We start from the raw sequence: 72,089 nt of genomic DNA on the forward strand, positions 1-72,089 counted from the left end.
AAAAAAAAAAAAAAAAAAAAAAAAAAAAAAAAAAAAGTGACAAGACATTATTGGCTGAAAGCAAATTGAAAATAAGAAAGAAAAAACCAAAATGCATAAACTATTAAATACTGTTTATTTTTAAGCAATTCTATATTTCAGAATGTGGTGGTCTGAGACACTGAATGAGATGAAAGTTTAAGAAACTATGGGAAAATGGTTCAGCTATGGCATTAAAATTACTATTACATAGAGAGAAGTTAATATTCCTGGCTCAGATACCCACATGTGAGCCTATGGGTTCAATTCCAGTAGAAATTGCAAGAGAGAATTATTTTCTTTCCATCCACTTATTTAGACTTACACAGGACTTAATATAGCCCAAAATTTCTTTTTGTAAAGGAGGACTGAGATAGCCATGCTATCTGCCTGTCTGAGGGCCTGTACATGCCCAGTGTCCTGGCTATGGGAAATAAACAGGAACTGAAACAATCTCAGTTTTTTCCGGACATCATCAACTCATGAAAATAGAATCTGATTTTTTTTTACTTTCAATGGCCTCCAATACAACTCATATTGTGACACTTTTTCTGTATGTAAGTCTCATCTCCAACTACATTTTAGACAAATTTTACACTAGGATGGCAATAGTTCATTTAAAATAATATTAGAACAAAGTCTCAGTGAAAGCACTTCAACAGCAATGATGAGAGCCAAAAAATCCTAAAACTAAAAGGCCCCCACCATCACTGTTTGCTAAATATGTGCTTCATGAGCATGAATGACTTGTTTCTAAGCCTGGTAAACTGGAGTGCAGCATTCACAACTCCTACAACTTGTCAAGCCAGTGGTTAGTTCAGTCTAGGACATGTTGTCCCAGTTTGTACTTTTAAAGAGAGTTATATTTCTAGTAATCATGGAGAAGACAACAGTAACTTGACTTTAAATAAGAAATGAAATGCCCACACAGGCACAAGAAAGGCAGTCTCCTTAAATTGCCCAGCACAGGATATAAGACTAATGACACAACGTTAAGATCAGCTTTAGTACTCCCAGGCTTTGGTACTTCCAGAAACATATTGTTGGCAACAACTGCAAATAAACTGTAGGCAGTCAACCTGGTGGTGCCATGGCCAGAAGTCAGGCAGGGTGAAGGCTGGATTGGCCTCCTACCAAATAGGTGGAAAAGCAAAATTTGGACAGGCACAAGGACAACTTGCTAAAATTTGATTTCCTTTTGGATATCACTTGGCTTTACCTTCCTTCTGACTGGAGGGGTTGTTTTGAACCAGAGAATGAAGTGATAATAGCAGCAGGAGAAGATAAGGTATTGTCCTAAGGACTAATTGCACAGCTTGACTTTCTAATTTGTTAGACTAGATGAAAATTCCTCACAAAGGGGAACACAGGCTTAAAACTGATGGCAGATTTTTCTACCTCATTTTTGAATAATAACATGAAGTAGAGACAATCATGATCTAATTGTAGATGATTTGTTAGTAAAAAAATTACTTGAACAAACTGTTCTTTCTGTTAAATAGTTATAAGTTTAAATAAACACAACATGGAAAATTATTCTTGAGGTATTTATGACTGCAGAATATCTAGTAAGTACAAAAAATAAAATGAAAACTCACTGACTTCTAATCTCTCTTTTTAAATATGTAGCTATGTGAAGCATGTGGTCCTTGGCAACCTGATATAAGATTGAGGTCAGTCCTGCTTTGAGCAGGGGGTCAGACAAAGTGATCTCCAGAGCTCCTTATAACCTAAATAGTCCTTGACTTCTATCAAATGCCCTCAGTTAATAAGGTTGTGTCAGACTACTTTTAGACCTAAAAATCCATCTCAGGTCTAACAGCAGGGATGGGCTCAGACTTTAGTGGAAAGGACTGAAGTCCTTTCTGAGCACCACAGTTTATCCTCATCCTCAGGTTGCCAGGGCCCAGCTGCCTTGTCCTTTCCACCTAACCCTGTAACAGCACATGGTTTTAGATTGCACCTATTTATCTGAGAGCACCAAGTGGACGTGCAGCCCCTGAGCAGTCCGAACCATAATGTAACAGGATACTGTGTGACAAATAAAGGCAGTCAGAATCAGGGCACAACAGGGAGTCTGTCCTCCCTCTTCTTCATTTCCTTCCAACTCAAATGCATCCACGTGAACACAACAGCACACTTCCATCTGCTGAGGGAGCTGCTCTCTTTTCCTGCCACCCTTGCTCTGCACATACATGTGCTTGCGTGTGGACTGCACACTCCAGAAGGCAGACACTGCTGGATTTTAATTCCCCCCAAATTCTCTGATAGATTAAACCTCAGATCATCTAACCCTCCTTCCTTTAATGCTGTGTTAAATAACACACACATTAGTTACACTGATTTACAGCTGAAATAGAAGTGAAAGACAGAAAAAAATGAGATGTTCGAAAATCAATCTATGCTTCAAGTAGATGGGACATTAAAGCATTCTGGATTATTTTCTATACCTTTCACTTTGCCCAGTGCCTGATGAGGCAAAAATCACTGTCTGTAGCAACAAAAGTTGAAAGTCTGTGTGTTACCCTCCACTTACCTGTAACCCTTCAATGGCCAGTTTGAGGATAGATGGTGTAAGCTTGGAGGCTTGCTTGAAAGAGAAGTTGCTCCAGTCTATAATTAGAATGAAGCCATTTATCTGAAGCTCCTGATCTTCGATGAGCACTTCTAAGGAAAGTAGAATAGCTCGAAGGATATCTATGAAAGAGTTCCTAAAGCCAAAGCAGAAAAAAAAAAAAAATCAATGGTTGCAGTCATCTTCAAACCTCAAGATACTCAGCTTTGCTGTGGATGTGGCATGAGCAAGGTACAAGGATTCATTCTGGCAGAATTCTTCTGAAAAGAGAGTTGTTTTAGAGGTGTCATTAAACAAACTCCTGCTCTAAAAATCACATTCCCCTCCTCAGTGTGATAAATCTTCCTCACTGGTGGATAAAATAAACACTGAATGAGATCTCCTCAATTCTTCTGGCATTCTTTACAACAGATTTTGGCTAAGCTACATTGACAAGCTATTTGTCTGCAGTGAAATGAAACCAATTCAAGGTATCAGTTTAAGTCCTTGTTCATTTGGATATACTTTACCATTTTTGGGTTTTTGTCTCTTTTTCAGGAAAGGAAATAAATCAATACAATAGAAGCATAAAAGATACAGTTACAAGTAGGTTCTATACCTTCCTGTTTGAGTGGAGGGAATAATCCAAGCTTTGCACAATAACGTTTGACTGTTTCCTTATTTCTGCAAACCAAATGCAACATGAAAAATGGTTGCACCCACTTAAAATGGGAACTCTTTATTAATTATCAGCTACAATAAGCTGGCTGCAGGGCTTCCCTCAACTCTGGGAGAATAATTAAAAACCTTGGAGACCCTGAAGGATATTGCAAATAACAGAGAAGAAAATGTTGAAATGTTTTCTTTAATGTGCAAGTCTGTATTGGGAAGCCGGAGCCACTCTCTACTTCCATCTCACGCGTTTTACAAAAATGTTGAACACTTTAAAGACTTAGTCCATATTTATACCTCAGTAAGCTAAATCAGGTGGTTCTTCTCATCTGTCCTTCCCTTTAGGATGATTTACAACAATAGATTCTTTTAGAGAGTAACAAATAAAGAAAGCTTCAGAAAGTACAGCTTAACTTTGTCTAAAATGAAATTGTAACATACTGTTAGTCCAATCTGCTTTACCTCTGAATAATTCTCAAGTTTTGATGAGGCCTGAGGTGTCTTACAGGGAAGGTTCACACCATGTTCTCCCATAGTGATTTTAATTTAATATTTTTTCTACTTTTTCTTTACTTTAAAATAAGTTCTCGAAGTCCTCAAGAGCATTACTTCAAATTCTACCAGTGATAAAAAACCTGTGTGCAGCCTAAATGAACTTCTCTGCCATCAAGACCTCTACCCCTGAATAGCATCAACATATGATAAATTTCTATTAGAAGAAAATGGTGAAGTGTTTTCTTATTCTTGCACTTTTTTCTCAGCATGTTTTGAGTGGAAATGTATGTTCTTTCTCTAAAGACCTGATCCCTTGAAAAAGCTACTTATGAAATCTACCTTTCTGCAAAAGTTAGGAGTTTTTCTGAAGTATAATTGCTGAGACAATAAATAGAGCTTAAAGATACTTAATTTCATTGCTCCTGGGTACAAAGTCACCCCTCCCTCATTTAAAGTTACAGGACAACCTTGACCTTTCCAAATCCTAGAGGGAAATTGTGTTAAACAGAAAAACTGAAGAAGTATTTCCTTCAATGTAAGGAAATGTAAGCAATGTAAGGTGAAGGCATATCGATTGGACTGGCATCTGACATTTATTTTTAGTCTAAATTTATTTTGAAAAACTCTGTAATACTACCTATGGACCAGCTGAAACAAATCATGTTTTTCGAACACCAGCATCAGATGACTACATTTTCAAAGGTGAAAAAAGCAAATATACCCTTGGATCTATCTACTTAATATATCCTACACTACCCCAGCATCCTTCTTCAAGGTGCTCAGCCTTACGTAAGAACTGTCCCATGGAAGCTCCCAGAGGTGTGCAGTGGCTCCAAAGCCATGCTCACACACATGCCAAACTTCTTTGCAGTCTTGTTGGCATCAGTGCAGAATAATATCATCATCCTTGGATGGGCTTTATGGCTACATTGGGGAAGATGGAATAATCCTGACGTCAATTTAACCCCACAGTTGTGAACCTTAGAATGAACTTGTTTGTTATTACCAAAGATATGAAACCAAAGATCCACTGTGATAAGATTTCATCCTTTATTTATGGGAAAGAAATTTTCTTAGGAGTACATTCAAACTTATATTTATGATCCTGCTACCTCTAACGTTTTTAATGCCTGTGTAATTGTTTCAGTAGGGCTGTCTGGGAATGGTACATACAAAGCATCTTCTGCAATCCACCTAAACTCTAAATAGCAACTAAATATTTGAGTGCAAAATCTTCCCCTTGGACTCTATGTTGAGAAATCCCAGTCTTTGCTTATGTGTCTACATAAACTGCCAGTTTATCAAGCAATTACTCACCTATATTTCTCTGTACTTTAGGTAGAAATTATTTACCTGGAAGATATGACACCTCATTTTCTTAGTTTGCAATTAATGTGTCTCTCTTCCTGCCTACATCCCTCCCCTCTCTATGTATTTGCACTTCTTAAGATATGGTGTAGGAAATAGCTCACTATGAACACAAAGCTGTTTTTCAGATGAGTACAGGGAGACATGAAAGCAGCAAACAAGTCCTCCAGGTGGTTTATTTGCAGACACACTGTTTTGTGAATACAGAGACTGGATAGAAATCAGACAGAGTGCCACTTGAGGCTGAAGCCCTCTGCTCCCTAATCTTTGGGCTTTGAGACAAATTGTTCAGCTGTGTGACTGATTTGCATCCAAATAATTTTTTATGCATGAACACAGAACCACTTGCTATTAGTCCATCTCTTTTGTTCCTTTGCTTAATGTTCCCTTCCCTCCTTCAATCTCCTTCCTCACCAGTTTAACCCTCTCACACAGAAAAAAAAAAAAAAAAAGTGAAATAAACTGCTATTACACAAAAGGAAATGTATAAGGTCCTGTAAGGATTCAGCATGGAGCTTACTGAAGTGAGTCGCTAATGAGTTACAAAAGATTTGCACAAGCCTCAGAAAGACAAAAAGGAAGAGGGAGGGAGAGTGCCTATCTGCAGTGGCTGAATGGAAAGGTACCACAAAAGAGGCTCTTCAAATACCCTTTGGAAAATGGAAAGTTAGCCCAACAGAAGGTAGTGATAAGGAACAATAATGTAAAACAAAAAAGAAGATGGTTTAGCTGAGGGATTTGGTAGGGAGATTAGCCAAAGGCATAACATGAAAATAAATAAGAAGAAATTACTTAATTATAAGAGGTGTAAGCAGGCTGTGAGAGAAGCAAAAGGCTCAGTGGAGTACCAGGGTGCAATGGGAACAATTAATGAGGATAAAGACATGGCAGGAAAATTAAATTATCTATTTGCGTGTATCCACCACCAGCCATTTTGAAGAGATATATGCATAATAAAGCTGAGGGACTGTTGGAAAATAAGGGGTCAAATAAGGCACACTGTCGTGGTTTTGCCCACCAGCCCATCCCTGGGGCTGAGGACGGTTTTGTCCAGGTGATTTCCAGACAAAAAAAAACAACCAAAAACTTCAGTGATGCCTTTGCTAATTACATCTTTAAGAAAACGGAAGAGAAGACTTATTGCACAGTTAAAATTAGGAGCAGCAGCCATGTAGAGGAGCAGCAGGCCCGAGCAGGGCCGGCCCGAGCAGGGCCAGGCTCCCTCCTCCCCCGGATTGGGCCGGCGGGGTGGGCAGGTGCGGCACTGAAGCTCCCCTTTCTCTTCTGTAAGAGAGTGAAGGAAAAAAAAAGTTTAAAAGACTAACTGCTTGGACAGAAACTGCTGCAGAGAAATTCCAGCGAAGAGATAAGGGACCTCCAAGGTCAAAACTGGCAGCCGGAGGAGAGAAAAGTTCGAAGGGGAGAGAGCTGCTTTTTCTCCCTTTCTCTCTCTCCCTTCAGCAGGAAAAAGACTGAAAAATAAAACCCTGCCACCTTGTAGAAGTTTGTTGGGGTGAAGAGAGCCCTGTGCTACTTGTGGAGGAGCCTATACTGAAGTAGGTTGCATGAAGAAGCCGAGACTTTATGAGAGACCTGAGGTGAGGCAGAGACCTGTCGAAGATTTGTGACCCTGAGGGGGATGAAACTCCCGCCTGAGCGAGATGGCTCGGATGAGATGCTGGGACCTGTGTGTGGGATCCATACTACTGCTGAAGATTTGTGACCAAACCTCTGCTGGAGCACAGAACGGCTCGGGTAGGGATGTTGGAATCCGAGTGAGGGATCCATGCTGCTGCTAAAGATTTGTAACCTTGAGAAAGAGACTTACGCTGGAGCAAGGACGGCCTGGGTAAGATGTGGGAATCCAAGTAAGGGATCTGTGCTAGACCATGTTGGAGACGTCTATCAAGGACTGTTCTCCCATGGGAAGTGACCTCCATAGAGAACAGGGGTGTACTCTTAAGCCATTATTCCCTGTAACTCTGTGGAAGAAGATCCATAGTAAGCGAGTGTCCCCTTGCAAGCCTATGGAAGGAAAAACCTTCAGGACCTGGGTAACCCCCAGCCTTTGGTCTTAGCCCAGGAGAGCGGTAGGCCCAGCCCTGGAGGCCGACACAGAGTAAGAGAGAGAGATGAAAGAATTCCAGCTGTGACGAGAGTACTGCAGAGTTACTGGAGAAAGAGCTGGAACTCCGAGAATGGAGAAAAGGACTACTTCTCCTCCTTGGACTGATATATAAAGGGGGAAGGAGTATTTCTGTAAATATATAGCACTTTTACTTAAGTAGAATTATTGTAAATATAGTTCTTTAGTAATTTTTATTTTGCTAGTAATAAATGCTCATACTATTTTCCCCAAATCCTGTCTCTTTTGTCTGCATAAACCTTCTCTCAACTAATAGTAATTGTGTGGGAGGTCTGAAAGCAAATTGACCCAGAGCAAAACCACGAAAGTGAAAGAAAGTGATACATTTTGGAGAAGATAGCATCAGTAAAGGCTTTTGACATTACTGTTTCTGAATAGTTATGCACAAGCTCTGTTTTATGCATGCTAGTGAAATTAATTGGATTATTCAGACAGTTAAAAGTATGAACGTACAGAAGTACTGGCAGCTGAAGCCACTAAGATTGTCTGCTAGTAAGCAAATCCAAACTGTCACTGCAAATCCCAACTGACCCACAAGACAGCAGGCTAACAAAGTTTGGACTAGTGCCGTTACCTTGGCAGTTGCAGAGAACTCATCTTGACATCCCTAAGTTAGTATGCAGTAAGAACCTATCCTCTAATACTTAAAAGGTGGACAAAGCTCAATAACATTTAGTGAACTGCAAACACAGCATAGATAAAAATCTGGTAAGAGACCACATCTCACTTTGTTCCCTTCCCACACTTAAAAAAATCACCAACAGAGAGCAAAAATGCACACATAATTTCTGACTGGGGAGAGCTGGCACTGCCCTACAAGGAGGATTCCCACTGGGAGTAAAACACAGAAGAGGAAGCAGAAAGAAGGACCAGAAAAATATCTTCAGATTGCCCAAAATTATTTGAGCTAATCAAAGGCAAGAAGCTGGCTACATTTCGAATTCTGTGGTCAGTTTTGGGTCCCTCACTATAAGAAGGCTATTGAGGTGCTGGAGCATGTCCAGAGAAGGGGAATGGAGCTGGTGAAGGGGTTGGAGCACAGGTCTTGTGAGGAATGGCTGAGGGAGCTGGAGGTGTTTAACCTGGAGTGAAGGAAGCTCAAGTACAGCCTCACTACTCTCCACAACCCATCCGAAAGAAGGTTATGGAGAGGTAGTGATCAGTCTCTTCTCTCATGTAACAAGTGATAGAACAAGAGGAAATTACCTTGGTTTTTTCCAGGGGAGGTTTTGATTAGTTATTATGAAAAATCTTTTCACTGAAAGAGTTGCCAAGCACTGGAAAAGGCTGCACAGAGAAGTGATTGGGTCACTGTCCCTAAAGACATGTAAAGATGTGTAGATGTGGCACTTAGGGACATGACTTAGTGGTGGACTTGACAGTGCTTGGTTAACAGTTGGACTCAATGTTCTTAAATGCCTTTCCCAAATCTAAATGATTCTATTATTCTATGAAAAGCTTAGAAAGAGAGTCATGAGCAACACAGCAGATCAATGCAGGTGGAGGAGGGAGAACCTGGAAGAATCATTTCTAATTGTTCCCACACATAGCCAAGGTATGCTATTCATGGAAAAATGCTTGGAATACAGTCAGCATTGGTTTTTGAAAAAGCGTTCATAAATCATGTAAAGTAATTTATTTGAGTAGATTTAATTCTCCTTTCTCATGAAGTATTAAAAAGAAAGCCCCAGCTGCCATTAATGTTCTTGGAAAAACATTTGGATTTTCTTAATGCATGCATTTATTTCAGAAAACTAAACCTCGTCTCTGCTGAAATAAGTACTAGAAATTACTAACATACAGTCCTTGGGGACTCATGTCTTGATTCAAACTTATGATCATGAGTAACCACCCTGACTCTCTGGTATCAGAGGGAAATGGCAACCTCTGCAAGACCTGATCTCCACAGCTCATGACCTTTTGGTGAGGAAAGGACCTTCACATGAACCATACACAATGCAGGGCAGCCCTTGGCTAAAGAATATCCAAGAAGAGTAAGTTTAAAATGAAGAATCATGAATAAACATGGTGACTCACTTGACTAATGCTGCACTGGAGAAGATGAACAGCTGAACAGAAGCACTCACAGATGACTCATGCACTGAAAAAGGCTTGTTTGTCTCATCTGTCTGAGGTCTGAATAGCACATATATGTGCAGAAACTAGCAAGGCTTGTCTGCAATTCACAAAGGAAATGGATTGCATTCACAGAAAATGTTCACAAAAATGTTTTGACCTACCATGTGTGACTTCCTTCATAGAATAATTTAAAGCCGTTTAAACTTGTTAGCTGCAAAAAATATTAATAATTCACCAACATGTAAACTAGAAAAATTATTGCACAACAATACAAACTTTTTTTCCTATTTTGTAGGGTAGCAACCCCTTCTTTGACATGCCCAAGGTAAGTTACATATTTTTTTTTTATTTTTCTGTCAAACCAAGATATACATGCACAGAAAACTCCGACTAAGTAAAACGCAAGTTACATTATGTTAATGTCAGAGCTCCAAATTATTCTTCTACACATCCAGTGTAGCTATCTTTGGTTGTTCCAGTATGTCAGCTTCAAACAGGCATCTCTCCTGCTTTGTAAAGAAAAGATAGCAAGTTTTTCCCCACAGCATCTGTGTCACTCTATAAATAAAATTCACAAGCAACTTTACATCCAGGACAACAGACTGGATAGATAAGTGTACTGATTTTTTTCTTCAGAAGTGCTTAGTCCAATAATGTGTTGGATGCAAAGAATAGCATAGACTGAGACCTGAACTGTATTTAACATTAGAAATGCATGGCTTAGTTTAAAACTGAACAAAGGCTATCTACAGACAGATATATGTCTGGCTCTGGATTTCTGCTTGGAATGAGCTGGAAACCTCTGCCATTTCCCATGAAGGGGAAATGTACAAACCTGGAGAAAAAACCTGCATCTTTTCTTTCATTGTGCAAAAATTGCCTCTCAGTGACATCTTAAAGATATAAAAATTTTCTCCTTGTTATGTTTCTGCTAGGGGTTCTTCCATATAAAAGTGTTATGAGGGGTTTTTTTGCTTTCACTTTCCACTTCAGTTGAACTCCATAGCAACCAATAGCCCTCAAATTACATACTCTACAGTCAAGTCTGTGTAATGAATCTCCTCCTACATGCACTCATTCATATTGTGGGCACCCTTACTAAATGAATACTTTTCCCCTGATGTTAATGTGACTAAACAAGGACTCTTTCTTATGTGTAATCTGGCTGACAGGAATCTTTGCAGCCCCTGTGCTTAGGAAGGGAGAGTGCAGGTGGTGGGGCTTTTCACACCTATGGGCCAACTTCCACCAGAGTGGAAGGAGAAGTTGGCATCTGTTCTTCCCTTTGCCTCAGTTCACAGAATTGTCATACAGTCTAGCAGGGGTTCAGTCCAATATAAAGCATAAAATTGTTTCAGTCCTGAGAGTTCAAACAAATCCCTCCCAGAGCTCTAAGAAAATTGATCCCAAAGGGAGAAGACAACTGATTGCAAGCCATCACAGTACAAGCTCAGTGTTTGCTCCTAAGGAGTCCTTGTGGGTGCAGCAGGGAACCCCAGTCATCAGGATAATGGCTTGGCTAGCCTCCCATGAGCAGTATAGATCTCTGCTTAGAAGCCTGCTGCTGAGAGGAAAGGCTGGAATTCAATTTCAGGTGCAATAAGGTTGTTCCTCTTGTTGTGGTTTTGTTTTATTCCTTCAGGACTTATGTATTTCTGAGATACACACTGCTGGTTTTCTCACCTTTTTAGTACCCAGAGCAAAATCCTCATGCTTGCACACTGTGCAAATTTCTCTGTTGAGAAGGAATAAGTGACAACCACAGTCAGTGTGTTAAGATATTGTGGAAATTATTAAACACCCTATACTTCAACTCCTAAGTGCAATCAGTAAATCAGTTTGACAAAGCCACTGCCATAATTTGCCTCACTGGTCCCAAGTGCAATGTCCCTTGCAAGGAGCACAAGGAAGATGGGCAAAGAGTTCATTCCAGCATGAGCACAGTCAGGGAGTGCCTGGTGGTTTCAGGTTAGCAGTCTCCACCATTTAAAATTTAGGAGATGACACGTGGGAACAGCCAGTCACAGCTCAGGATACCATTAAAGAGGTATCTTTTAATCTCTTATCGTGATCTCACCAGTGTTGTGATACTGTTCCCTTAAAGCACAGCTGTAGTAATAATGAGGAAAATGGATAGCTGGTACATGAATGGCTATAGTTAGAAGCATTAGGATTGATGAATTCAGTTGTTTACTTTATTCTGTCTGATTGCATAGCCTGTTCTTATTCCCTCTTGGCACTGCAATCCATCCTTGCATCACACTAAGCTATTTGCTCAATTTCTTGCACCATTGCATTCCACAAGTTAATTTTTCATTACAGAAAGGGGAAGGATTTTCTTTTGAACATTATGAAGCTACTGTTCAATCACTGAAAGCAATTATACAGCTCTTTTGCTTTGTTATTGGAAGGTACAAATGGTACCACTGAGTCATTCTCCCTGGTATCATGTTTTCTCTATGTGATTCCTCTATGTTTCCTCTAGCTAGATCTCCAATGCATCTTCAACACCTTTCCAGAGACTTTTTGTTCTCTCCTGAAGTAATCAGTTCACTTGTTCATAATACTAATGAATTCCTTTCATAGCTCTTCTTTTTTTTTTTTATCAGATTGTTATATTTTTTACATCCTCTTCTTTTTGAAATAATACAGTGCAAAGTGAATTTCATATTCAAGGTGAGTAAGGAATGTCATCATATATAAAATAATGTTATCTTTTCCTATTTATTCTCCATCTCATTCCTAATGCAGCCTAGCACTTATTTAACTTTTCTGACCACCACTGAACAATAAGTACACTTCTTAATTGTGCTGTTCATAATGAGCTGATGTTTTTCTTAAAAGGTTAAAAGTAATGGAAAACCCAGATGAAAGTGCACAGAGTTAAGAAAGGATAATGGATCTGCAGACAAGATGTGGTCATGTATTAAAATCCAACATGTTCTTAGACTTTGCACAATAATGCTGCTTTTCTAGGTCATTCTAGAGTTTTCCACAATTTTTCCTAATTCTCACTAACCTACACAACTTTCCATTTACTTTTTGTCACGCCACCATTTGCCTCACCTGTGTCTGCCAAAAGAATATTACTACTGGGCATTATAATAACATAATTTTGTCACTTACAAATCCTACTCTCTGCCTAAAGTATCGGGACCCCTTTTACATGCAAGGCAAAAGTTCAGCTGTCTATTTATTAACTTTTCTTAAAATACAAAGTTCACAGGAAGATTTTTTATTAGCTAACTAAATGTCATATTTACATATTTTATTCTGAAGAATTACAACAAAATTGTCTAATTGTCCCTTTGCTTGCAATCATTCTTACAGTAGACTGCAATGATGGCTAAATCAAATAGTAAAGTTAAAATCAAATAACTGCTCACCAATGCATATATTCTGAGAGAACTGTGTTCAGAATGACATAAGTCATATTATTGTTTGATGATATTTAAACAGCACCTGGTTTCTCGCTTAGCAATAATCAATCCAGAAAGCTCTGAAAAATTGTGGTTTAATGATAATAATGTAGAGGATGATACAAAAATGATGATTTTATGAAAGAACCTGAAGAGGCTCAGTGGTCCCTATGCCTGTCTTGTGAGGGCATATTAGGGTTTTGCTAAAAGACAAGAGCAGACTGATGAAGCCATGTGGGCTGTCATCACCCAAGGTAAACAACCAAAGCTGAATCTCTTCAGAGAACTTCAGTAAAAGATTATCAAGATATGACAAGAAGTGGCAAAAGTATAAATGCAAGTATATCTTAGTAAACATCTAAAATGGCTGTTAAGTCAGACAACTGTGTGCTTATGCCTGTACTTAAATATGGGCAGGGAAAGTAACAGACATTAAAAATATGTACAGAAGTGATGTCAATCACCAAAAGTTTTATAAATTGTTTTAGTTGGAGTCCTTCAGGGCCCATAAATTCAGACATGAAAAGACTATAATAATTTCTTAAAAGAAAATGAAAAAAATATGTTCAGGATTATATATTAAAGAGGTTTCCCACCGGAACAATAGGCAACTTGGATATAGTTGACAAGATGGGGGAATTTGATATTATTGATGTAGAATTAATCTTTTGGGAACAGACGCAATGAAGATTCATAAGACAACAATCTAGAAAAAATTACTTGCATGTCTGTTCAGAAACAATGATGAAGAAAACTTGCTACAATGATTCAGTTGAGCAGGAGAGCAGACCAGAAAGAATTTGGAACTGTGTAGATTTATGAAATAAAGGCTGTTAAAAGTGTATCGAATCATGGTGCTGCCAGCCACAAAGAAACCACTTTGCAGTTACTCTGAAAATCTTATACATGAACCTCAAGAAAAATGAGCAGTTTTCACCTTAGTCACTTTTGAGTGAATCGTATTTCATGCAACTTCATTGAAGAAAGTGAGGAATGAATAGCAATACACAGACCCCCAAGAAAGCACTAAAAGTGTAAATGAGCCATATCTGTAGAAGTCATTGTCTGTAGAATTCTCCAGATTTTACAGAATCTTTAACAAGATAAAACTAGGTTGTGATCCAATGAACAATGAGGAGTCTGGTCAAATGTTACCAGTGCAATCAGAAAAAAGGTATGCCTTGTTACTCACATACTCCAGGTTTGCCTCTAATGTGAACAACAGCTAACAGAAGTTGCTTTGGGAGATCCATGGACACATGACTTCCCAGTATTTCAATCAACAAAAAACTGATAACTAAATGAACTTTATAAGTAACTGGTAGAAAATGAAAGTTACGTGCAGACAACATCAGTTTGAACCATACCACATTATAGTAGAAACCCTAGGAATTTAAATCTATAGGCAGCATGAATGACAACCACTGTAAGAGCTCCAGTGAGTGAGGCAATGGCTCCTTTTGAAGAGGAATTACTGAATACAGAAACCAACTATCATCAGCATTATATTACGTGGTGTTACCAGCCTTTTACTAAGTGTATCTTAGAGTGGATGGCAGCAATGGAGCAAACCTAAAGCCTAAAGGAAGATAAAAATCTTTTTCTGTGTATTTTACTACCACTTATGCAGAATTGGTTGGGTAAGAGGAAAGAGAAAAATATTCAGATCCTGAGATGGCTACAGCCACCTGAAGCTTTGCAAGTAAGGAAGTAAGCTTTCCCAGGAACCATTCTAGACATTTGCACATTCCCAGGATGTGCAAGATTTCTTTGACAAAAATAGTAATTTGGAATGGGTTGGATTTTTGGTGGTTTTTTTTTGGTTTTTTTTGTGTTTTTTTTTGGCCTTCAAGTTGTAGATTAGGATTTTTGAGAGAACTGAAGGACAAAGAGAAAAGATGTAAGCCCAGACTGACTCCCCTGAAATTTTTCCAAAGCAACAATATGAACAAAATAATGTGACGGGCTCAGCTCATTTAGAAATACAACAGTGTTTAGACTGTCTATCTCAAAGCAGATGATGCAATTATGGAACATAAATATTAAAGTGCAGGCTGCAAGTTAAAAATTAGAAACTACCAGTGTTGCAGCTGTTTTCAAAATACCTCCCCATGCAGAGTCAGTGCACAAAGAAGGTTAGAAATTTTAGAGTATGATTTTAAAGTATGATTTTAGATAATCACAGAGAGAAAAATTAAGCATATAATAAAACTCACAAATTTTGAGTACTTCAATTTATGTGAATGTAGTGACTTGGTACATTTCTCCATTAAAATAAAACAAAATAAAATAAAATGTTAAAAAAAAAAGAAGAAAAAAAAGGAACAACCAAGTGATTACTCAGTGCTTTACTTATATTTCATTATGTGGATTTTAAATATTAAATTTCTGAAATAAACTCTGCCTTTTAACTAAGATTTCTAATTCCATGTTCTAGCAGCATGAAGGTTTTTCTTGGATGGGATGGTGCAGATCTTTGTGTAATATACTGACAACTATAGTGTGTAAGTAACTGTTTGAGATCCCAAAGGCAACAGAAATAGTATTGTGGAGCCTTGTATGGACTATATGGTAATGAAGAAAGGAAGCCCAGCCTGGTGTTCCTTACTCTCCCGAAGTCAGTACAATTTTTTGGTACATGCCAGCAGTGTGGTCTGTACCTTAGAATAATAATATTATGTAATTATTTTGGCAGACCATCAAATTTGCTCAGGAATTTTCAGTGAAAAAAACAATCTTAAGTGGTTTATAAACTATGAAAGTCGGTTGAGTTGAAAACAGAAATTCATATGAATTGCAATGTTCGGGATTTGGAAATAAAAATTACATTAATTTCATGTTACAGCAATTATCAGCAACCTCCTAAATCACTCTAACCTCTACACAACAGAGTATATTTATATGTGAGGATGTTTAGACTCTGCCTTCTGGCATCTACTGTTTCATGGTTTGCTGTTTCTGGAGGAAAGACTTGCATTTTAAGTTTCTAAACAACTGGAAACCGTACCATGATAATGTAATTGTTTATACTCTTCTATTTCTGTTTGCATTGCTTTTTATTATGAAGCTAATATAATTAATTCAAAATAGGTTTTCCACCCTTCTAATAAGAATTTTCACACAGTCAATACAGAGAATTACTGAAGAAATTTGATTAACTGAACTCACTACTCTGTACTACTAATTCAATTATAAATAATTGCTCATGGAGCAGCATACGTAAGAATAAGTTGAGAAAATAATAGAAAAATAAATTGGTGCCTTTGAACACAATAATGTCCAAACACACCCTATGTTAGTATTTGGAGGAGGAAGCTCTGGAACCAGATAGCTGGAACGATAAAGATGCAGATAGCAGGGGGGGCCTATTTTGTCAAAAGTCAGCCAAACAGACAGAGGCAGAAAAACTATCAGCAGACATTGCCACAGCAAGTGTAGCTACATGGCCTGAAGAAAAATGCCAGAAGGAAAACTTGAGTATTACAGTCAAAAGTGGAAGTCTCGAACAAATAAATCCCTCCTTCTTTTTGCTTCCTCTTATTTTCTGGACAACAGTCATATCTAGTCACTGGTGTATGCTTGTTTACAAAGAAACACCTAATTTTTTTCAACAATTTCTTCCCATAAAAAAGCCCTAACCAAACCTAACCCAGACATTACAAAACCAGAAAACTTTTAACTTTCTAAAACTTTTTATCTTTTAAGTTTTTTTGAAAGTAGTAAATCTACTGCTCAGGAGATGGCATTGGAGATGTTTGCACCCTTACAGGGAAGATATGGCCTTTTGAAGATTTAATATATAAAAGTTATAATTTGGTATCATGGGAAGACTTGTTAAAATTGCTGGGTTTGCTAGTACTACAGTGGGTGTTCCTTTTTTTGTATGTTATTGTCTCACAGTTTAGACCACACTGAAAGAAGAAAATTGGGCAGAGAGTGTCCACTGCCACAGATCTCAACTCAATCTTAGGACACATTTGTTACAACAGCAGAATTAATTTGCTTAAAAACAACTGTAGTATATAGTTCTCTATTCTAGCCAATGTTTCGACTTCACAAAAACATTAGTAAAAAACCCTTGTGGCACTATCAAAGAAAAACTACAAATGATCGTGTCTTTGCAAAATGAATCCCACTATGATGCACTTTGCTTTACTCCACAAAAACACATTTCAGGCTCTCTGTGATTTTTCCCCCTGATCTGACAGAACTCTTCACCACTCCTTTTCCTTGCATTAGGCTGACTTGGTTTTGTTTAGTATTTTACAACGGCATTTAGCAGCCAAATAAATGCACTGGTTTCATTTCTGCATGAGAAGTATATTAAGCCATAAGGTGCTTAAGCAAATGTCTGATATAAAGCATATCAATAGTCTCATTGCAGATGAGGAATGCCTCAGTTACCTGTATCTTAATCATTGCAAAATATTTTCTAATATTTGGAAATCTAATTCCATTTAAGATTGGGGATAATTTTACTTTTATACTATACATCCACTTTTTACTATCATCTTTTGTTAAGGTAAACTCTTACATATAGGAAGATTCATATCCCACCTCTTATCATCTTCAACTTGTATTACATTGTCATATTTTCCAGACTTACTGTTTTGTTATTCTTTTCTTTACTTAGCTCAGACTTGTCTCTTGTTCTAGTAATTAGATTACAGGTCAGTTGAAATGAGTAAAAGTAAATAACTGCTGGTGTCCTGCAGATAATATTCCGGTAATACAGTTCTAAGTCTTTGCTTCCTCAGTGGTATTACCTTACTGTATCATTCTACTTGTAGTCCACCTTTAACCCCTAAATCCTTTTGTGTCCAGTCAGTATTTTCCCCGTTAATTGACCATAAATACCTTTTTTAACAAATCAAGAGGTGAAAAAATCCCAGTAGAGACAAATGTGTCATCCAGGATGCAAACCAATAATAGCAGATGTGTCTGATGTCTCACAAGTCTCCTTGGCTTTTAACATGGGGTCTACATCAGATATGCCTCTTTTTAAGTAAATCTCCAAATGATTCTGAATTACTTTTAAATGAGTAATACAAAATATTCTCTGAAAGAAGGTGAATGTACCTGTATCTGGGTGTACACTTTAGCAACCAAAAATAATGAGATGCTGGAAAAAGAAGAGGCACTCACTGGCAGCTACAGCGTACACAAATTGCCATTTCCCCCAGACTTGCAAAGCTCTTCTATTCAAACAGAACGGAAGGTTTTATCAGAGTAAAAGTGAATGTAAATTTCAGTAGCCAGCGAGAAGTGGCTTATGTAAATGAGAAGTTCTCATGTAAATGAGAACTTAGGAAATGGAAAAATTTCCCACCACCTCTCTCTAGGTCAGAGTTTATTCCTCCTCCTATTTTATCTTAGTTTTCAAATTAATACTGTAGTGCATTTGGAAGCAGGTTTTGTCAGCAGTCTCTTTCTCTTTCAATATAAATCACATCATCTTTTGTACCTATAGAACAGATAGGTAGGATTAGCCCTGGGAAAGCAAAGCAATGCACACTTATTCAGAAACCTCACAAAGTGAGAACAGCTTAGAGGATCACAGGTCCAAGGTAATAGGAGAGGATGAAGATGCCTTAGATAAGGTTGTCACGCTGTGATGTGGATTTTCCTGGTTAGAAATACCTATGCAAAGGCAGTTCTGCAGGCTAACACATACCCTAGCACTCTGAAGGGGTGTAGGCAGAGCATGTACTCTGTAGATTGATCTGTGCATATTTAATTCACATGACTGGCATCTCTTGGATTTGTCGTGAAAGTCAGCCAGGAGGAATTAAAGAGTGAAACATTTAGCCCTGGCAAGGGGAGCACATGTTCCCGATCACATCACAGCAGTGTCCTTGTCTTTTTACCCCTTTTTTTCACCTGTGCTACTTTATTCATATCTGAATGAAGAGAAACGAGTTCATCTACTGACATGGAATAAAACCAGAGGAGCTGAAACTGTCGCTTTGTGGAAGGGAGTACAGGACTATCTGTAGGAAAGAACAAGGAAGACATGGGAATGGTTTGTAACTGAAACAAAATGAAGAAAAGCATACTGGTTTAAAAAGACTCTAAAAAGTCTTGAGCTTCCTACTTTATTAATTGAGACCATCAGGGATTGGTAAAGTATGTGAGAGTATGCGTTTTGTAAAGTACACTTGACAGTGGTTCTATGGGATCAGACCAAAGGTTCCTTCATGCCAGTAGCAGGTCCCTACTAAGGGGTTTGATACACAGTAGGTTGGCAAAGTTAAAATGGAAAACATATGAATTTGCCACTGAAAACCAAATATTTCTTCTTATGTATGTTTGTATGGTATAGCTTACACTTCCAATCAAATCTTGAATTTTGACTGGCTAAAGATGTATTGTGGGATATTATGTAAATAATCCATATACACTTTTCAAATACATTGTTATTGATCCTATAGTGTTATAACATTACCTGATGCCGTGATTCATATTGCACATGTGAAAGAAAACTGGCACCCCATGCGTTAATGATAGCACAGATATGTGCCATCCACTGTGTTTCTGCAATGGAAAAGTGGAAGAGATACCTTCTCTCTAAAAAGAAAAAGATAACTGCATATTATCTTTCTATTATAAATGAATCTTTACTGATGTGAGTTTGCTCAGCATGTGCAGCTTTCATAAGGCAGTTACATAGGAAATAGTTCCAGCAAGAGGTTAACTGGCTTGCTTTGCCCTCTGTCCCCATTACAAATGGACCTTCCAGGAAGTTTCCAGAGCTGAGATTATCATGGTCTGTGAACAAGTGATAGTTTCTTTTTACTGCCTCTCTAGTTGTTGTACTTACTAAAAACGAAAACTATGAGAAGGCAATCAGAATTTAAGTTCAAAATTTCCTTTTTCTTAAGAAGTGATTCCATTTTCTTGTCTTTAGGAATCAAATCTCCAGTCATGGCATATTAATTATGATGTTCCAACCATTTTAGTGGTTTATCCATGGCAAAGGAGGCAAAATATCTTGTACAGAAGACCTTTAACAATTCAAATTTTTGTCTTGTTTATTAGAATGGCTTTACTCCTCCATCCTTTCCCCTGACCTCCATCTCTAAATTTTTAGAAGCATGTGACAGATGGGTGGTTGTACCACTTCTTTTTTCACATCATCAAGAGCATCCCAAAGATACATGGTCAGGGCTTTCTCATCAGTGCATCCACAGGACCAGCCCTGTGTCCTTCATCCTCCAGTCTCACCATGGCAGACAAACACCCTGAAGCAGGGTGGCTGTGGTGGCAGAATATACCCCAATGTGCTGTCCATGGACCTGAGCACCTCCCACACCATGCACATTCTGACCAAATTCACACTGTTTGCTGCACCTCCTCTGGGATCACCCAGTCTGCAAATGATACCAGTTCCTAAGCATCCCTTGTGCTGCTCTGAAGGTGCTGAAAGGGAAGGATGCCTATTACCTGCCAGGGTTTGGTGGAAAAAGCAGGTATTTTAATATAAATTGCAACTGATACAGGGTTCAGGGTTCAGAAGAAAGAGCCTGAAATAAAACACGGACTGGGGAAACAATATATCAAAAAAGTACTGAACTTTTAAAATTTCAAATGTATTTAAAGATTTCAGCTCAGTATCTCTGCTTTTTTCTTTTGCTTCTACTGCGTGCAGCTTATTAAATAGCTGGCTAGAGAGTTACATTTTTCTCCTTCCCAGATTCCTTGCAGTTTGTTCCTGCTGCAATGCCTGAGTTTATCTTAGCTGCTTTTAATTAGGCTGGCAAGTTAGAAACTGATCGGAATAGTAGATATTTAGAAAACTTGATTTAGGAAGCGCTCCAACAAAAAAGTATTCTGGTCTCTTCCTACAAAGCCTCACCTCAAAAAGCTGCTATATATAAGAACATTCATTCATGGTTTCCAGCTGTTTCCAAGGTTCAGAAGGACAAGAAACCAAGTGGGATGTCATATTGTTTGACTTCCTACTTCTCCGTCAATGCAGCTCCGTTTTGATGTTCTTTTGCAAAACCCATCTGTGAGGGTAACATATAGAGCTCACGTAGGAGTATTCTTTTAGGGACAAGTGCGATCACAACGGTACGCAGTTTCTCTTTTCTGACACCCAGACATAAACCCTTACGCAAAATTTGGGTCTTTTAAGACAGTCTGGGAGGAAAGGCAGGGGGTGTCTATTTGTGCGAATGTGTTTGCTGAGTATGTGTGTTTGATTGCATTTTTCTAAATCAAGTGTCCTTCTTTCCATTTATAAAGCTTGGAGATTGGATTTGTTTTCTTTTCTCCCCAGGAGGAAGGAGGCATAGAGCCATTTTCCAGTCTGCCCTTCATTTTCCTGTATTATCCCACAGGCTAGCTCCAGTAACTGTGTTTCTCACCTAGAGGCATTGTCCTTCACAGCTCTTCAGTCAGCCCTCACGCCTCAGCCCGACACCATCCAGTGACCTCCTCTTCCCTCTCAATATGTGTTTGATTGCCATACCCCTCCCCATGGATTTTTTTTTTCTTTTCAGTCCAGTTTCTCTTGTCATTCAACATAAGCTTCATAACTTTCCCAGCCATTGTTTTTCTTTCTCTTTTTAAGGCATTTTCTCTCTCTTCCTGGATTCCTTTCTCAGCCCTACCCAGGACTCTCATTTGGGTATGTCATCCTTCTGCCATTCATATGGGCTACAACTGCCTTCCCAAATATGGCTTCCATAACAAATGGTACTAATTGAATTACATTGCTGCCCGCAAGCAAATTAAGACATTTCAAGACAGAGCTCCTCTTCGTCTTCCTTGTCCAACATTTAATTTGCACATCTGTTACTCCTTGAAATGAGTATTCTGCTTATGCTATGCTGCCTTCCTTTACTACCCTGAATTCAGCTACCATTTCATAATAGCTCAGTAATGTAATATAATTTCTTTTTTAAATTTTCTTGGCTATTTATTGTTCAATGCAATGGTTTCTTGTGATGTCAATCTGCATTGCTGTAAGCATCTCCCAACACAGAATGGTTACTTATTGACCAAACCCAAAGACTTGATGTGTAAAAATCATTCTGGTGTTGGAGATGGCTCTACTTCAGCTGTATTCTCTCATAATAAACAGCTACGAGGCTGAGTTACTGCCACAGTTTGCCTTTGACTATAAATCAGTCTCAACAGATGTTCATTCCTTCATATTCTATTAAGCATCTGAGATTATGTTTGAAATATATTGGAATAATCAGCACTTGAGACATATTCATTTATACCAACAGGATCTGGTGATGATAATATCCTTGTAATTACACCACTATGAGCATTCTCAGCAAGGACATATTTTTTTCTATTAAAATCCTTTAAAATATTTATAGCTCTTGGTTTACCACTATATCAGAGTATTTCCTTTCCCTTTAGCCTATTTAATACACTTTCCTACAGAATGTTAAGTGTCTGGCATTTAAGATTACTTGGTTAATAAAAACCAGTTTATGGCTAGCAGTAGACTTGAGATAATATGTTGTACACAAAGCAGCAGTTTTTTCCATCTGACTTACAGAATCTTTGGAGCTGTGTGACAGCTTCTAAGGCACAGACTGAAGACAGAAATTAATTACCATTTTACTGCAAAAGACTATGGGCAACCTTCTGCCCCCTACTCTTAAGACCCTATTTTCAGGGGATTGTGATTGGAGAGAGTCCTTCTGATGGATCTCCGCACAGAAATAAATTTTACTTTGGCTGAAAGATCTTGAAGGAAATATTTTTACTTGGAAGATTAATGAACACCTTCTGCTGAATTACTTGTTCACCCAAAGTTCCGTCTCCTCAGCGTATTAGCAGCATGTACTTGAAGGCAGTAGCCCATGTAGGAACAGCTGCAGTAGTTAGTGAAGGTTTTCCTCAATCCAACAGCTGAAAAGGCACTTTTGTCTGACTTCTTTAAAAGCTTCAATTTCACTAGAGGTGCATTTGAGGACTGAGGGCTTAGGTTAGGTGAGACTGACGAAATGAAAAAGTGTGATAAAGAGTATTTGTAATCTAGCACATGGAACATTAGTTTTTACGTGAAATCCTGGTTCATGTCTCATCAAAACTGTATGTGTACACGTGTTTATTTTAAAACCTGGGATTTTTTAAGACGCAAATTATTTAATCAAAAACATTCATTACATGGTTAGTTTGACATTTTGATCTGTCTTTATTACTCCACAATGTGCATTTAAAAATAAGGTGCTCTCTAAGAAATGGTCTAAGTCTTTGTGGGTTTCACTGAGTTCACACCTTGAGTTCTGATAAAAGAGAAAAATGGCCCTCCCCTGTACTGGTGTACAGTAATATAGCTCAAAATTTTTCCTTTCCCTTGCTATGGAACTTATCTGATCTCTTTCTTTTCTATCCATCTGCTCATTTTCACTTATTCAATACCTATGAAGTTTTCTGTTCTGTATCTATCATATGTGATTAACATTAACTAACAGATCCAAAATATACTATGCAGGACCTAGAGAGAAAGTGATGATGTCAACGCTAAGAAACCTGTCTAAGAACCAGAGGGAAATTGAACCAATGCAGCACATGCTAAATTAATGGAACTCTGGCACCCAGCAAACTTTGCAGATATCACAAAACCCTTGCAGTACAATTGATGAGGAGGACAGGTTTAGCTCTGCAGAAGAGCGTGAATCACATGCTAGACTGTGCCCACGTTATGGATGAGAATGTATGACACATTTACCAGTGGCATTTATATTTCAGAAAACAGTGACTTGAAAGCAAATTTGAGCTGAACATGGCTCAAAATGTGATAGAGAACTAAGAACACAGTGAAGTCTTAATCTAAAAGGAGAGAACTACCAAACAGAAGAGATAGTATTACCACATGATGAGTTATTAGTGAAAATCTTTATTCAGTTCATCCATCTGCACAATATCAACTGCACTAAAATGACAGGAACAATCCAGAAAAGAATGATGAAGAGTATTAGCAACCAGGAAAATCTTTCTAATTCTGCGAGTAAAGAAGTTAAAACTATTTAAGCTCTGATACATTAAGCTAGTGGATTACTTTGCAGAACATTATGTTTGCTGTGCTGGCTGCCCACAAGTATGTGCTTTACCTTGTGGACAACACAAGGTTGTTTTGTCCTCGAGGAAAATGGGGTTAGCTGTTTTACATTCACATGGTTAAAGGCGAGCACAAGAACCTCTGCTGCAGAGTAGCTAATGTACTATCTCCTTGTTGCCTGACAGCAACTTACCCTACAGTGCCACATCCTCAGTGAATTCAAAAGTAGGTTAGATATGACGTGGTCAAGACACAGAAGTACCAACATGAGAAGCTGTCATATTTTTGTGGTCTATTTAAACTAACACAATCCAGCAGCTGGAAGCTGAAGCTGGAAACATTGAGACTGAAAATTAAACCCTAGTTTTCTAAAGATGCTAGATCTATCAGTTACGTTCTTGAGGCTAAAATTGCAAATGTTTCTAAAGGCTCACATAGAAATTTTATCTTTGATACAGGGAATACCTTAGAAACATCTTGAGTCTGATTTGTCCAAGCAGTCACATTGCACAAATTTCCTTTTAAAATCACATTTCCTTTTAAAAATCAATATATTTAAAAGCACAGAAAGTTTCAAGGTTGCTTCTGCCTCCTCGACATGGGACCCCAACAGCAACCATATTCTCAGGAGCATAAATGAATGTCCCAGAATGTCTGGACTGAAAATCAATTTATGGATTATATCTATGCTGCTTTTAAAAGATCATTTATAAATTATTATTTCTTTATAAATCAGCCTTATAAATTAGGATTTGATCAAAAACAAAGAGAAGGCCCAGCCAGTGGCAAATGAGATTAAAATTAGAAAAGGCACGCTGAAGGTTGAGCTCTTACTCTTGCATGCCAACATCACGGCTAATTTCATTAGCATTCAGCTGAAATGTGAGCTTGTTAACATCTTGCCATCACTGAAGACACATCTATAGGGGGGTGCCCTATAGTTTTTTTGTGACAGTTATATTTCTTCTGGTCAATAACCTGCTTCTGTGCTGCTTAATAGGACATTGCACTCACCATTTCCTTCTCTTAAAAGCTTTCCTCTTGTTGATACCCTTAGACAGTAAGAAAGGAAGAGGAAATCCATTTACTTACAGCTGAAATCCTGTCCAAAATCCCTGTTACAGTTTGAGCGCTACAAAAGCCCACAAAAAAACCCACTTCTTGCCATCTGAATCCACAGAAGAGATGAGTTCCAGTGGCTGAGCTGAGGTAAAATTTTCACATGATTTTTAATTTCACTGAGGAGTCTTAAGAAAGTACATCCCATCCTATTTGCCTCGGTTTTCCTCCTTTGAAGGTTAAAATTATATTTTCAGAATCATGCAGGGTCACTTCTGGGTTTGCACATACAGACATCCAAACACACATATACACGTACATTGGTGCATATTAAAGGACTTGCAGAAAATCTGAGTCCAAATCTGACAGGAATAATTGCTCTGTCAAAAATCTCACTGCAGGAGCCTTAAACAGCAGCACTCTCAGCTTTCCAAGTGTAGGACTTGATGTACAAGGTTAATCACAAAGATTCATTTTGTTGAGGGATCAGAAACCCAAAGCTGGCTCTATATAATACCTAAATCCCTTAATTCAACCAGCAGAGCCACAGTGCTTCTGTCCTCTAAAGTTGATACTTTCTATTAATTCAAGATAACTGTGCATTCAGCTTTCTTTTCAGGCCAATTGCTAGAGGAAGAGTTTTGCTGTCGGAAGGAAAGAAAACTCACAGTTCCAAAAGACAGGAGATTAACTGCTGGTCCCTTTGTAGTTAATAGAACTTTTATTACTGCCTCCAGAGCAGGATTTCACCAAATATGTTTGATTATGTAAAGTTACATTTCTGTGTCCTTTTCTATACATTTATTTGCACGCAAATGAAAACCAGAAACTCTTCTGAACTCTGCTTTCACATGCAGATGAAAGGTTTTCCCTGAAAACAACTAACATGAAAAATTGCAGGCATATGTGTATTGTTCTCTAATAATTTCTCTGATGTAAATTCAAAGCTCCAATCTATTGACTCCTAAGGATAAGACACCTTCACGGAAAACTTCAGATCACGCCAAAGCAAAATCCTTCCTGGAACTCATCAGAACAGATACTCAAAACCTGAATTTGAATTTTGTTCTTTAGCATGACCTCTATAAAAAAATCAGCAAAACACATGGTAACCTTACAGCTGATGACACTTCTCCATCTCACCATGAAGACAGGGAAAATGGAATGGAATGACTTGTGAAGAAGAGGATAATGTGAACATGATATTCCTGGACCAGTCTCTTTTCTCTGTATCACTTCAAATACATGGTGAAAGCTGACTAATCACATTAACATTTAGGGACATCATTTTATAATAATGGCTGGGAGATATCTTTGTTCATACCATTCTGTTAAAGAAATGACCTGAACAGAAAATACACTTTGCATGAATCTCCCACTGATATGAGTAACATCATACAGTAATCAGCGTGGGCAGAAATTACAACACAGTTTGTGGAAGTACAGCATAGGTTGTAATTCTTGAAATGGTTCAAGCAAACAAACAAATAAATAAAGATCCCTTAGGAAGTCTGAAGACAGAACAAATATGGTCAGTTTCTTCTGCATCAGAAGAGCTATGAGAACATCTATGTGCTTTGAAACATTTGCTTTCTCTCAACCTGTTTGGCTAGTCTACCATATTGCCGAAACAACTGTATAATAGACATTAATAAATTTATAGCAAAAGACATTATCTGGCTAAAAAAATGGAAATATTTATTTAAAAAACCCAACAAACATGAGCTACCTATGTCCTAAAAATGATGAATGACAGGTGATCAGATGAGATGAAAGTTATAGTAAAATGGGTATATGACTACAAACTCTTTTACTGAAAATGGCTTTACTACTTCAAGTATAGTCACAAACATTCTGTTAGTGTGAGTGTATGTAAAAAGATAAGGACACTATCTACATTTACCTACTCTGATCCCAGTTGGCTGCAAAAAGCAGAAGAATCTTCCTGCCACAGTGGTCGCGATTTTCCAGTACTCCTGGGAACCCATCTGTCAGAGCCCGTTTGATTCCTGGATCGTCGGCCTTGAAGTTTTTGAACATTTCCAGGTTTAACTGGCGGTACTGGAAGTACTGAGCCAGCAGTCTGAAGGCCTCAGTTTGGTGAAACTTTCTGGCTCGGAGAAATCTCAAGATGAAGGCATCATCTGTACGTAAAAACCCGATGTCAGGCCTTGTGATAATCATGTCCCTGACTTGCTGGATATCCTGATGCAAAATGTCTGGGTTTTCATTCAGTTCCAGGCGGGCTTTCTCTATAGTCTCTGGACTAAGTCCAGCTTGTAAATGGGTCATCTCTGCAAAAAACTCTTTTCCAAATCCTTAAATTCGGATACTTTAGTAGAAGTGCTGATCCCATTCAACTGATGGTCCGCTATGAGTGTGAGCCATTCAGATGCTTTTTCCCATCAGGCTGATATTTACCAAACAAAAGCAAAGGGCTTTTCCTGTTCTTGCAGGAAGAGTAACAGGCAGTTCACATGTAGGATAATCCATCCAAAGGAAAGTGTTGTTTATTCCATCACTTACTAAAAGAAAAAGAAAACACATAAAATACTAAATACTTATATAAAGCTTGCAGGAATGCATTTTTGAATTTAGATAGACATAAAATTTCTTTGTATGCTTTATAGGTATGAGGATTCCAGTCAATTTCAGAATGAGTGCATTTAAGATAAGGCAGTCACTAACATCTTGAATGTATGTATTTAGGCTTTCAAAAAAGTAATGTGATTTATTGACAAATAATACTAAGCTGTATCAACTTACTATTCGAATACACTTTGCAATGTTGTCTTACAGAAGTGTGGGAGTTGAAGCATCCCATAACTTTAAGCCAGGAATGACAAAAGAAAAAATAACAGTAAGTTTTTTCCACTACTAACAGGAACAACATTTCAGCTTCATAAATACTCAGATTTACCCGCATCATACTAAGTAGAACAGCTGTTTGATTTGGTTTTATCAACTGTACTATCAACTTGTAGCTTTCCTTGAATTAAACACTAAGCTGACTGTAAAACTGATTTTTAAAAAATCCCAAACTCCATCAACATCGGGAATAATTTCTACTTTGTATAAACTCACTGAAGATATTTCCCATTGAGACTTAATACATCTTCATGGGAAGCTCTACATGAACAAGGTATTTGATGGTATTTAATCAGACAGGGCTGGTGTTTTAGTTGAAAAGAGACGTATTTTATACCAAATATATTTTTCAGTATATTGTAGCTTTCCTGCATAACTTGTTCTGAATTTCATTTTCATTTCTGTACTTTACCTAGAATTTTTTTTTGCAAATGATAGAAGAAAAGCTGCTTATTTTGTTATGTATGAACAAAACGGTACAGTGTATCTCTTACATTTCAGTGACATAATTAAGCAAGAGGCTGTCATCGAAGTCTGTGTAGTTACACTTGTGTGAAATAAGATCAAGGTCTGTCCCAATGTGATATGTGTGCGAAGAAAGATCAAGACCCATACAATTTTTCAGCCATCACAGAAACAGACAAGCAAATGTCCCCTGCCTCCACTGCTTAACTGATCTCTCTTTCTAACTTCTGAAAAATTGGTTTTAAAAATTAAAAGGGAATCCCTCAGTGAAAGACACATTTTTTGTATTTGAAGAAAGCTGTTTGGAAGGTTATGAATTATTTATAGTAAAACAACCATTTCACTCAGCTACTCCCCTGGGTTCAGCATTCTCAGATCAAACAAAGGGGAGAGCACGAGTCAAAGTATTTTTTGGTTCAGGGTTTGCTCCAAGTTACATTGCAGGACCTGGAAGTCAATCCACACAAGGGATGCCTCAGTTCCTTGTGTTGTGACCTTGCATGTTATTGATAAAATCTACATTTTAGATGCCGCAGCTGCAGTTCCAGGATGAGATCCCAAAATCTGAATACAGAGAGTTTCTGCATATTTGCTTAAAGGACATTTGTGGTGGGAGATAAGCTTTTCATTTAACAGCAATGTGAATTGGACTTTTTTGTAGGTAACACAAAGGAGAGTTTATTAAGCATCCTCTTTCTGTATTCACTGTGGAAATGGAACTGAAAAGAGCTACCTGCAGGGCAGAGTATCTGGTGATTGATCAGCCTGGGAAAACTTCAGGAAAGGCAGAGCTGGGAGAATAGAAGGCTTTCACAAGGCACTACAGAGTGCAAATGACTCAAGAGAAAAAAGTCCTCAGGTTTTGAGGGATAATTTATGGGTGCAGGTTATTCAATTCTGAAAGAAATAAGAGTTGTATTAAAGGTAGATTCCTCATATAGAAATAAAGTAACAGCTATTTGCTTTGCTCTTGCTTTCATTAGACCAAATTTGAATAACTCCTATTGTATCAACTGAATTCCACTGATGTAAAATTGCAGTAGGTTATAGGAAACCAAGCCAATATTTTGTGACTGAGATCTCAAATTAATGGTGACACTAGCATTTTCTTGCACAAATCATGATTTTAGTTACAACTGCCTCCATGAGCTAGTTAGGGGAGCTTAGGTGTGATACTGTCATTGGGGGAGTGTGGTACAAGGATTTGTCCCTCCTTAGTTTAAACAGCAAATAGTAGAGTAAGGAAACTGTTTGTGCTAAAGGATTCTCAGCAGAAGAGTGGAAGCAAGAAGCTTATCTGGGGTCTGCATTAGCTCTGGCTCAGGGCTCAGTATGAATTACAACACTTTTAGCACTCCTGTGGCTTCGAATCTGAAAATAATTGAATCACAGAATGTTTTAGGTTGAAAGGGACCTTTGAAAATCATCTGGTCCAACCTCCCTGTCATGAGCAGGGACATCTTTCACTAAACAGGTTGTTCAAAATTCCATTCAACTTGGCCCTGAACTCTTCCAAGGATTGAGCATTCACAATTTCTCTGAGCAACCAATTCTGTAGTCTCACCACCACTATCACAAAAAAATTCTTCTTTATATTCAGTGTGAACTTGTCTTTTTTCAGTTGAAAAATGTTATCCCTTGTCCTATTACTACAGGTCCTCCTAAAAAGTCTCTGACCGTCTTTCTTTTAAGCCCCTTTTAGATACTTGAAGGCTGCTGTAAGGTCTCTCTGAAGCTTTCTCTTCTTCATGCTGAACAACCCCAACTCTCTCAGCCTGTCTTCACAGGAGAGGTGCTCCAGCCCTCTGATCATTTTTGTGGCCCTTCTCTGGACCTGTTCTAAAATGTGCAAGGACTAGTGGAAGATAACTGTGTCACACACACAACCCCCAGTGGATTCATCCATTTTCTAGGAGTTTACAGGGAGTAAAACTGTTCATTTTCTGACTCCCATCTCCACCAAGATATTTTCTTCAGAAATAAGGCAAATTCTTGAAAGGTCAACTGCAGTCTGCTCCAGAAGAAAAATGAGATTTGACCAAGGAGATAAAGTCTGGCCCTTCTTATTGGATCCCCAAGTATTTAATGTCAAAATGGATGCTACTTATTTTCATTAAAGTTGCACACCATTTTTAACTAATTTAAATGCCCGGGATTACCTCAAGGTGAGGGAGATACAGTCCTTTCCTGTCAGACATTGTTGCTGAAAAAGCAACTTACAAATATTCAGCATAACATAAAATATATTTTTAAATGCGTTTCAGAGTTTTCTGATAGTGAGCTGAGCTATAACCATGGATTACAGTTATCCATAGATTATCCTGATTATCAGCCGGAACAGACTGCACTGAAATATTTTAGTGGTGTGAAGTTATATATTGCAAAATAATCTAAAATATGTGCGAAAAATTTTGTCGCTATTTTAATCACAGCACAAATCATAAGGTTAGTAATCCACTCTAAAACCATTGCCTTCAAGGAGCCTGATATATATCAATGGATGAGCTGTACTCCCACTACTAACCTTGACAATAAATTTAATGCTCCATAGCTAGCCAGTTTAATTGTCACTGCACTTTCTCAAATGGTACTGATTTATTCTGATTCCCAAGGTATAACAGACCATTTTCACCCCCTCCCACCCATGGCAATTTCTCCTTCTCTTCCAGTGTTGTGTGCGGCTCTCATCCATCTGCCAATTTTTCAGATGTTTACATCTTTGTTCAGTTTGGTTCAGGGTTGGTTTATCTTCCAAATGAAGATGCTGGCTTTTTTTCCCTACCTTGAATATTGTTGCTGCATGTTGGCACACTAGACTCTTTGTTATAGTCTCAACAGTTGTTTTTCTATCTTATGATTCTTTGTTCCCAAAGGACTATTTGCTCTTCTAATGTCTTTTCACAGCCACTTACAATAAATCATCCCTCCAAAGGAACAAAACGCAGATTAAAAAAAAAAAAAATTACAGAGATTTGAAACACAGCATACTTATACCCAAAAGGGACAGAAATTTCCACCAAAACTTTGGTGTCACATATCATTTTGGTTTATTCAATTCCAATCCAAACAAGAGAACAGCAAGGGACAGAGAGTGGCTTCAGGATGGGTAGCAAACTGAAAGTGGGATACAGTTTTTAGACAAGCAGCTTATATTTTTCATGATAAAAAATTTAGTTAATAGTAAAATGTATAGTAATACTATACAAACAAAAATGAAAATGACATATTATGGAAGATCTTAATATGCTTTACTGCTCTCTCTTCAATGACAGTTTCTGGATCAGCATTCAATCCCTATTTGCTCTGCATCCCCTGGAAGATTGGCCAAAACCTGTTCTTAATGATGATGGTATTTGTCTAGATCATTTTGTTCCTTCCCGCTTAGCTGTCCCTGCAATATCACTTGTTTTTTTTTTTTTTTTTTTTGAGGACTTCATGTCCATTTGGCCCTTTCCCATCCAATTCAGTTCCAGAAAGATTTTACTTGTCTCTGTGTCTACCAAGTGTTTTTCATTCAGTCCAAAGCTATATGGAGTGTGAAATTTCATTACCATGGTTTTCAAATGGAGAAGGAACTAGTGTTTGATCCTCACCTGGTATCAGGAGGCATCACTGCTAAGGTTTGGCTCATTATATAATTCCTAACTGCTAGCATTCATACAGACATTAGCTGCTAAAATCATGCCAGAGAGGAAGGGAGTGGGCAGGAAGGGAGGAAAAGTGGTAATCCAGAATGATTTCATCTCAGAGAGTGGGTGTCATCTCATTAAATTGCTTTTTGAAAAATATTTTGATGTGAACTGTGGAAAACCTCTTGGGGCTATGTTCTGCTTAGCAGGCGTTTCTTCATAAGGACTGGGTAGGGTGAATCCATATCTGTACCTATAGGAATGGTTCCTATGGCACTTTGTGGCCTTGGGGTACCTTAGTAGGAACCTGCTCTGGAAATGGAGTGGTCAGACATAGAATGGGAACTACTCCAGCTCCGTGAACTAATTTCAAAGGAGCAATGAGAAAAACTGATTCTCTCTTGTCCTTGATGGCAAGACCATGGCATCTTCCACAGATTGTGGGGAGAAGCACAGCCCTGAGTGATTTGCCTGAGATAGTGGAGGACACATTTCACATAGCTGGGAACAGATCATATGTCCCCTGAGCAACAAGTTTACACATTAATATCTGGGCAACCTTTCCTCTCTATGCATAATGCTCTGCATCATAAGAAAAACGTGAAGCCATGTTGCACACAGGGACATAGAGAGGTAGACAGCAATGTTTCCAGTGTCCCCAGTGTAATCATCTTAAGCTTCAAAGGCACAATCAGGACTCCCAAAGTGTACCGTTTCTTTAGATTTTGCAAAGACCAACCTCCCTATGGGGCTTTCCAACAGGACTGTCTCATATCCCAAGTCCAATAGCCTGGTTGCTCCTCACATTATTATAGAATCACAGAAAGGTTGACACTGGAAAGAACTTCTGGAGTCTATCTGGTCCAACCCCCTGCTCAAGCAGGGCCTCCTAGAGCTGGTTCCCCAGGACTCTATCCAGACAGCTTTTGAGTATCTCCAAGGAGGGAGACTCCACAGCCTTCCTGGGTGACTTCTGCCAGTGTTGTCACTCTCACAGTAAAAAAGTGTTTCCTGAAGTTCACAGCAAACCTTCCATGTTTCAGTTTGTGCCCTTTGCCTCTGGACCTGCATTGGACAACACTGAAAGGAGTCTGGCTCTATCTTCTTTGCATCTTTTCTTCAGGTATTTGTATGAACTAATAAGATCCTCCTGAGCCTGTTCTTCTCCAGGCTGGACAGTCACAGCTCTCTCAGCCTTTCTTCATGTGAGCAACACTCCAGTCCCTTCATCATCCTCGTAACCCTTTGTCAGACTTTATCCCATATGTCCATGTCTCTCTTGTACTGAGGAGCCCAGAATGGGACACAATACTACAGGTGTGGCCTCACCACCACTTCTTTTTAGCCCTTCCCTAAGGGTCTAGATTGTCTCAGTAAACATAAATGAGTTAAATATTGCAAGTCTTTCTTCTCCAGGTACTGATGCTCCTGTAAACCTTCACTAGGGAATAGTTGTTCCTCTTCAATATGAAAATAGTGAATGTTTGTTACTGTAGTTGCTGTGAGAGGAATTTCATGGTTTCTCACACTTTCCCAGGATAGAAAACCCTAGCTCAGGTACAAAAACCTAACATTTCCTTTAGTTCAGTAAAAACAACACATCATGCATTCCTATTCCCCTCATACTACAATCTTCTTGTTAGTTTGAGTCAGCTGCAGATTACCCTCAGGCCACATCTAAACGTCTAGAGCTGGTAATGTAGCCATGGCACAGCACAAAACCTGGCAGCAACTCAACTGATCTTTGCTGCTCTCTGCACAAATAAAAAAGTTAAACAAAATACCCATGAACTTGAAGAGATTAGTTCAACTTTTCTCGAAGTCATAGTTTTTAAGTGTTCACCAATCACAGATAAACTGCAAATCCCAGTGGGAACCTGAGGACCTGTGGCATGCCCCAGAAACAGCAGTCTATGAGGGACTTCCATGACAGCCATGAGCTACTGCAAGCACCTCCACGAAGAAAAGCATCCTGGCCACTATGGAACAGAGGTCACTTGTCCAATAATATAGAAACTTCTTGCAGCAGAAATTATCAGCAATATGCAAAACATGAATTCTGACCCCCAAGTCTCATAATTAAACTATATGCAGAAATCTGACAGCATGCAGTCATAATACTGGTGTCTGAAAATCCCTAAGTGCAGTAGAAATTGTTTTACAACATTTGCACAAAGATATACAGGAGAAGAAATAAGATGTTTGATATTACATTTTTAATAACATAAAGTTTATCTAATATTGCAGTTCTTTTGCTTCATGTTTCGAAAAATTAGGTTCCTTTAAAAAATATGAAATTCAATGGTGGTGTATGAGTGTTAACTTTCTTCTGCTTTATATATTATGCCAAAGAAAGGCATGTGTGGCATTCCATGGGGTGGCAGTAGGGGGAAGGAAGGGAAGGAGAGACAATCAGGGGCAGAAAGGAAGTAAGGAAGGCGGTAGGAAAGGAGGGAGTCAAGGAAGGAAAGGAAACGAGGGAAGGAAAAAGGAGGAAGGGAAGAGGGGAAAGAGGGAGGGATTCTGCACCCAGGAATTCATGCAATCCTCCTGGGTTTTGTTTGTTTTTTTGTTTTGTTTTTTTTTCTCTCATTCCTAATGAAGTCTGATCACAAGCCAAAGTTCTGCACATAGGTACTTCTCCCAAAGATGTAGATATAAAGTTTAACATACTTTGATAATACCTTGTGGGTTTGTTTTCTCAGTGGAGGAACATATCAGATTGAAGGAGTTTATAAATACTACTGAAGGAAAAAACCCACACCAAACAAACCAAAGCACCACTAAACTGTTTGGAAAATCTCGAAGAAAATCCACAGAGTAGCATTATATCATGAGGAAAAGGAATTATAACTCATGTGCCAAAAACCACGTGAACTTTGGTTCAGTGAATTTCCCACTCTATGAAAGCCTAATGTTGTTTCTTTTTCATTTGTTTTGTTAGTTTGTTTTAACTAGTAGGACCCAAGTGTCATATCTTGTTTGTGCATATGTCAGAGAGACACTACAGTACCGGGCTGTGAGAGAAAATAAAACTCACTTGCCAAGCAGCAGCACAATTGCTTCAGTAATTGCATAGTTCAGTAAACAATTGCATGAGTTTACAGTCTTAGTTTAAAGGAAATATTCTCCATCCTTTTATGAGGCTGATCATTTGTATTTCAACTGACATGGTCCTCTTCTGGAATATGAGGAGGCTGCTGTTAAATGTGTCAGTGAAATGACCTCTGTGTTCAAAGCACGTAGAGCTGAAGTGCTTTGACCCAGTGCTATGGGGTGGATTCTGCATTTCCTCCATTGCTGAACTCAATTACACTGCTTGGACTGCTACTCAGCAGTACTCAGGGCTACTCACTGCATCTGGTCTCTGCAGCAGCTTTCAAGTTATATATGATGATTAAATAAATTAAGAAGGTTTTTGGAAAAAGTTACAATATCTTTCACTGTCTTGCATATGCCTTACAAAAGTCTAATTTTTAGAAAATACTCAATAGCTTTTAGAGCTGGATGAGTCAACAGAATTTTTAAAATAATTGGCATCATTTGGTAACAGATATGTGACAACACAAGCTGCCCCTGTAAACTTCAAGCTGGGATAGATTTAATATGAGGAAAAGCTCTATAAGGTTATCTGAGTTATCATTATATGAAAAAGCAAGCCAGTAGCTTCCCTATGCAGAGCATGGCATAATACTGTTACATAATATGTCATGTAGATGTTGGCATTGTATTAACTTTTAGTACTGGAGAAAATCCATGTTATCATCTGATTACTCAGAAAGCACATGAAAGCAGTCTTTCTGTAATTTAATTTTTCTTTCCAAATAGGATCCAGTCACTGTTTAGTGATGGACAAGGAGTAGCCATCTGCTCCTTAACTTCATTATTCCCAGAGCTTGTTAAAACTGAGGAATCAGCATTTTGAAAAGGGGAAGCTCCCTTTCTCCTATGACCTTCCTCACCCTCCCAGGATTAAACCACTGCAAACAGAATTAAAGTCAGGCCAGTAGTACACATGGGGTTTCTCCAGCTGTTAGCTGCTTTGCATTTATTTTTATGCATGAAGCCCTGTCTGAACATCCTCATTTCTTGCAGAGACACAGTTTAATTCTTTACTTCCTGCAGCAAAGGATCCAAAGGGTAGGTGTGATTCACCTCACTTCTTCCCTGCACCCATTACTCATCACTGTTTGCCATTGGGAAGGCAATACACTTGACTGACCTCGCACATTCCCCCCTCCCTTTAATCCCTCTTCCCTCTTTGGGTTGAGTACACCTAGTAAAAACAGGCATCAATTTGCTAAGGAGCAAACAGGTATCTGCTGCTGTTTGGCAAACTTCTGTATGTCAACACTTGGCTGGAGTCCTTGCTTCATTAACTTAAAATCCCAGTTTTAACCCTTTGCTCTGCATCCCTCTCACCTCTCTCCTGCTCTCATATTGGATCTGGACTTTCCCTTCCAAGTTGTGTTCCCATTCTTCCTCAGCTCCTGGGCTGTTGAGCTGATTTTTCAGTCCCATACTCCTTTCAGGAAGGACTGGGGCTGATGATGGAGAAGGAAGACAGGAGGAAAAGAAAAGGCAGGAAAGTGAGGAATGTGGGGAACCGGGTAGAGAAGAAAGGAGGCAAGGGAGCAGGGCAAGGAGGAGAGTAGACAGGGAAGACAGAAAATGGGAAGGCAGGAAGAAGAGAATCAGAGAAGCAGGGCAAGGAAGACTGGAGGCAAAAGAGACAGAATAGATAGGAGACTGGAAGCAGGAAAAAAGGCAGGGAGGCAAGGGAGGCAGGGGAAGCAGAAAAGGAAAGGGGAAGTAAGGGAAGTAGAGCAGGCAGGGCAAAGAAGAGAGGCAGGGAGACGGGGAAGGAGGCACAGAGGCAGAGAGCAGAGGGAGGCAGAGAGCAGAGGGGTAGGACAGGCAGGAGAGACAGCCAGGGGAGGCAGGAGGCAGGGTAAGGAGGTAGGGAGGGAGCAGGCCAGCTAAGATGCAGAGGAGGCAGGGAACAGGGCCAGAAGGGAGCAGGGAGTCAGGGCAGGCATGAGGTAAGCAGTGGAGGCAGGGGACACAGCGACAGGGAAGGTAGCGAGCAGGGGAAGGAGGCAGGCAGGGCAAACAGATCAGGCAGGAGGCAAGGAAACAGAGGCAGAAGAGAGAGGTTGGGAGGAGGGAGGTAGATCAGGCAGGGAGCAGGGCAGGCAGGAGGGAGCAGGGGAGGCTGGGCAGGCAGGACGCAGGCGGCAGGAGGCAGGGAGCGGGGCAGGCAGGAGGGAGCAGGACAGGCAGGAGGCCGGGAAGGGAGCGGCCCCCTCCCGCAGCCGGAGCTGTCCGCCCAGCGGTGCTGAATCGCCGCACCCCGGGCCCGGAGGGGCGGGAGGCTCCGGGAGCGATCAGAGCCTCCCTGCGCAACCCCAGAGAAGGCAAATCCAAATACCTGCACAGCGCCGGCAGCTGCCGTGGGGCGGCGGAGGGCTGCGTGGGGTGGGTTTTTCCCCCTGTAGATGTCCTTGCTGCTGAGATGGGTGGGCGAGAAAGATCTCCCGGCTCCCGGGTTCCGGCTCAGATCTCTCTAGAAAACTGAATGAGCGAGCGCCAGCTCCACGGGGCTGTGATTTTTTTTTTTTTTTTTTTTTTTTTTTTTTTTTGGTAGGAGGCGTGTGCGCCAAAGCTTGGGTCCTTCCACTGCCGTCCCCCTGGGTCCTAAGCCCTCCTGCCGCCCGCTCGGCTGCCTCCCGGCGCTCCCGGCGCCCCTGGGATGCGGGCTAAGTGCTCCGTGCCGCTGTGGGAGCGGTGGGAAGCGGCTGCTGGCGGCCGGGAGGGCTCAGCACCGCGGGCTTCTACCCAGCGGCGTGGGCTTCACCGCCTTTTTTTCTAGCATCGCCCCTTTCGCAGCGAAAGTCGGGCAGAGCACAGCCTCCTGCGGCATTTACAGCAGCCACGGAAAAAGAGTGATCTTAATGGACCACGTATTATCGACCACGGGCTGCTTTAATGAACATGGCAGCCTGGGTTTATAAGAGAAGTTTCGTCTGGGTCGGACTGCAGGGACATCTAGCTCAGGGTGCTGTCAACAGCAGCACCCACAGGAAATGTCTGGTGAAGAATGTGAAAGCAGGACAATCTTCACCTCTGCGCTCTCTCAGCCCCTCTCCCAAGTACTTCAAGTTCAGGAATTTTCCCAGCAATGTAGTACCTGTGTTTTTCAAATGAATTTGTATTCCTTGAGAACAGTGTCTCCTTGAACACTCATAAATTTCTAGAACATCCTTCCATAATGTCTTTGACTAGGCAATCTATCTATTTCACAAACTATCACCTGTCTTTCGTTATAGGGATCTATAAGCTTTTGATAGTGGTGTAGAAAGGACAGAAGAAGGGAACTTCTTTTATTAAATTTGGTCCTGAAAATCACTTTCTGTACAAGCCTCATAAGACCTGTATTAAACCATACTTGGAAGACTTTGGGTGACATAGTGACCTTGGCAACCAAATTCACACCCATCCGCTTTTATCAACACACTAAACCCAACTAAATGTAGGTTTCTTCTTTTGTTACCCCTGTACATTGTGGAATAAAATTCCTGTGAAGTGGTGGATGAAAGTCAGCTGATTGTCCTGGTTTATTTGCTTTAGGTATATCTATTGAGTGAATTACTGAAGGATCTTATGCAGCAAAGAACTAGGTGATAAATGATAAAGATAAGGAGCAACTTCTACATGAGAAATGTAGACAGAGTAGGGTTCTTTAGCATGGAAAAAAAAAAGGTGAGTAAGTGTAGATAAAACAGTGATGTGGGTGGGGTTTTTTGTCATTTGTAACATTTCATAATAATGAGCAGAATGAGGAAGATAAATTGGAACAATATCTCAGTATTATTTCCAGTTTTAGGAATAGGAAAAATGGAATCCACTAGAGGCTAGCTTTGATTCAAACAAAAGGACATACTTGTTCACAAAATATTTAGTGAAGCTGTAAAACTCATTTCCAAAGGAATTCACGCTTCAGAAAATTGTAGGACATATTTATGGGAAAAGAAAAAACATTAAGGGCTTTTAAACATGAAGTCATGACCTCTGGCTCTGGAAGTCCCTGTTCCACAAATTGCTGAAGGCTGGGGTAATATTTATATGATTATATATGATTATATCCTTGCCCTGTTCTTGTTCTTTACCTTAGCCATCCACTGCTGATCCCTGCTGGAGATAGGCACTGGGTTCGATGGACATTTGCTCTGACCTAGTATTGACTTCTCTTATATTCTTATATACAAAGTAGACTTTGAGAATGTGAATGCAACAGGATCCATTTTGGTTTTGCTTTCCCTTGTAAGGGGAACATCCAGTGGTTTGATTCTATTTCAGAGAGTGTGCGTCCAGACAGAGTCATTTGCTTTTTAGAGGAATCACCCCAATATTAATGAGCAAAGGCAAAAGGAATCTGTGGGGAAGACGACTTGTGCTTTTAGAATGATTTCCATGCACAACCATTAATTTAACCCAAGCATGTCTGAAACTGGAGTATGAGATATTTGCATCTTATGACCCAACCACATTGAGTGGAAGACAAGAAGTAGCATCTCAAAGCAGAGAACTCAAAACCCTCACAAGAGCATTTGTCCCACCACTTGATATAAAGTATTTCTAGCTCCAGGTAAGTCAATAGTCAGTTATTAAGCAGTCTCATTAGATCATTATTTTCTGCATAGAGATCAGTTTGGAGATAAAAGAACAAGCACTGTGTTTTCATAATCCTCTTGCAAGCTTCCACTCTTGCACAGATGATAAAGATTAATGTACTAGCTACAGTAACTATGCAGTACTTCCCTGGGAATTGTTAATAATATTATGTGGAATGAACATGACTCTATAAACCAACTGCCTTAGGCAGTTAAATGAGTTGCCAAATTTGATATATACTTAATATTTGGGGATTTAATATTTTTATTTTGTTTAATTGGTGTATTTTTTTTCTTCTGTAGTGTTCCTGTTAAGTGACCACTGCTTACTGATCCACTGGATGATTGACGTGTTGCACAGTCCTATGGTAGAAGCATGTCTCTAAACATATTACAACAGGGCCTTATAGTGATCCCACTGCAAATATTCTCATGTTACATTCTCATGACCACTTTATCACTTCTTCATCCCTTCCTTTCTGCAAAGTCTGCTCTGTACTCTGAGCGCATGCTTCAAGTCATCTCATTCTTTGCATTGTCCCAGTCGTTACACTTCAACCAAAGTTATGACCTCAGAAACAAGAGTGTTGAAGGTATAAACTTTGAGTTTCATAAAGGTATGTCTGGGACATTAGAAACCTCCTTGCTGATGTGCACAGACTGGAGCTTCATCTCTTTCTCATTTGCAGTGTTGAATACATAGAGCTAAGGGGAGAAAAATGTGCCTGTAATCACAATTTGTTACTGAAGGCATTAGAACTGACTGAACACATGGAGTGAACAGATCAGTTTGGAAGGGGAGGATATTTTATACAGCCTTTTCTGAAATTAAAACAGAATTTTAATATTAAATTTATTCTAACCTGACCTTCCTTGTTGCCACATGTATTGTTTCTCTATCTTAACAAAGAGCAAAGAGATCACAAACTTGGGAAGAGAATGTATATTTTCACCACCAGCAGAAGGTATCCATGTTCCTGAACTATCAAGGAAGCCATGGAAGGTCAGAGTGGGTGGTTGCTCTATAGTCTAGGTATGATATATAGTTCCTACTCTCTTTGCAGCAAAATATTTTGTCTTCACTCAGAGAAATGCATAGCCTCTTGCAGTATTTTTGACTCTCAAGAAGTGCTATGAAGTAGGGGCTAGTTTGAACATTTTTGCATCTCTCATACTGCTCTCTCATTCATACAAAGGCCAAAACCCCTGAAATATTTTAATTCATCACATCAGGAATGGATTTTTTTAATAGTAAAAAACAATTCCAAATAAGTGGAAAACTGCTCTCCCTCTCTAAGATTGAAACAGAGATGTATATCTATATAACACATATATATATTGATATATTTTAGAGGGTTAGGGTATGTGAATGCTGTGCATATATATTGCTTGAGCAGAAAGGTTGGACCACATAACCCCAACAGTTGTCCTTTCTAACCTTATTCATTCTGTGGTTCTGTTATATAAGGAGAGAGACAGATCTTTGATGCAATTCAGTATATATCTAGTGTCATTAAATTTCTAAGTGGGATTTCTCCAATATTTAAAGTGTTCTTTACAGCGTGTGAACAGGGAATTTTAGAAATAATCTTGTATAGGATGTTCTTGTATCTTTAAATTTTCTTTTGTGAACAATTTGCTGCAAGTTTCTAAAATTAACAGTCAATTTTAATAATTAATTGGGAGCTCAATCTTTTTCTCTAATCTACAATTACCATCTGGTTTTATTTCCTTTGAAAGTAACTGCATTGAAAGCCCCAGTAGATTAAAAAATAATAATTCTAAAACAGCTTAGACCCAATAAATCACTATTCTTAAGGGAGAAGTAACTCATAGATCACAGTTCAGAGGGATTCATGTTATAAATCCTCCCAGGTTTCCTGAACCTTTAAAATATTTAAAAATTTATACCAAAGAATGCAAAACATATGCAAATTGATTGTTCATATGATTTATTTAATGAGAAAGGTCCAGTTTTGCCATTTTTACTCTTGATGTAGAGAATTCATTCTTTTGCTGAGTTCACATACAATCACTGCTTATGCCACTCTTAGAATAACGTGTAACTGGGACACAAGGAGAGTTTTGGCCTCAAGCATGTAGGGGGGTGAAGCTGGAATGTTCCAGTTCCATGGGAATTGCAGGAGCTGGAGAGAAGATCCAGCATAGAGCTGGAGGTCAGCAGCAGAATTCAGGTAAAGGCAAACTCTCAGAACTGCAATCCACAATTTTCCCCCTCAGCTCCTACCTTACTCTGAAATGGTCTAATCCCCATTGCTAACTTATTTTGGGATTGTGGAGCTCATGGTGCAGACCCAGGCCGAGTATCTTGGTTTTAATGATCAATCAACATTCCAAAACTGCAAGTGAAAATGAGTCAGCACTGCCCTGCCAACCAGGAGGACTAACCGTGTCCTGGGGGGCATCAGGCAAAGCATCACCAGCCGGTCGAGGGAGGGGATTGTCCTGCTCTGCTCTGCACTGGTGTGGCCTCATCTTGAATATTGTGGCAGTTTTGGGCACTGCAATATAAGAAAGATATTAAGCTATTAAAGAGTATCCAAAGAAGGGCCACGAGGATGGTGAGGGGCTTTGAGGAGAAGCTGTATGAGGAGCAGCTGAGGTCACTTAGTCTGCTCAGACAGGAGAAGAGAAGATGGAGAGGAGACCTCATCTCTGTCTAAAATTTCCTTATGAGGGAAAGAGGGGCAGGCACTGATCTGTTCTCAGTGTTGACCATTGACAGAACCCAACAGAATGGCCTGAAGTTGTGTCAGGAGAGGTTTAGGTTGGATATTAAAGGTTCTTCACTCCAAGGGTGGCTGGGCACTGGAACAGGTTCCCCAGGGAAGTGGTCACAGCACCAAGCCTGGAAGAGTTCAAGAAGCATTCAAGAAGTGTCTTTCTGATATTTGCATGTTGGAAATGTTGACTTTAGGCTCAGATGTGCTGTTAAAGTCAGGCACAGATTAGGCCTCATGTCTTTAGTCAGTTTAATTTGGCAGCACTAACTGTGCTGACTTTAGTGAGCTAACTGATTTAAATCACCTGGGGACCTGCTCCTATTGAGTTCAATTACTTACAAAGTCAGTGCTACTCTGTCTAAACAATAATGGCACTGTCTTGCTAATCCGTTGTGTCCTTTTGCAGAGGGAAATAAATTGTGAGATGTCATGTTTTGCATAGCTAGTACCTAAATGATATGACCTTTAAAAAATAGCATGGCAAAACTTTGCCATGCTGCCTAAGAAGGTGAATATCAGAGCTCATGTTCTTCCTGATTCAAAGGTAAGACAACCTAAGGTAGGCTGGAATAACAAGAGAAGCTTCCAGGGAGGTAAGTGTTCAAAAAAAATAAATGAGTCCATCAAGGTTTTGGATGGCTGTTGAAGAACTAATTCAGGAAAATTCCCTTGGGAAAAACTTGACTGCTTTCTGGTACCTTACTGCATTGGGATCAGTTTGCACATGAGCAACGCTTCAGTCTGAATTCTAGCACACTGATCTCAGATAAGATTTGTTAAAAGCTTGAAATACATAAGCTGTTAAATGTCAATTCTCCAGTGCGTTAACTTCGGGGTTCCTGAACTTTCCAAAGTCTGTTGTATATTTTCCTTTTTGTATAATAATTGCAACTTGTTCCTATGCATTCATCCATGGTAGCTTTAACAGTTGAGCTCAAAATGCAAGAATGTAACTTGTTAAGTGACAAAAAGAGATTTTGAAGATTGGTAGTTGGATTGGAGTAGTTAAAGATCAGGGGAATAATAGGATACTCATCTAATTGCTTAGTTTGTTATGTGATGATTTATTTCTGAAATAGTTTAAAATGAATGATGTACATAAATGCATGCAGCTTTGAATGGTAATAACATAAATCAGCAACAGTAATAATGACTGTGAGATCTCGTGTATGTAAACAAGCATATGTGCAATATAAATTCAATTATCTCAATGTCACTGAGGATATAGAATAATTTCATATTTGTGACTCTGAATAACTGCAGAAATTTTTGTTCAAGATACAGACAGACGGAGAACAAATTTTTTTTCTGGATAGCTGAAATCTGTTTGCTGAAAACTGAAGTATATGAATGTATCTCCATACATATACAAAAATAGAGGCAAGAACAATGGTTGCAATCCTCAGCATATATAAATCAACATCACTCCACTGACTGTGCTGGAGGAGTGCTGATTTACACTAGCCAGCACAGGCGTAAGTCTGTATATATAAAGCAACTATTACACCTGTCACCAGTCTGATGTTTTACGTTGGCGCTTCATACAGGAATGTTAAGGATGCGACTATCTACTGAAACCACTCTAGAGAACAGTTTTATTCTTCCTGGGAAGTAGGGTGTAAACAGTATCAATGTCATCTTGCAAACACTGGGTATATTTTAATGTCATGTTGGAGCCGTGGCATAATCCATCTAGAATATATACCCAACAGTGGGGCATACTGCAATCATGTACTTTTTAACAGGCAGGAGGCTTTTTGCTTGTCATAGCTGGTGAGCCCCCAGGGAGGTGAGGCTCCTGCCGTCCTGGTTGCTGATATATGCTGATTCAGTCATTAAAATGTGCATTCATCTTTCTTCTCCCAAGACTTAGCTGTGCACAGCAGGTTTAACTAAATTGCCAATAAGAAAGCCTCTTAAATCATCTGCAATCCTGACTGGCAGCCTCACAAGCAGATGCAGCAACCAATCTTGAGGCAAACAGAGTCTGTTCAGCAGCAGCTTTGCACTTCTGTGTGTAGCAGCTAGTTGGTTTTTTTTTTAATCATTAATGGGCAAGTACATAGAAGACAGAGGGAGGAGGGGCAGAGGAAGAATGAGAAAAATGGTTGGGAAGGAAAAGGTGAGACTAGTGGAAAATTCTCATTACCTTGTCTGTGGTGGTACCCTCTCTGCAGCTGTAGGATAAAAGGAACAACCCCTTCTCTTAAGTGTCCCTAGCTCCAGGGTGTGGAGAACTGTTAATCAGCTTGTTCTCATGCAGCAGGGATCTGCAGGAGGGCTGGCTGGAGAAGTGCCAAGAACTGCCACTTCATCCTGAGAAATCTCCTCCCTTTGGCTGAGATTTTAATGGCTTTGGGACATATCTGTCTGTGTGTGTGTGTTTCTCTGTGTGTGTGTCTGTGTGTGCTTGTACGAGAGAGAGAAAATGTATTCTCTTGTCACTCTTCCACATGTCACATATGCTACTGCAAATACCTTTTTTTCCTATATGTACACATGAAAGGTGGTTTCAGTATGTGTTTACAGAACTGCTGGAAAGATCTGGTTCTGGCAGCAAGCTCTCGTTGTCAGGCATTGTTGGAATCTATCACGGCTGCCTGATCATCTCTGGAGAGGCAAAAAATCCCAGAAACTCTTTAATCAGGTGTTCAAACTCAGTTATTGCCTAACTAGCTGGGCACAATTAGTCTTGCTTCCCTTCTAGCAAAAGGTCAAGATTTAACTACAGGCTGTGATTTTCTACAGAAAACTATATCTCGCCCTCCTTGATACAGGACTTACGATCAATCCCATGAAGGCATGTAGGGTTTGCTCCACGCTAATGCTAAGGTTAAATTATTGGTCTGTTACTCTTCCTATAATGTGGTGCATGTTATGCCTGCATTGGACAAAAGCCTAAAAACTGTCATTAAATTGGATTGACTCTCTCCATGTACTGGACATCTTGTTGCAGAACAGAGGCTGGCTGAGTCCTGACAGAGACCTGTAGCACCCTTCAGGAGGAGTCAAATACTCTGCATGGGTGAACAACCAGATGATGGAGTGGCTCTGTATGGGTGTCTGTGTGTGACAGAGTCTCAGTTTCTCTCTTCTCATATGTATCCTTGTCTTATGAAACTGCAGCATGTGAAGAGATGGCAAGTATCTACTTGTCCCAGATGTTGTTGAAAACCGTGTGCTGCTTAGCATCTCTGAAAAGCTACAGATATAAAACCTGAGGAAAAAAGAGCAGAGCACGTAGAACTCAGAATGTATTTTAAAAAAATCCCTCTCTGAATTCCAAACTAATCCCCATAATTACATACGATTGTGAGATCTGGAAAACATGGGGGAGGGGAAAAAAGGAAATTAAATATCTTCAAAAAGAGATGCTTAGGGACTTGAGATGGAGGGACTTTGTTGTAAGAGTTATACACTACCAGACAGTAACTTGTCTCTAGCAGTATTAGAAGGAAGAGAGGTACTTTAGAACTCCAAAGAAATCACTCTAAACCACTAGGAGGGAGACATCTGGTGTAAAACATGATCCCAAAAGAGACCTCACAACAAATATTTGTCAGTATAACCCGTGTCCTGGTGAATGAAAGCATCAATAACTGATGATACTTAGTGGAAAGGTTATTTTGTCTCTTTTTCACCATCTTCAGAGTGAAAAGACTAGTCTGTGGAGAAAATATTTCCACACACTGGATATTAGCACCATATGTCTGATTGCACAATTTAGTTTGCTCACTTTTCCTCCTACAGACAAAGGTTCATCAAATACATTTGATCACAGGATCACAGAATCAATTGGGTTGGAAAAAACCTCTGAGATCATCAAGTCCAACTTCTGACTGATCACCACGTCAACTAGACATAGCACCAAGTGCCATGTCCAGTACTTTCTTGAACACCTTCAGGGATGGTGACTCCCCTACCTCCCTCGGGCAATCTGTTCCAATGCTTAACAAACCATTCCATGAAGAAATTCTTTCTGATGCCCAATCTGAACCTCCCCTGGCACAGCTTGTTGCTGTGTCTTCTCATCCTCTCACTAGTTGCCTGGGACAAGAGGCCAACCCCCGCTTTGCTACAACCTCCTTTGAAGTAATTTTTAGAGTGATAAGGTCTCCCTTGAGCTTCCTTTGCTACAGGCTAAGTGACTCCAGTTCCCTCAGCCGCTCCTCATAAGACTTTTGCTCCAGACCCTTCGCCAGTTCTGTTGCCCTTCTCTGCACATGTTCCAACACCTCAATGTCTTCCTTGTGATGAGAGGCCCAGAAGTGGACACAGAATTTGAGGTGTGGCCTCACCAGTGCTGAGTACAGAGGGAAAATCCTTTACAGATCACTGTAAAGGATGCAGAAAGTACAAAACAGCTCCAGTAATTTCAGTATATTTTCTACAATGAAAGTTCTGTGCCAAGTTTTCTTTAAAAAAATCAGTCACACAAAACTTGAATTAAAAACAGATTTTTTTCCATAAAGAATTGATAATTTCGCAAAAATTAGCACATTCCCTAACAAGTAGTAGATTTAAACTAAGAAGTTGGTGCTTTGATGTCACAGAACAAATTAGAGACTGAGGGCTTTTGCTGGGACCATTTTGGAAAAGAATATGAATAGAGGATGTTAAAGAATTTGAGCTCAATTTTAAAGTGAGTTTATTTTCCTCCATAATTTCACAGCTAAATCTCTCTTTTTGTTAGTTACAAAGCTCTTTTTCTTGTCCACCTATGTTTATTTGATTTCCCCCCTGTTTGGTTGTTGTGTTTTGTTTTGGTTTTTTTGCTTAATATTGCCCTTCTGGGGGACAGGACAGCTACAAATGCCAGTGCTTATCTATAGAGAGCGATCAAGTTTCTAGCTTCTTTAGGCCAAGAAAATTATCTCTGGAGGACATGTCTCTGTTGTATTATGGGCTTGCACTGTCTGGGGCCTATGAATCCATCAGGTAGGGCACAGCACCACGCAGGGATCCAGTCCAGACCCATGGGCATGATAGGAACATTTATGTGGCTGTATTGACTTTGTATTTATAGAAAAGAAAATTCCTGTCTCCAGATTTAAGAAAATCTCAGTAGCTGATTTGACATCTATTCTCATTTGAAACTGTCCATTTCAAATAAAGAAAATAGGTGATATTTTACATGATTTTTGATTAGTATCTTGCAAAGTAACACAAACACAACCCTAACTGTACCAGAGGGGTATTTTCCAGCTGTGGTACTTGCTTTTTTCATGACCACACTATACTGGTGACTTACAATCCTCCTGCAATCAGCAAGTGCCAGGGGTCTCCCTCCTTCTCTGTCATTTTCGTCTGAAACTCCCAATTTGCAGAAGTTCATGTTATAAGCTTGTTAAGTGAATGACTTTGTACATTATGCAATTAAATTTCATCCCATTTCTAATACTCTAGTCTCAAGGTCATTTAGTTTTTCCTGTATGATATTACAGTCTCCCTCTCTGTTGAGCATTGTGTCATCACCAAACTTCATCAGTACACGCCAGCTCCTTATCCCAGGGTCATTAATGAAGATGTTAAATAATCAATCCCAAATGTTTAAGGCTTTCCACTAGCGGCAGTTCTTTCCAGACTAATTATTGTTTCCTTTCTTTTGCTGATTCTGAGCTCATATTTCTTGCTCCTTTCTTCATATAACCTCTATAAATAATAATTTCCTGTAAGGTGTTGCTACCTAGCTGCAGTATGGATAGTTGAGATTTAGTTTTGGGTTTAGCGGTTTTTTTCCTGTGTTTTACACAGATTTAATCATCCTTGGTAAAATAATCATCTGATCAAACTATTACTCCTAAATCTGTATTATATTTTGTCCTGGTTTTTACTTAATTTCCTGCTTTTAAATATTCAATATCTGTGCTAATCATACATCTAATTCAGATTATATCCTTGATTCTGGATTCTTTACCTCTCCCTTTCATATATATGGGTAGGGCGCTTGCTCTGTTCTAATCAGATGATACTCCTCCCTGATCCATTAAAAATTCAGATTTTCTTTTTCATATTTCAGTGTGTAAATCACCTAGTTTCTCAAAAGAGCATATTGAGCCATCTTACACCCAGATGTGGTCATTTCTGTCTCTATACATTCACGTCCATTAGACATTTGTGCTCTTCATCCCATCAGTGCTGTCTTTCTTACTGAAAAATGAGGCCAAGTATTAGTTTGGATCTGGAGCCATATCACTATTACGTTTCATTATTATGTTTCCGTCCTCATTACACAGTGGACATTCTTCCTTATTTATTTGCATGACTAGATTTTCATTGGTTGTTTTCATTTGATTTGCAAAATCTAATTTTTTTTTTAATCCATTTGTACACGTTGTGCTTTGTTGTTTAGAAAAAGCGCGGATTACAGTACTTTGCCAGCTGCAAATGTTCTTCTCTCCACTGTTACCTCTAGTGCATTTTCTCCATCCCCCTTTATTAATAATCCTCAGTGAGACTGATGGTCTGCAGCACCTTGTTCATGCAGCCGGAACTACAAAGGTGTATGAATACCTGCTCTCAGAACTGCTGTGGCAGCCCTCGGTTCCCTTTGTATAGGTCTTCCTGTGGCTTCCAGAGGGGGGCAGACTGAGCAAGAATTTCTGGGTAAGGGTGCGATGACATAAAGCGTGGTCCCATTAAAATCAGTCAAAACCTTTTCAAACGCACACTGGCACGTCTGAGATTTTTGAAGTCTACCCCACAGTCAACATCTTCTCTCTGCTGTTCTTGGTACTAAGATACTTAGCACAGGCACACCACCACAGGGCATGAGAACATGTTACATACAACAACTACTACATTAAGTATTTGGTGTGACACATTTGAGGGAACAAAATTAAATCCCTGGTTTATATTCAAGGCTCAGAGGGATGGCTGAACATATGCCATGAACATATAAAATTGCCACCTCTCAGCAGAGAAACCCTAACATATTGGATATGAATATACTCACAACTAATTTAGCCTGTTTCCTCTGACTTTGAAGTTCAATGGAAGAACAACACTTCACAGATGAAGAGCTATGAGAACCCACAAACGACCCCACAAATGATTCCAATCTCCTGCTAACTTGTCATAGCCTGACAGAGTCCGTGAGTCTTCAGTGTAGTTTCTTGTTAATTCAGTGCCTGTTGCTACTACTTCTAATACTAAAAGGAGAATCCTAAAGTACTGACACCCCAGACCTGGGACTGAGCAGCTCTGTATCTTATTCCCACCTATCTCACATATCTCCTGAATGACAGTGAAAAAAAAAAAAAATCATTACTCTGATTTCCTTACCTTTCCTACTCTGTAGACTGAGAATAGCGATGGTAGCCTAGAGCATGGAGCTTATACAGGTCCTAATTCTTTAAACAGGGCTAATATGATTTCTGAATCATGTAAAGAAAGTTCAAAATATTGTAGTGGCAAATAAGCTACATATCTTTGAGGATTCAATATGTAACTTTTTTTGAAACCCAGCATTTTAATTTTTAAATAACAATTTTTCTTAAGCGAATGCTTTCGTGTCTTATAATAGTCAGAAGTGACACTACAAAACAAGAGTTTGATACAGAGCCAAGATAATTTCTATTGCTTTAAACTGAAATGAGAATTTCTGAGCCTTGAAGGATGACAGCCATTCAAGAGCCTATTTTTCTGGCTTTGAAATCTGAGTTGTACTTAGCTATGGAATCTGACAAGTTTCTGCTGCCTTATATCATCCCTGCTCACCTGGCAGCACAGAAGAAAGTGTCTCAAACTAATGCTGTCAAGCTAAAGCTCCACTGAGAGGACAATGATGAATGTCAGTTTAAGTCTACTGAGGTTGTGTTGGGTGGGCAATGGATAAAGGCTAGATACATAAAGCAAAAAGAATTATAAATTGAAATGAAATGTATTCTATTTATTTTAGTCTATTGCATATAGTCTAATTCTTTGTGTAGTCAAAATGAGGTTTCTTGACTAAACAGTGACCTTTCTTAAATCAGCTCTTCCTACAAGCCCATATACCCCTGAGGTTTTTCTCTCCTTGAATTACTAGCCCTGGTAGACAATGCCATACTTCTACTAGGAGGAATATGGTCTTGGGAAAATAATAACATTTCTGCAAGAAAATAATCATCCTTTGACATATATACCCCTATGCTCCACTGTCTGTTTCTAGTGATTAATCTCCTGCTATGCATGAAGACTCTGTGTATCATTCCTTAGGTGAATGAATTTCAACCTCAAGATGAGCACAGTGAGTGATTTTTAAACTCTTTTAATGCTGCCAAATCAAATAAAAATTCCTCCAGAACAAGACTGCTCTTTGATGCCCCTTGAAAGATATTTTCATGATGTCAAGTAGGTTGTGGATCAATACTGTTGTACTCTGTGGGAATATTTTAGCTCATCACATGGGGCAATTATCCATGAAAACAAACACAAAATCAGCAATCACTGGCCAACTGAACATGTGTTAATTGGAAGTGCGAATGCTCTAAAACAGTCAGCAGCACCAGTTCCTTAGCTAATCACTGCTTTTGTGTTTCCTTCTTGTTGTGGATACCTCTTTGTTGTAGAGGAAGCTAGGATGCAGGGTTTTATTCCCTACTTCCAGTTTTGAAGCATTGCTCAGTGCCATGTGCTACAAGACACAGCATTTCCTCTAGATCTCATCAGTCTCTTTCAGCAAAGGGCAGTGCCACAGCTACCACTGTGTTTCAACTCTCTCTTGTCTGTACCCACTCTGCCTGGAAACCTGAGGGACTGCACCCTATGAATGCCAGCTGTTGGATATTGTGACAGAATACCCTTAAAAAAAATGGGAAAGGGAGGAGGCTGTTTCTTTAAAGCAGCCTGATTCCACCAATTTTTTCATTGTGTTATTTTTTTGTTAAGCACGTATAGACAGTCAAGTATGTACTAAATGGTAATATATTTTTTAAATGATAAAACCTGCTGTATTGCAAAGCAAGGAGAAAAGCTTCCCAACTGCACAAAAGGAAATTAGCTAGACACAACCTCAAAAACCTGCTTCCAGCAAAGGTGAGAGGAAAAGAAATGTTAAATGCTTTCAATATCAGAGATAACTACCCTTTACTGCTACATTTATTGTGAAAAGAGGTAGTCAAGCCAGCGGATCTGTCAGAAAGATGAAACAGTCACAGATGACAGAATCTGGCTGGATGGGGTGGATCTGCCACTTTTCTAGTGTGGAATATGCCTAACAGATTTTTGGCATTAAATCTGTTAAAACTCGTACTGGAAAGGTACACCCTATTAACCTCAACTGATGTTTATCATGTAACCAAGATGTGATTAGGGGCCTAAGGGGCAGAGAGGCTTTCCTCTCCAGCTTTTGGCTCTGGCTCACTGAACTCTGAGTAGGATCTCCCCTGGCATCAGGGTTTCAAGAATATTCCCCTATCCTTGCAGGAGCCTAATTGATTGACTCCAAAGTCAGCTTCCTCACTAACAAGAACTATCATGAAGAAAGCTAGAAGCAATGTTCAGCTCACCAAGCTTTCCCTTGGGAGCTGCTTTCATTCTGCAGATCTGTGATCCTCACAGACTGACTTGACTTCCCATCTTGATCCTGGACCAGTTTGAATACAATGGACTATCTGGGCATTCACTGGACTAACGCTGACCCTGGTCACTGTCCCTGGACCTGATCCGGACCCTGACTGGCTAAACTTCCTGACTTCTTTTTGAGGAGGTCACACACCCTGTCTGCCTTGCCGTCACCCTCTGCTCCTAGCTTCCCATCCGCTGCAGAACAGCTAACATCTGGAAAACATAAACCTACATTCTTTTTTACAGCGAATAGATGTCCAAAGGACAGTTCACGGTTTAAATATATACCAAAGCATCCCAGATGTCACAATCTAAGTCTCTGTGGATGATTCATGAGAACAGCAATGCAGCAGAGTATCATAGACTCACAAAAGCATTGTCTGGGAAGGACTTCTGCAGATGTCTAGTCCAGTCTCTTGTTTAAAATGCTAAGATCATGTCAAATTAGCTGTGGCTTTGTCCATCTCAGTTTTTAAAAGATCCAGGAATGAGGCATGACTGTACAACCTTTTCAGCAACACATTACTCTCTTTCTTCTCTTAACCTCCACCTCCCAAGGTGTATTTTGTGATCATTTATGGTTGCAATTGGCATAATAGCTAAATTTCCCAAGTTCCCCTGAAATTCTTCCAATTCTTCTCATTTCTGGAATCACTTAAGTCCTTCTGCTACAAAATTTTGAGTTCTCCTCTGGACCACGGCAATACTCTCTATTGTCCTGGACACTTCACTGTTAGTTTGGTATTTGTTTCTTTTTTTATTATTTTTCTTATAATTTTTAAAAGGTTCAAAGGCTGATAATTTCTTTTAAAATATACTTGGAAAAGGAGACACCCACAGTACGTTTATACCTTTCCATCAGGAGAGTGTGGACTGCATAGACTAGGCTACAATCCCACAACACATGAGAAGATCCATCATACTGGGTACCTGCTGGAGGCCTGAGCTGGGTACAGAGACGGGCATAGCCCCGGCCATAACACTAACTGGATTCTCCTTTGATTGATCTAAGCATCATCCCACTCATGGTTTTGTTTAGGAGCTACCCAGTTGTTCCCCTCCAGAACATATTCCAGGACAAATCTAGTTTGCATGCTGTGCTGCTGATCAGGGAAATGGGACCCTGGAGTGAAACAATGAGTAATCCAAGCTGACGGGCTAGTGACCTGTTGGCCCTTAGATAAAGAGCTCATTATTGATGCTGTTAACACAGGGGAAAGAGTGATCCAAATCTTCTTAAGTGTTTCCACTAGATGGACAGTCTGTCAGGGAGCAAGACGTCTTGATTGACATCTCCTGGTGAGTGAAAAGACGGCATTGGCCAAGTGTCACTTGTATTTCTGTCATGTGACACTTTAGGCGTACTTTGCCAATTTGTCATTGCAGTATTTAGCTCAAATACTCCATTAAACATTTAGTAAAAGAAATACCATAACGCTGATTATTCTTTTGAAATCAGATGGGATCAGAGAACTGCAGAGTTTACTTTTGATGAGGGCTTGTTGTAGAATGCTATGGCTGAGTTTTGGAGCACAGGAAAAATAGCGAAAGGGAGAAACAGTGGAAGTGTTCCCGTACAGTATTTCTCATGTAAAAATTTGGAGTAGAGCTCTCCATGCTACTTTCTTCCTGAAAAGTCTGTGACAGATTTTGACAATGCAGAGATGGCTTTTGCTGAAATGTAGGACCTTATCAACATACCTGAAGAACCTGATGAGGGACTCTCAAGTCAGTTATCAAGCTGACAACTGCTTTTTCAGGAGGAGACTCCACCGCTTTGGAGAATACCAAGCAAACCACTCTTAGGGGGCTAGTGGCAATCCTTATCAAACTCTAGGTTCTGGCAGCACTGAATATCAAACCAGCACTGAATACCAAACAGCAAGTGTGGAAGGGGAAGAGAAAAAAACACCACTGCAGAAACACAGTATGGAGTGCTTCAGACTATGACAGTCAGACTGTTGCTAAGAGTGAGAAACTGTTAAAAATCTTATATAATAGGCATTTACAAATAATATTATCACTGGGTTTCCCAAATGTAGGCTGTGTTCCTTTCAGACAAGCACATTCAGTTTCTACCTTATTTTTTGCACTCAATGAATCATAAATACTGACTCACAGAGATGGGAAGTGCTTGATAGCTGTTTCTCTTCTGCATTTGGAATAAAGCAGGCACATGTTTCCATCCAATATGATATGCTGGATAAAGGACACGTCCGTGACAAAGAAGGATAAGAAAGCTGCTAAAGAAGCCAAGATAATATAAGTTAAAGAGGCAGTGGGTGAGGATCTTCCTGAGCATACTAATGGTTAAACAATTTGAATAACATAGCACTACACAGAATGGAAGGATTGTTAAGCAAAGGGGTTTGAAGACTTTAGCATTTATAATTTGGTTAGCCTAACATTACCAGCATGCAAAACAATGGATGTACAGAAATGCACATCAGTATTTAATTAAAAAACAAACAAACAAACAACTAAATCTTTTAAAAGTCCACAGTAAAAACCTTAAAGGATTCTTTTTTTTTCCTGAAAACAAAATAAAACAAAATAAAATAAAAAGAGACTCACTGATCGATAAGGGCTCTGTGTCTCAGGGCACGGATTTAATGCCACATCATATCTTGACTAAAACTTTAAACCCTGAGAAGAAGGTTCTCTCTTATGATGTGATGCACCACTACCTCTACACGTCTTTAGGAGACTTCTCTTTGAACATATCTACTCTTTCTGTCTGGCCTTCAGGAAAGTATAGTGATGAATAAAAACACCTTTAACAATAATGTACGCCTTACTATTCTATCCATGAAAGGAGATGAAAAACTAGGGTAGAGCTATGCAGGTTATTGTGAAAGACTGCTATTCAGCTCAGCTCAGCTCATCTCACAGTGTCTCTGCACTGACAACGTTCTGCTTGCACTCTTGTGTATTTGAATTTACTACCTGTACTTACCAAACAAGTCTTTGTTTATATGTCAGTAGAGCTGGAATCTTGCCTCAGAATTATTTTATTTTATTGCTATAGCACCTGGTACAGGACATAAAGATTCTTATAAATGATAAATTCGTGTAAACAATGCAGCTCATTTAAGTCTCCAAAATGGAGACAAGAAATCATCTGTGGATTCTACAGACCCTTAAGAACCAGTGATGGTTTTGAAAGTTGGCTGGTCTCTCTGCAGGCACTGTCTTGTTTTGGAAGTCTGAATGGATAAAACATCAGATTTCAGATGGAGGCTGCTCAGTCAAGTGCCCTCACAACTCACTTTAAAAACAGTGACTGAATTCAGCACTTCGCAAACATCAGGAGAATCATTCAATTAAGACATACTCTTCAAGGCCTCTTAAGATCCAGTGTAGTGAGGGACAAACAGGGATGTGCTGATATGATCTATTAGATCATTTTAAGATCTGTTCTTGGAAGAACATGCCTCCCTATAAAAAATACGTGAGGAGAATTTGACAATGTATTCACAAAGGGAACAGCATGTTCTGAAATTAAACTGGGCTATAAGCTTTCAGCTCAGAAATCTCCTATGAGGTGCCACTAAAAACAGCTACAGGATCAGTCAGTGCAGTGTCATCTGATCAAATGAACTGTAGGACATGAACACAGAGAAAGTTGGATCAGAAAAGCAGCCTGCTTTGGGCTGCTTCCCTCTGTTACAAAAATATATGCTTCATCCCACTACTTTCCTGACATTGTCACAGAACAACAAATAAATGGATTTGGCAAAGAAGAAATACTTTGTTCCCTTCCCGTCTGCCTCAAAAGGCTTAGCTTTGTTAAGAACAGAACACACACATTAATGTGCTGCTCCCCACCTGACGCCTGCCCAACATCCTTATTCATAGCAGCCAAAGAGCAGCTGCATCTGCCTGTATCTGCTGTGTATCACTGTTGAAAACATTTCAGATGGCTGTGTTGGCAAATACTGGGTTGACTAAACCTTGTGGTCAGGATGATGTGATAATTGCTGTGTAATTCAGAATATTCAAACATATACACCTTAGCAGCAACCATGATGGAAAGGTGTGCACCCTAGCTGCAGAAATAAACACAATGATTAGGTGGAACTACCCTACCTCTGTCTTAAATATAGGAAAATCAAACCTAAGTCTGATGGGAAGCAGACTAGAAATTTCTATCTTATATTAAACATATAGGCATGTTAGCACCTTATTAACTGCTGCAGGTCTATTCTCTCTATTCTCAGTTTTCTTCTATGTTAAACCCTGTCAGTAAAATACAGTATGAGCAGCTTGCTTCCAGTTTGGGTAAACTAACACCAAATTCTCTGTAGGAAATAGTCACAACTATTTCATTACATAGTTTTAGCTATTTCATAATAGTTAAATAACCAGCTGCTTGTTCAATATAGTGCAAACTTGCATAACCCCCAGAAAAGCACTGACTAGGGGTGTGTACCGCTGTGCGTACAAAACCAGACATCAGCTGAGACACTAAAAACTGAGGACACACTTAAGCTGAGATAAATTACAACCCTCTGAATGCTACTTTTCAGTCCTCAGTCACCATAAATGATAACCAAAGAGCAAGTGCTATCAATCTTTCAACTGCTACAATAAGAAATGTTCTGGTACGTTGAGCTAAAATATCATTGTGCAGGACTGTTTTCAACACAGTGTGTTATTACTGCTAGCCTCACAGCCAGGGACAAGTGGGAAAAGAAAAGACTTACCACAGGCTGCTCCAAAGAACGTCCCAATTGCTTTATACAGCAGTGAACACCCTGTTCCCTGGGTTTCAGAGTGGCTGCTATGAACAGTTTCACAGGAGAAGGCACAAACCCTTAAAGCACATTACCTTGTATCAATTGTACAAGAGGTACGGAATGTAGAAATGAGGTTTAAAAAACAACTTTTCTTTACCTTCATTAATCTGCTTATGTTGAGAGACATCAGTTTTGTTCTTTTCTATAAAACTGCTTAGTAGAACTTGATTTCTTGCAAGCATTAAACCAAATTGACTTCATCATGGGATGATGGAAGTAATTTCAAAATAAACATAAGCAAATGAGCAAAGAGGAACCTGAATACTTCAGGTCAGTTCTTTTCTGTATTGTTTCAGTTTTACACTTGTGGCTGACTGATTTGATCACAAATCTGTAGTGAATGATAACAGAAAGGTGGGAACGCCTGTTGCGTTTTCTCATACCAGTTACTTGTAGAACCTTTATGTTTAAAGAAAAAGGGAGACATATTACTTTATGTTACCACAGCAACGTTTATCACTCATTATAGAAATCATTCAGCCATTAATTATTATGGAAAGATCATTTTTATGGTGAGGTTATTAGAAACTAATTGAAGTATGCTTTATGTCATAAATTTAGTACATCATAAATGAGTAGTCATATTTATTAACATTTAAAAGAATCATGCTACTCTGCAATAATACGGGAGGTACAGGACAGGTTCAGTGGATTGATGGAGAACTGGAAAGAGTTCATACTTGAGGCAAAGGCCACTTTTCCCAGTCAACCAATAATCCACAGGAGGAACCCTATGCGACGATTTAAAAAGGCACAAGAAAGGCTTTACTTTTGGGTAAGTGGATCTTGCATCTTGAACACATTGAAGAACAGATACATGCTGTCAGATAGAGATGTCATCAGTTTTCTGTGTTTTTACATTTGTGTTCTATTGGATAGAGCTGGCTGAATACTAGCTGATGTTTAAGGCATCTACATACTAAGTTCAAAGATTTCTACTGTTTTGGAAAGAAGAATATATGTTTGCTTAAAGGTTATAAAGCATCGGAGTAAGACTCAACAACTATTTTTGATCCAGAGTTCATTTGTGATGCTCTGTAGATTGGTTCTGTGAGTTCATTGCTAAACATCTTCAGAATGAGGATCAATAAATGCAGAAAGAGAAATTAACAAGAATCGCTCGTTATTTAAATTAACAAAATTTTACAATCGATAGAAAATTGAATATAACGTAAATAACCAGATAAGATTAAAGCAGAGAAATTCAGTTTCAATGAACACAATTACCTATGTCAAAGTTCTTCTGAAATCAATGGCAGTTTTTGGAACGGTATTGTATGAATAGAGACTTATAGCAAATACCGTAATCCCCATTGATCACTTTTGTTTCAAAAAGATCCTAGCAAAGGCTGAAAAGATCTATGGTATAATAATACAGAAGTTAAAGCTATGAGGAGGACTAGGCACATTTTAAAAGGAAAAGCTACAGCTAAAAGAGTCAGTGTGCTAAATGTATGAAATAATAAAAGATAACATGAAAAAAGATGTTTGAACCTGGTTTGTCCTATAGATTATGACAAAGACAAAAAAAATCCATCCTGAAAGGCAACAGACATAAAATAGTGCAAGTTCTCCATTTTCTACCTTTTACAGTTAATTTATGTGGATTGTTGCCGCAGGATTCCACTGAAGAAAATAGCCTAGTAAATTCCTGAAAAGACCAGCATCTGCAGCTCAGCCTGAGATGACCATGGGATAAGAACTATGACTCCTTTTGCTTTGAGGTATCAAACCAGGGCCAGCTGGATCATGAGGGAAAAGTTCTTTCATGGCCCAATAGAGAAGGGAGAAGAAGCACTACAGTCGAAGGGCAGATGTTACAACAGAAGAACTGCTGCTTTGTAATGGCATCATAGCTTTTGTCAGTGGTTTCACAAATTTGGAGGATAGGATTTGGTATTTACTGAGAAATGTTATATTAAAATGTCAGCATGCATGTCATGCCTCCTTAATGCTTGTGATTCATATTCCTATAAATGACTAGAATGCTGGGAATATTTTTAGTTTTTTATTTATCTCAGACAGTAGAACAACTGAATGGCACTGAGGATTTTGCACTGAAATCAAGTTGACTATGTATCACAAGTTAAATCGTATTTTTATCTTTTAATGCAAAAGCAAAAACTATTTTAAAACAGATTGCTGGTTAGCAGTTAAAAAGAAGATGAGGTCTCGATTATTCTAAATTATGTTCTCAGCTCTGAGTCAGAGCTCTTGTGTGAATTCAGACAAGTTATTTAACTTCTATGCATCTAAACTTCCCTACACCTGCAAAATGGATCTGCGTAACGAAGATGCTGCTGAATCATTAGGTGCATTTTGTGTTCCAGACATGAAAACCTTATGGAAATGCAAGATGTTATTACTGAGCTTTGTTCTGAGTTCCTACAAATGAGTCAGATTCCTCTAGCTGTCATCCCACATCAAATAAATGTAATTATATAGTGACATCATAGCTAGGGATATTTATCTGAGCGAAATTCTAGAGAGCTGTTGCCTGGTATCCCAGATACAGCTCAGCATACTTACCCAGGTTTATTGTGGGAGTTATGTTGGACTATTCCCTTATGCACTGTTTGTTTGGGGTTTATTCTGCATATCTCTTTCTTAATATCTCTCTCTTGGTTCATCTAGCAACAGTTCTCAGGGATCACCCAGCCAGTCACTGTTTTCACACAGTAAACAGCACAAAAATAAGTTGCTGCTTTCACGTTGCATGAAGCAGTGCCATGGATGCCAGTTGAACTCAGGTCAGGAGCTGCACTCCTACACTGTCTCCCCTTTCCCATCAATAGCCAATGCAGCTCCTTAATAGTGAGGGATATTATCCGAGTGCTGATGATTTTACCAGTGTACATCACACAAAGGCATTCTGCAACGTGTCTGCTCCCAATTACAAAAAATGGAGTTGAAATAATAATCCTTGGTGCTACTTGGCAGATTTGATTATGCCACACCTTTTGCATCCATGCTGGCTCTTTTTCTCCTTATACAGAAATCTTTGCCTGCCTCCTTACTGGGGCTGGATGGTGATGGAGTGTGCATTTGGGCAAGGAGGAGGAATCTCACAAGTCTTGGTATTACAGCTGGGAGCCAATTTACTTCTAGCTGCTCAGGCTTGCTGCAGGCTCAAGGATGGGTTGAAGGTTGCATGCAAGAGAAAATCAGAATAAATGCTCCGAGTAACAGTACCATGAGGAACAGATTGTGTAGAAAGTATAAACACGGGGATACTTCAGGCAATGTGCAGGGTGATTTGATGTCTGCAACTACAGTTGTGCTATTCTCTGTTAGCAATCCCACCTCCTGGTGTCCTGGATCAGGTCTAGGCGAAAGATCTTTCCCACAACAAATTAAAGAAATAATAAAAATGCACTGAAAAAACACAGACACAAGAGCTGCTTCCTGTTTTTGGTGAATGTTATGATCCAAGGAGTACTGTCTTTTTATTGCCAGGTTCTTCTTTTCATGTCTGAAATAATGAACCAATCACCCCTCTTGAGCAACAGCATATTAAGAGCTGTAGATGCCCTACTACAATTTGTGAAAGAATTTCGAATTTTTGGTTCCAGTATCTTGTGCAAGCTCCAGGATTGATGGGCATGGAATTGCATCTAGCACAACAGTTATAATATAGGAACTCCAGTACAATCTCCTTGTTCAACATGGTTCAACCTCAGCAGCTGAACAGTGCAGCTACTGAGAGGAAAATAGTTCAGATTTTCATAAATCACTTGCTCAAATGCTGAGAGAGCTGGAAATGTTGTTGGTGATATGAAGTGGACTGTGGAGTAGATTCCCTCGTCTATTTCACACACTTGATAAACACTGATGCCCTTCAGTCTCTCTCCAGCTGGCCCAGCTTCAGATGACTAGCACAGTAATGAAAGCCTCCATATCTTATTAGCAGTTCTGAGGCCATCCATAGTTCATCGAAGAAATGCCTGCTCTGAGCTGAGATGGATGGCGTCCTCCATAATGAAAACAGAGTGAGAAGCAAGGATGCATGAGGAAGACCTGCTTCTATCTCATCCCTATACAGGAGGAATGATACTTGCAGGGAGGGAGATTTTTGTTAAGTATCTGGTACCTTTGTTTCATGTAACAAAGGAAAGACAAATGGTAACACATTCATAATTCTAGCACCACTTTTGACATAATAGGAAAAAATGGTGCCTGAGGATTCCTGTGTATCAAGCAGATGGGCCATCCATTATTTTCCTTCAGGTCAGGGGTCATCCTAAAATGGGAGTCTGCAATCATTTTTCGGGGTATAACAAAACCAATTTTTTTGCCTGCTTCTTAATCCCAGAAAGCACTACTGTCCTATACTTTTGTCCACATACATTATCATTTTTGTCTATTATCTGCATCCCCAGAGACCTAATAGTCTTTTCTTCAGTGTAGCTTGATCTGGAGCAGCTGTAAGCTTTGCTGCAGGCAGTGTCTGACAACTGCTTGCCTCTTGGTCAGTGTCAGTTCCCTGGGGGAGGGCAGGCATTCATTTCATTATTAAAGCATGGAAAAAAATCCTATATTCATTTAGATCCAGAATAAATACGTAATATTTGGAACAAAGGGCCCATGTTCCAGTCCAGCTGGCAGTGCTTTTGCCATTGCCGTTCTTCAAGGCCAGCTCCTGCTTAACGCATGCATTAAGGTCATTTATTTAAAAATAATGGAATGTGCCGCAAAAGCCTTTTTTTCCCCTCTGTCAGTCTAAATTTCACCTTCCAGCATCTCTCATTGATCCTCAAGCACTAAGAGCTTGTGTTGAACAGCACTTTTGTAAAAATACAGATTGTTCAATTACAGTACTTGGGAGAAGAGAGCAATAGCTAAGAACAAGCTCAATGGTGTTTTGTTGTGGTTTTTTTTTTTCAAAAACAGGTCTGAGTCTTACTTTTTCATATAATACTCTTATTCAGGTGTTAGGTGAGTGCAAATTTAGTCTATAAATTACCTCCTCCATTACTAGGTTAAAAACAGATATCTATAAAACTACAGGACATCCAAGTACTTCACATGATTACTCAAGGTAAGATGGTGCCCTTCAAAACTATTCATGTGCTTTCACTGCAGTTCTCTGGCACAGCTGTTTATGTTCCCTTCTAGTTCAGGCATGGAAGAAATGGGCTCTGGACCAGCTGGCTCCTCATTTTTTTAAAGAACAAGCTAACCCTGAAAAGGTAGAGCATCATAGAGGATTAGGATGAAATCTTGACCCTGTTGACATTAATGGATATGATAATTTACTTCAATAGGACACGAAGAACCTCTGTGGTAATACACATCTAGTATTTCAGTCAGATTGTCTTCTTAGTGGTCTCCAAGGTGAGTGACCATACAGAGGGCTCCGTCCGTCAAAGACTATGCTGACAAGTCAACCAAAATTGAAGGCATTTCAAGAGTAAAATCAAACATCTGCACGTCCTTTGATACCAATTTCCAAAAATTTAGGCTGAGTTTTGTCTAAGCAATGGTAGCAACTAAAAGCTAAGCTGAATGAATTCTAAGTTACCATGTCCACAGGGCAATTTATCCTTCCATGGTGGGATTATCTTTATCCCTATTGTAACTTACGTTGAAACGAAAACACATCTGACTTTTTTTTTTTTTTTTTTTAGCTGGTTAATGTTAAGCTGACTTTTGATTTCAGTTTTTCAGCTCTTTACAATAACCTTGTGAAATAAGCTCATCCTGTTATAGGAAGGTAGGAAGTTTTGCTTACCCTACTGTTGTTTATGTAATCTTTTTGGTAACACAACCAGTAATGTGCGGAAAAAAAATCTGATGAAAATATTTACTGATGTCTCTTTTAAGATTTGTATCATGGACATTTTGTGTAACAAGTAATTTTCCTTTATTTTCAGACATGTAAGACATTGTCATAAGCCAATAGCAAACGTTGTTAAAAGGTTGCAAAAGAGAGAACTTTGCTGTCTGTGTGCTAGGTATTCTCCATCATGTAGGGATCCTCTCTTTTCTAACCATTTTCTTGTAAGTTGAGAAGAGGTGGGGGTTGAGAAGAGGAAAGTGTGGAAAGGACAAGAAAGTATCTTGAGGATCCTTCTGTGAAGCCTCCAGCAGCTTTCCTGTTCCTTGCTGCCATTTTCCATATCACATGGTGCCCTTGAATACATTTTTTTACTCACTGTAGTAGAAATTTTTCTTTGAGTTTGGAATAAGGGAATAAGACAGTTTTGTAGTGCTCTGGAAAGATAAAAAGGAAAATAGTATGTTTTCTGTCATACCATGTCATAAAATTAACAAAGATTATCCAATCTTTTTATTATTTGAATAACATTGACTAGTCCTAAAGATAACAATAGGAATTTTAGTAATTTTTTTTTTGGAGTTGGCTTTTAAAGATAGCCACTAATTGACAGCTTCACAGTGTAACTTCCAGAAGTTCTCCAAAAAATTAAGTTCCCATCCTGTTACTTTTGAAAACATGAAGTCTCAGTTACCTAAATCAATTTTGTGATCCTACTTTGTGGCTTATAAAAATGGATTTTTCTGCTATTCAGGGACTTTTCATTTTTCTTTTTATTTGCTTATTTATGATGACACATTCTCTTGAATGTGTCATCATAAATAAACGAATTATGATTTGTTTATCATAAATCATAAGCTTCTCTCATAAATTGAAGAGTTTTGAGAGAATAAAGATTCTCTTCCATCTAATATAGCTGGCCAGTTCGAAAGTCCTGCAACAGCAGAGGTGTAATTTAAGTTTGTACCCCTCAAAGACAGGTTCTAAACCCTTTTGAAGACGTTTTGCAAGCAGACACTTCAAGTTGTAAGGTGAAGATAACTATTTGGAGGAACTGAGACCAGGTTTGCCATCTCTTCATCATGTACATCTATTTTTTTCCCTCAATGCACAGACTTCACTCTAATTACTGTTAATAGGTCCTGGTTGTTCAGTCTAAGGAAGTCTGAATTAGCTGCTGTTCATTCAGCAGAGATGAAGACATTTGTGACTAAATAAAACCCTGCCACTCTGTATGCCTAGCACACAACACTAATTGGACTGGCACCTTGACAATATTGAAAGGGCATGGAGTGGGGGGAGTAATTTTGTCTTTCTTTTGTACAGTCCACATGAAGGTCAAGAAGACTTGCAGCTGCTTTACTCTGGGAACCATAAGAGTGGATTCCTTTTTGCTTCTGTCCTTCCCTTTCCCTCCCTTTCATCTTCTACTTTCAACAGCAAAACACGGAAAAACACCAAAACCAAACAAACCAGGAAAGGAGAGTTGGAAAGGAAACCTTTCAATGGCCTTAACTTCTATGCATTATGCTCCTGGGGGAAATAAAGATCATCCCACAGAGCTGCAACCCTGAAGATAGGTGATGTTATACGTGAGTTCTTGCTTCTGCCAACTCAGTTTCAGAGTTTAGGCACATACATAACTGGGTTACAGTCAGAGGGTGTATTGGCAGAGATATAGTGGTTATTGGGGTGGGCAGTTGTAACAGTAGTGCCCTATTCTAAATCAGTTATGTACCTATATCCTAATTTAAAGTGATGTTTAAACCTTGTTTGGGTATTTGTTTCAATCTCACCTTAGCTTTTTTTATTTTATCTTTCATTTTATCTTGAATGCCTCATATATCAACTTAAAAGTATGTTCACCGGCTCCATGCAAAGCCTCCTGAAGACCCACCGTCTCACTACCAGCTCTGAGGACTGTCCTGAAGGTTACAGCTCTCACCAAGTCCCTTATGAGGCACAATGTGCTGGTAGAGTTGGCTGTTGCAGGGTTTCCTTGGTCCTGACTGGCAGCACCCACTTAAACTGGCCAGGGACATATAGGTCTGTGTATACTGGGAAATGGAAAAGAGTCAGGGCACAGGCTCAAGCTGTGTCAGTGTTAACCTGTACTGTTTAATACGATTCTCCCTGCCACAAATGGCTTTGGCCCATGAGAACTGTGGTCTTCATACAATGCTGAAATGCTTCAAAATGTGGCACAGGCCACGGGATACTCCATATTTGTATACAGATGAAGATTCCCTGTTCTAGGTTTGGGGTGGAAGAAGGAGGGTGAGCTACATAGTTATGACCTGTACACTTGTTTTCAGGGTCAGAAAAAGTCTCTTGGCACTGTTCAGCTTAATATGGACCATGTCTGGGGATGGGAACAGGAAATCCAGAGAATAGCTTGGAAAGGACTTGAAAGTTCTACTTCCAACTCCCCTGCAATAAGCAGAGATGCCACCCACTAGACTGAGTTGTTTAAAGCCACATACAAAGCGGCCAACTTAAACTCTCCAGTCAACTATATATTTCACAAGGGGGACTGAAGAGTTACTTAGCCTTTCTTCTTTCTATCTACCTTCTCACAGCCCAAAGTCACCTGCAGTTCACAGTCCTGTAAATATTCAGAGACCTCTCCACCATCTGCACTTTGCTGGCTCTACGAGCTCAGTGAGACCCAGGCTGTGGTCAGCTCTAGGCTGTCTTTATTTGTTCCTGGAAGATTTAAAACACGATGTTTTGCTTGGAGCAACATTGCAACAGGGAGTTATTTTAACATTTTATCTGAAATAAAACCAACCAAAGCATCACTTTGATATGTAGAAGTTATCACAAGCAAGTCTAAGTCAACCACTCAGTTTATGAGATCTTTTTTTAATTAGAGATTTTTTTTCCAAACACCATAACACTGTGTTTTTAGGTTTTTTTCCAAACACCATACACTGTGTATGTATACATTGCACTCGAATGCTCAAAGTATTTCTCACAAATGAAAACATCAATCTCTGTGCTGCACAGTGAACAGGTACAAGAATACAATCTGATGTGAACACATGCTAATGATGCATAGGCCTATTGTGTATATTACTATATTCAAGTAACTGGATCTTTTTGCCTAAATTTGCCTGGAATCTTATTGTTCTTATTTTGTTTCTCTTCAGAATGATTAAACTGCATGATTTAGGCTATGGTATCTGGAAAAGAAGCAAATATACCACGTGCCTGCAATTTTGATATCCATGTATACTCCCAGGAGCTGGCATTTGCAACAAGAAACACTGTGCAGAAAAGGGCAAAAGTAAGCATTGACATGTCATGATTCTGTAACTTGTTTTGTAGTACCTGACCAAATTCTGCAAGTAGTCATTGACATTATGGAAAAATACTGTATTTCAGAGCAGGCATTACATGCTACATTTGGTCAACACTGCTTACCCTTGGTGACTGTGGACATCAGGGGTTCAACCCTACCTCTTTATCAGACCAAAGCACATAGAAGATTCTTACCCACTCATTTGCCCTGGTTTTTATGTGAAGAAGTGCTCAGTAAATGGTCTGGAAGAAACTGGGGGTGCAAACTCCAGGCAGGACCGTGATGTGGTCACTTTGAGGAAGCCAGAATGAGCATGCATTTCCAACATTGCAACTAGATGTAACCTTTCAATTCATCTAGAAAGTCAGGATCCCTATTACTGCATGAATTTAGATTTTTTTCCTGTTCTAAAACATTTTTAAGTAGAAATTGTCACAAGTATGGTAATGCCTATGGCAACATATTACTTTAGGTTGTTTATGTTAGAAAGGACCTGCAAGTACTGAGTAACACCGAAAAGCAATAACGTCTAAAGACAGGTTGAAGAAAGATCCAATCAGCACATCGGTCTTACCTGTCTTCTGAGTACATGGTCTGGCTTTTGTTCACAAAGATAAGAAATTTCTGCCTGTTTTCTGGCTACCAAGTGCCAATCCCCTGAGCTGCTAAGGGCTAACCCACCTGCTCCATGTTCCTTCCCATCAGCTATCTGTACAAAACACCACTAGGAAAATGATGTTTTCATGCTACAGAAATCAGCAAACCAGAACTAAAGAAAGGCACAGCTGCTGCCTTGAGAAGCCTCTGCCTGAACTCCAGTCAGAGCACTCGTCTTAGCCACAGGCTGCAGAGCAAAGCAGAAGCAACAAAAGTGAATTGCTCAAGGGAGTGCAAAAGTTTGAACATGAGGCAAATGAAGCATGAAAAATGAAGCAGTGAACCAAACAATTATTCACCACTACAAGAAAATCCATTAAAGAAAAACAAAGCCATTTACAATAGTGCAGCTGAGGGAGGTAGAGATGAAAGCATGGAAAGCAATCCCCCCCGAAAAGCTATCTTGAAATTCTTGGAGTAAGGAAGAAACGTAGAAGAGGAATGGAGGGGGAGAAAGGGTGGGGGAAGGTAAAATATCAAAATGCAAATTAGCAAGCTTCATTAGTGGATTCAGTCCAAAACATGCGAGGAAAAGACTAAACAAGAGCTACTGCCTTTCTGGGCATGGTGCCACCACATCACATATGAGGAATCTCAGATGATTGAAGTAGAATACCAAATGATCATGGAAATGGTAAAGTGAATGGTAAAAAAAGGGGGTTTTCCCCCTCTAATCATATTCAGGATACTGTACATTCCTCAATGTGTAGTTTTGTGGTGGTTTCACTGACAATAATTAAGGTCAGTTTGTTGTGGTACTCTGTTACTAAGTAAAATTTTGATCATGCTAATTATGCCAAGTGGCTTTTCCGGCAGAGAAGCTGCTGTCTAGTGCATGGCAGCAGGACCCCTGAAGATAGTTATAGGTACATCCAGTTTTCTATAATGTCTCCTGTTGAGTGCTGATATTAACAGATTAAGTCTTACTGACTTTTTTTCCCCCACATGATAGTCACAGATGAAGAGATGCTTGGGGCAATCCAGTCACCATTCCATGTACCATCAATCAGGGTAAGAGACTCAGGGTAATGTACACAGTGACACCAAAATCATGCATGTAGCACATTCTGGGATGTCACATTGTGCAGTAAAAAGGGCAAAGGAAAAACACTGTCTATAATCCCTGGGTACATATAGTATCACCAGTCTAAATATTATCAACTATCCATTATATATTAATAAGCATGAGTTTGCTTCAAATTCCAGGAGGTCTACATTTTATGCCTATTACATTTATTGAATCCTTTTGATTTCCAAACACACTTAATCATAATTTGAAACTTTGCTGTCTGACAGGGAGAGAGAGAATATTTCTCTGTATCTAAAATGTTACCTAAAGCACAACCATGTGGATGCAGGAGCTGGGGCTTTTTCTATAATCCCATGTAGTGTGGGGTTATCCTACTTGCAAAAAATGGCAAGAGTAAACAACATATAGGCCACTGTATTGGGAATCTGGATATTTATCCCTATTGCAGAACAGTGCTGTAGGGGTAACAGCAGGGATTCCAAATGCTTGCAGCTTACTATATCTAAAAAGGGAGAGGGAGGCTTTAAATACAACATGGGAGATTTAGAGGTGAAAAGTATGGTTTGGATTAATTTTCCTGAAGAAACATTCAATTTTCTAAAGTTTGGGAAAACCCAGATTGTATAAATATCACTAGGCTAGGCTGTTTGCAAGGGTTAAATACTATCAATTGCTATGAATGTTAGCCTAAGATTATACATGTGAAAGCATAATCTATATTTAGAGCCATCTACTAGTTAAAAAATAATTTAAAATTTGATTTGAACATAGGACTTCACCACCTCCCTACTAACAGGCAACATAACTTACCTAAAACATTCAAACTCAGCTAGGGAAACAGATTAGAATGATTTGAAATGCATTAAGCACTCAGACATTTTAACATCTTTTTAAAAATAGAGGTTTTAGTTTTGTCATTACTAATGCAATTCTACTCAGACTCATTCTCCTTTTTTTATTCTCTTTAGATGTCACACACGCTGCTTTTATTCAGGATGCTTCTTCTGCAAGCCCTATCAGCCTCTTTCTCTAATACACTGCCAGTGATCATCTTTTTCATATTAGGAAACATGGTCAGTGCTGCTAACCACAGGCAAATTCTGTAGCATATCTATGCAGAATATTTTTTTTTAGGATTCACTGTCATTTTTGGCTCCAGATTCCTGACACAGTTACTGAGGCATCCCTGGAGCAGACAAGAGTGCAAAAAGTGCCATGGTGGATGAAACACATGGTCCATCTAGCATAGCATGCTGTTTGCAACAGAGAAAAGCCTCTCTACTTACAAAGAAGTGTCTGTGTCTTTCGAGGAGCCTTTGACTAACTGAATACATCCTCATCCAAGTGTATCTTAACTTCGATGCAGGAGACTTCGCTCCCTCATTCTTTCTGTGATGTTAATTTAAATATTTCTTAGAATCATAACGATACGAAAAGCTAAAAAAAAAAAATTCAAAGCTGGTTCAGGAGGCCCTGACACACTGAGCATGTGTCACGTGCCAGCATACTCTACAAGTGACCCCACTGGGCTCTGACCCTTCAGCAGTCCTACAAAGTATAAGTCTGCTTTGTCTTCTCTCTAATTACATTAGAAGTAGGGAAAAAAGGCAGACTACCAGTGTCAAGAACATGAGGTTTTAGAGCTCCTACCAATGAAATAATTTTTGTCTGAGGTTGTAGAAAGTGGACAAACTTTATCAAGGTCAGAAATACCAGGTGCTGCCAGACAGGCTTCAGCCTCTTCAGCTCAGACTGAACAAAGCTGCTGGGTTCAATCTGCTCCTGGTACTCTCCTAGCAGGGATGCTCCATGCATTTAAAGTCAGATTCTACCTGAAAATGCAGCCTTTTCATGTACAAATATCTTGCTTTTTTTGTTAATTCTTTTCAATACTGTTTATTTTGTAGGGGAAAAGGAATGTATTTACCTGGCTTTGTTTCCAAAACTACTTGAGGATAAGGGTCACAATGAATGATGGTTATTACATACTCCATATCCTCCATACTAGAAAAATGGTGTTGACACTGAAAATTGTATCTGGCTATGAAGATATAGCTATGTCCTACAGCTAATAGTAATTTCTAGAATTTAGCTCACTAGGGGAATAGTTACATATAGTCAAAGTTTCAAATATTCTTATATTTGTTACAGCTACATTATTATATTGGTAGATGCTCTTTCCTGATGACACTTCCTAACATGTCCAACAAATATAAATATTTACATTAGATATCCTGCTTACTTAACACATTTGGATTCCAAAATTAATGTATGCATATGATATTGCTCATGGAATATTGCTTACTTTTCCAGCTGTGTTAAGGTGGCACAGGTCAAACTACTTGTTATTTTTAAGGTAAAAATCAATTCACTTGACTAAGGTCCAACATATCTGCATTATTATTGATTTCTTTTAAGGCACAGCCCCATGGACTATTTAGGAATGAGGTTCAATATTTATTTCAATAGTATTTCATCAGCTGATTTTTATTGAACTGGTTGAATGATGTTACATTCTTTCATATGTCCTGAGAGACAGTGCATTAGGAATATCACCTTAGTTTCTAAATCTGAAAGGATTTGCACATTGTGCACCACAAAAAAGGAGCCCATGAGACTAATAATTTGTATATACCCCTTTGAAATATTGACAGTTTTGAATATAGCAATGGCATTTGTTTTTAGAAATTATGGTGTAAGAAAATTCACTATATATTAACGAATTGCAAGGTTGTGCAGAATTCCCTGAGCTGAATGTCTGGCCCACAAAAACAATACTAGAAGAGGAACTCCAGAACCTGCAACAGAAGGAACTCAAATTGTGGGAAGTCCAAAGCTAATACAACAGAGCTTGTTCTGCCCTTCTCTGTCAAGGCAGAGAAGTTTGTTCTGCCCTTCTCTGCCCTTCTCAGGTAAGAGGCATTTCTGATTTGGGAAACAAGCAGCCGGCTCAGCGTGCTGCTGAGGGGTCTGCCTGCATGTGGCTGCCCAAGTGTGTCCTCATGTGTGACTAGAGAGCACCACAGTTTGCTTGGCTTTTGGCTAAGTATTTGCTTGATCAAGGATGCAAGGGGACCTGTATATCCTTATTGCCACCTCCTAAATCCAGAGCTGGGTACAGAAGTACCCATGGTGATGCCTGCTGTGTTGCATCATCATTCACAGCAAATGAAGTGTGAAGGAGGAGACTGGGAAGGACACAGAGTATTTTGTGGATCAGCAAAGCACAAGTGTTGCTGAGCTGGGATGGGCTTCAGAACTGTGTTAGTGATTGAAGAAGAATGAGTGCAGAATGCTCGAGAATTTTCTTTCCCATATAATCTTGTTTTATTTCTCCCCTACTTCTTGAAAAGAAATGGGTTCCTTAGATTCAAGACCCTCATATTTAGGCCCATACAGATATAGAGGATTTCTGATGAAGAGTTCAGAAAGGAAAAACAGGCTATTTTCTTACACTCCACTCACATAGTCCTGGCAACGTGACCTTCAAGTCATTCTTTTCTCATTGAAAAAAGAATTTCAACTCCAGTACATATATCCCTACAGATTACTTTGTCTTAAGAAGGAAACTACTTGCTTGCCTCCTCCTCCCAAGCTGAGGACCTCTTTAATTTCAGTTCAGCAGGTGATGCCTCCAGAGCTCTCCCATTGTTGTAGCAGAGAAAAGCTTTATCCCTTTACACAAATCCTTCCTTACCCTATTCTGCCAAACGACCGCAAAGGTAAGGTGACAGAACATAGTCTCTAGCAGCATTTAGAACTTGTTAGTGTGTACCTGAGGGTTGCTATATCTCCTTAACAGCCTAAAAACTTTAAAATGATCTGAAAGGGATTTTCCTGCCTTTTTCAGATAGGTGGTCTCTTTCCCTGGCTTTTCAGGGGTCTGAAAGAAGGGTCCCTTCCTCTGTTCCCAGCTTCCTTTTCCACACAGTAACTAAGTAGAAAGTCTCAGTACCTAAAATCCAATTATATTGGATATACTGAATTTAAATTAAATATCTGTTATCAAATATATTAGTTCACATATTCAAGAGGGTTGAAAGAGACTCAGGTTTTTCTTCATAATATAATAATGGCCCAGTCTTCGCGAACGAAGAACCGGGGAAGGTCTTTACACCTTCCAGCCTGCGCATTGGATTTTTTAGGTGAGACACAGTGTGCGCGGAACTGAGCCCACCCTTTAATCCTGAGGTTCATCTGCTGGGGCCAAGCGAGCTTGGACGGTGGCAGCGAGGTCCTCAGGACGTAGATGGATTGCCTTATGGGCAAACGAGCTCCATCTGCCCGGGGAGGGGCCCTGACTGGGAATCGAACCCGGACCTCGGCAGTGACAGCACCGCGTCCTTAACCACTAGACCACCAGGGGCTCCCTGGTTTTTCTTCATAGTTGAGAGAAAACCGCTAATCTGTAAGGGTTAACATATATTTAAGCAAAGTCAATTTACCCAGTTTTCCCAAGTTTGTAGGAAAAAACCCAACACAAAACAACAAGCCAAAATTGAAACAAACGTAAATGGGTTTCAACCAGAACAGCAACTCATAGAATCATAGAGTCATTTAGGTTGGAAAAGATGTCTAAGATCATACATTCCAACTCTTAACTGTTAACTCATATTTAAGAAAACTTCCTTCACAGTGAGGGACTAAGTAACCCCCAGAAACTTCATTCAAGATAGCTTGTTACTGCAGAGCAAATCAGAAGTATTAAAATCAGGAGCCAAAAGTGATCAGCTCATTCCTTAACAGAATAAAAATC

At 39.3% G+C, this 72,089-nt stretch overlaps 1 protein-coding gene across 1 annotated transcript; it reads right to left on the reverse strand.

Annotated features, from left to right (window-relative positions):
- Positions 1-2,610: 2,610 nt before the first annotated feature.
- On the reverse strand, positions 2,611-37,405 carry LOC114064757 (clavesin-1). Its single transcript, XM_027898076.1, has 3 exons — positions 37,233-37,405; positions 26,747-27,364; positions 2,611-2,729 (listed from the first exon to the last, which is right to left on the reverse strand). The coding sequence occupies exons 2-3, from the start codon at positions 27,129-27,131 to the stop codon at positions 2,716-2,718; spliced, it is 399 nt and encodes a 132-aa protein (XP_027753877.1). The 5' UTR covers positions 27,132-27,364; positions 37,233-37,405; the 3' UTR covers positions 2,611-2,715.
- Positions 37,406-72,089: the final 34,684 nt, after the last annotated feature.

This window comes from Empidonax traillii, unplaced genomic scaffold (genome assembly GCF_003031625.1).
Source record: "Empidonax traillii isolate 1590-97213 ecotype Southwest subspecies unplaced genomic scaffold, ASM303162v1 scaffold578:size403431, whole genome shotgun sequence".
NCBI lineage: Eukaryota > Metazoa > Chordata > Aves > Passeriformes > Tyrannidae > Empidonax > Empidonax traillii.

Bases quoted from the DNA above. Each gene is read 5' to 3' on its own strand.
- LOC114064757 (XM_027898076.1), bottom strand. From the start codon at position 27,131: ATGACCCATTTACAAGCTGGACTTAGTCCAGAGACTATAGAGAAAGCC.